Source organism: Danaus plexippus (assembly GCF_018135715.1).
Source record: "Danaus plexippus chromosome 13 unlocalized genomic scaffold, MEX_DaPlex mxdp_15, whole genome shotgun sequence".
Classification (NCBI taxonomy): domain Eukaryota; kingdom Metazoa; phylum Arthropoda; class Insecta; order Lepidoptera; family Nymphalidae; genus Danaus; species Danaus plexippus.
The window spans coordinates 3,792,132-3,864,220 of NW_026869849.1; the positions used below are offsets into that span (position 1 = coordinate 3,792,132).

Here is a 72,089-nt window from a genome sequence, read left to right on the forward strand (position 1 = left end):
TTCATAATCTACTATATATTATGAGAAGTGGTCATCTTTTTCGTGTCTGTGTGTTTGTATGTACCATTGGAACATTGCAACCAATTTCATAAAATTATGAATTGGTAGATTTGTATTAGTTGTCTCGTGAGTGCCTATAAACAGAATAATAAAAAATATTATAATAATAAAAAATCTTTAACACTAATAATATTTGGGGAATTTTCTTTCTATTACAGCGTACCATTCAGTTTATCAATGGAGCTGTCTTGCCTGGACTCGAGTCGGTGAACTGAACATTCTATATACCTATTGTTCGGTCTTATCCGAGCGAGACTGTCATCTAATAATCAAAATCATAATTTACGATCAATATTGTTCAACGTTCAACAATAACTTCACAGGATTCAAAATTCGGTTACAATTTTTATTATTAATTACCTATTGGTCTTGTGGTATATCAATATAAATTTCAATACTATAAAAGACTAAGGGCGCATTTTCATTGGTCGATAAGTCGGTTGTTAGCCCGATTGCGGGGAGTACCCGCATGCGAGCTAACAACTAGTCAGTCGATAACTCGGTCGATACAAAGCATGCGGTGACTCGCCTCCGTTCAGTCATTTATTAGACGTCATCAATACTACGCGCATTATTTATATTATTAACGCAGCGTGGGAATAAAATGGCTGAACGGTTTTCGGATTCACAAATGCTCCATGGCGAGTACGTCTGCTTATCTCAAAACCCACTGCCAAACTGTAGGTACCTAATTCTCTCGCACTTCAAATGCGAGCTCTAACGACCAGTGAAAATGGCTCCCCGCATTCGGGCCTTATCGTATGCGTTATAGAAATCACCCGCACCCCGTATGCGGGCTCTGACGACCAGTGAAAACGATAAACTCTTTGCGGGCCCTATGGCATGCGTTACAGAAATCTCCCGCACCCCGAATGCGGGCCTTGTCGACCAATGAAAATGCGCCCTAAAGCATTTAGAGCCTCATTGCATAAATTGCATATAGAAATTTTTTATATAATAATCGATTTTAATACATAATTTTTTTATTCTTTAGAGCCCAAACACTGTGGAATATAAAAATTAGAACAAAGTATGTTCAAACTAGATAAAAATAAGAGGTGAATATGCAAGATTTATAAATTATCTGTTGCATATATTTTACATCTCTCATCGCCTCATCCCTTGTTTATGTAATTTAATTACACTTTGGCATGCTTTTCTTGTTTAATACCGCTTGAGCTCTTAGGAACACAACTAAATCGATTGATCCTCATATTTTAATTAGGTTTAGATTACACTACTTTGACATTTATTTATAGCATATAAAGTATCATGTAAAGCAATGGAATAACATTAAATATAATTGCAGTAGTAGGATATAGGAGTTGAAGGAATTATGTATTGGCAGGGAAAAATTTTTTCATGTTTCATCTATTTTTCTTTTAATTTCTCTAAAATTTAAGATCTATTTAAGTTATAATATTCCCTTAAAGATTGTGGAGGGGAACAAGTTTAGTATCGAATAGGATGGTGTGGAGACTGTATATCTTCGCTGAAATAGTTACAGATCGAAGATATGAATAAGAATTTATTTAATTTCGTTTAAAGATCTTACATCAATGCTACTCTTGGACTGCCCCTTTCAATACTTAACTACTCCTAAGTATATTTGTTTCTACCTATTCCTCACCCCCCTCCCGTCATACTAACACGTATTCTGTACGTACCAATAGTCATCCCATACTCCAAACGATTGCACAAAACCATTTTACTATTTTCTATTCTTAAATTTACTTTTACAACTAACTGCCCACCAACAGTTGGCGATAGCATGCCAAAGCACGTTTATGGCATTATCTATTCTCATTTTAAAATTTACAGCAATCAAATTGGTCGTCACATAAAAAATTAAAACTAAAATACGAAACTACATAAATAGTAAACATAATTCTCCAACTGTTTCTAATACCCCCAAACCCCCGAAAGCTTTCTTTACAGTATAGCATTATTGTCAGAGATCAAAACATTAAACTGAATTAAACAGACAAACACATTAAAAAATGTTATAAATAAATTTCTCGTAGTTGTGTTAAAGTGTAGTAAGAAAAATCCTTACGCTGAGCTGTTGATAAGTAAATAATATTTGTTGATACTTTTTTAATTTATTTTCCGACCCTCATTTTCCATATAAGGATATCAAAAAAAAAAATCAAGGTGGGCTGCTGAGATGATAATATGATGAAGATATTCAATTATTAGTTACATGATAATTTTCAATATCGATCAACCTGATAAACAAGCAACATGTTAAAATCTTAACCCACAGCGATGAAACATCTTTATATCTTTGTTGATGTACTTAATTTTCAGGCGGCTTTCAGTTGTAGTTTAACCGTCGGAGGGGATCTACGCCGTCGTAGGCCTTTTCTTCGTAATCCACGTTTTTAGTGAAATCGTACAACTTTGTGGTAACTTTAGCAGTTAATATTATACTTATAATTTATATGTTATTTTAAATAGCATCATAAAAAATTAAATTATTAGTTAGTGAATTTGTGTTTATATTGATGGTAGATGGTGGATGTTGGTAACAGGATATGATCATGAATGGTTAGTTACATTTAGAATTAACATTTTATACTAATTATTAAAAGTATTTATTTGTTTATGTGCCTCGGGGAAATGGCTAACGGTCAAAAATATGTATATTACTTAAAGCGTTTGATAAGTGCCTCTAACATAAATAAGATAATTTCGAATAGGATTTATGTTTTGTTATTTAAATAAATATTTTAATATAAATGTATATATTAATAAATAAATATTTAAAAAATGCCTGCTAAAAGAAATTTTATCGAATATCATATTTAATATATTGTATTCAATTGTAATATGATTGTTTGAACGAAATTTTGCCTCTTAAAATAGTTTTATTTGTATTATTAGTATGTTTAGCATTGTTTTGTGTCAATACCTCGAAGGTCGCTATGTTGCTGGTATTTTCTAAATTACTCCGTCACGACGCTTTGCCTTATAAGTTAACACCAACATATTATATAAAAATATACCTAAGTGACACACGATGTGTACTCAAGAAGGGATATTGTTATAGTTTCTGATAATTCTGTTACAATAGTAAATACATCCTCCTATTTTAGTCCCTTTTAATATTTTCATTAATATATAACTGGAATATACATTTATATTCACACTTAGCTTTAATAATAAATATTTGTCGGGTACTTCGTAATAATGTGACACAAGCGATAGGAAACATTGGCCGCACCTAGGGCATCTTAATCTAATGTAATGTGTTTATGCTTTTGTATGTACCAATTAATGGATTATTGTTGGCAAACAATTGCTTTGCCTACTTAAACCCTAAACCTTGGGTTATTATCTGAGGTCGTTAGCATGGATAGACGTATGGTGCTATAGAAGTATGTAGACATATATATTTTATACTAGTTTGGATTCTCGTTTTCCTACAAAACAGAATTTATTAAAAGTTCCTATGTTTTGAGTGATGTTAAGCGTCTCTGTCTATTAATATGTCTTATGCTAATTATGTATGTTTGTGTATCCTTTGAAATATGATCCAGTGAGGTAGGAAACAAAAATTTGTTATGATATAATCCTTAAATGTTATCAATTCTAAAGAACATAGTAACTCATTTTTTTATGTTTTAAAATTATGCATAGATGAAGTTTAGAACTTTATATCAACAGTCAGAAGTTTCACTTTAACGAAGTGTTTTGTGTCCAATTAGTTCTCATTGTTGGTTTTATTTTATCAAAAATAATGTTGACAAGGAACTATATTTTGTTATATTTACATTATACTCTCATTCAATTTAAATTTCTGTATTGTATTTTAAAATATGGACAATAATGTTTCAGTGTTCAAGTTACTTGTGCTTCTGAGTCTTTCTTATTTGTCGAGCTCTAATGCAAAGTTAAAGATCAACAACGCAACGACTCCTATGGACGGATTGTGCTCGTTATCGAGTTACTTGAGCCAGGGTAACTGTAAATTCTCTAATGAGGGTTTAATATGTAGAAGAGGGTTCACTAAAGAGTGGGTAATGAGAGTAAGGTCAGTTCACAGCCTTATGATTGAATATCTTGAAAAAGGATACCTATTAAGGTAATGCTCTATATCTCCGGTAATATATATTGTTGATTGTTTTAGGTACGATGTAATTCACTTAGAGGTATTGGAATGGCCTGGTGATTGCATAAATATAGATCGCCTTCAGAAATATTTTCCGGAGCTTCAAACACTTGATATAATTAACAGCACTGTTTTGAAATATTTTAAGGGTCATTTTGATTCTACGAGTAAAATAAGGGTGAGTTCTTTTCGTTGATTATTTTTTATATTACAAAGAGTTTTTGTCCCATCCTAGTTCTGTGGGAACTACATAGCATCGTAAAGTCTCATTGTGATTTCTAAGTAATATCACTGTAAAGTTTCACCTACGTCTCTTCTGTAGTATTCGCGTGAAAAAGCAACATACATCCATACAACCTCATAAACTTTCTCTTAAAATATCGGTAGGATCCATGTAGTAAATTAGGTTATTGCTGAAATACCTAATATTACTCACAGCACACAATTATACAGATTTCAAACAGTAATATAACAAACGATAATCTTAAACTAACAATAAGCGGGAATATCAGACTATGTTATAAATATGTATAGAGTAAATTATTTCATATAATATTAATATTTCGTTCGCTGGTGGTACCGAGGAAAGCAGTTAATTAAACACGTCTTTTATAAACATAGTTTATAATGATTTCAGTTAGGTATAAATTTTATGGTTCTATAAAAGATCAAAGCTGAATTGCTCCTCTATTTAATCGTAAATGAAGCATCATACAAGTTTATTCGTCAGCTATCTTTAGAGCAATAATCTATTGTAATTGTTTAGAAATAACTTTGTTTTTCGTTCAGAATAACGTTCTTTTATTAGTTTTTGTTATGTTTTATGATTTGAAATATTAATTAATTTACTTATTTGAAAGAAGAAAAGATGAGAGTTTTTATAATTAAATCCAATTAATTCTTATACGTTTGTTTCATTTTATTCAATGGTTTTGTTTAACTTTTTTCGTTTGTTTTTCTGGGGTCCAATTTAATAATTGAAATTTCACCCTCTTCCTGACAACCGATTGTCGTGAAATATGGTAACTAAATAGTGCGTCACGTCAGAAATCTGCAATCGTTGATTAAAATGTTCTTTTAATAGTGGAGTTAAAACTTTGTATATTTCAATAATATTATCTTCTGTTATTCATTAATCTATATAATGATACATTTTCAGGAAATTATGAGTACATAGTTATTTCCACACATTGAGTGTGTTATGAGATATTTTATTAAAAAAAAAATGTTCCCAGGATTGTGTCTATATAATATTTTTTTTTAGCTTTTAGTACTTACATCTACAAAGTAATATGGATGTTTACAATAAAAGTGTTTAATTTAGAATACTTTTTTATTTTCAAGTTTTCAATATTCAACACAGGCTAGGCTAAAATAGAAAATAATTTTAACGTAAAAGTAGAAAACAAAAATAAGTATCAAAATGAAAAATGATTTTTTTCTTATATACCACAAATATAAATCTGATATTACAAGATTGGGAGAGGAAGCGTCCATTTATCTAAGACTTGTTCTTTAAATAGTAAGCCGTGTTTGTTTTCTTGCAGTAAACAGGGTTTCAAACTTCCAGGCCACCCTTGAGGATTTTTAGCAATATGAGTTTTCAGACAAACCTTTCGTTCACGACAGAGTGTTGTTTCGGATTCTTGAAATTACAAATAGAAATAATACCGTAACATCGCTGAATTTCAGTTAGATATATATAGTAGACTCTTGTTTAGTTAGTAAGTTGTTTAGAAACAGAGATCAATGAATCTGTGAGTTGGCATAAAGCGTCTTAGGCACCATTTTATAATGAGCGAATGAAGAAGCCTTTGATGGTTTAAATCCTTATGGACCAATACCAAGCTTTAGCCGTAGTAACTTTCTCATTTAAATGAAATTGAGATCATCCTTCATTATACTTGTCATAATATTTTACAAACAAAGCGGTGCTCAAGAAACGCTCAACGGCGACTAAGTTCCGTGACTTTAACTAGTCCTCCGATATCCTTACCAACTTACTTACATTGCCTTTCCTGAATTCCGTATCAATTAAAAAGTAATTTAAAAATCTTGTGTATGCTTTTGATTTACTTATTTTTTTTATGTACTGGAACCGACACGATGAGATTATGGAGTTATTATACTCTATATTATTAAATAGTAGGTTAAATCTCAAATATCATATGAAACATCGATACAAGCAGATATCTTTCAAGTTTTAAAGTAAAAGTTACTTGAAGTATCAACAACTTTTTTTCTTCATAGAAAATCGAAATACATGGTATGACATCTTTGTGGGAGGTGCCTTCCGAAATGGTCAAAAGGATGAGGGCTTTAAAACTTTTGGATCTACGGAATAATGTTTTAAGACATATGAAAGCAGATCTGCTGAGAGGGCCACCACAACTTGAAGTAGTTCTTTTAAGTGGTGAGTAAATTATGTTTGCGACAAAGGTTACATTAACAACATTACGTCATAAGAAGCTTGCTTGTAATTGTTATTAATTAAATAAGAGGTTGTAATAGCTAATGATTAAACCATACAAAATATGGGCTTCAATCAGTTGACAAGTCTTTTCTATGTATGGAATTTGAGGTCTAAAAGTTTAAAGTATTAATGCAATGATCTGAAAAATATTAAGGTACGCATTGAGAAAAATGAAATGTTTGGAAAATTTCAATATTGAAGAATTAATGTAATCTCTGACCAACAGAATGTCTGGAGCTGTTTATTTTTTAACATATTTAATTCTAGTTAGATAAAGTTCTAAAAACAAAAATTTATTCTTAGTGAATTTTATCTCTCGAAACGGTTAAGTTATGTACAAAACTTGTTTTCAGAGATAAATCAAAAATGTCAACCTGAAGGATTTCATAAACTTTGTAAATCATATCACGAATAAAGATAGAATCAAATATCTCTTACGATTGTTTGGAAAATTCTAAAAAATAATCAAGAAAGATACTAAGTAACAAATAACTGTATTATCGTGACTCGCAGAATATTTAATGACTATTTTAAAGATATAATAATCGCAAAGAAAAGGTGTAGAGAACTTTATAAAAATCTGAAATCACAATTTGTAGGAACATATAATAAAAAGAAAGTTAAAATAATTCAGGATACCAAATGTTTTTACCGTTAATTCGTTAAATCTCCTATAAGCCTCCCTAAGGCCTAAGCGTTCAATACATATTTTATCGGTTGGCAACCTATTGATAACGATGTTACTGGGATTAGATCAGGATGTGATAACTTAATAGTTTTTGTAGATAAACAATTGTTTCATGTTAAAGCAGCATTAAGAGGCTCTTTTAATCAAAATGTGTAAATCACTGTTATTCTAACAGGAAAATTTATATATCAATTCATTTTTTATATGATTTTCAGTAATAGAATATACGTAATTTCGTTTTTAATATTCAATTCCAGAGGTTACAGACTTAAATCCTGATCGTTTTGACAAATTATTCATTAGATATTTTCTAATTTAAATTTATTTAATGACTAATGAGTTCAATGTTATAAAAAAGCTCGCCTCTTTTAACTCGATGTCAAATTATAGCTGTTTATTGTGCTATCCACACTGATAATTAATAATAATTTGACATTCTGTGTGTTAGAAAGAAAAGCAATTAAAATCATATAAAGCCTCTAATAGACTTTACGTGTAATAAACTACTCTTATTTGTTCGGGTGTGAAATTACCTGATGCAGTACCGTTCTGTCAAACAAGATATCTGTTAAAATTGTCATTTGTTATAGACCGCGTGTATAAATAAGTCGTAAGGCCTTTTCAGCCTTTTGTATAAACCTCGTCAGAGCGAAGTTAAAATTTCTATTAAGTTTCTAGACTGGATCCAACTTCTGGAGCTGTAATATCAGTTCCCGACAATTGTGATTTATCATAAATGTATAAGCTTTTACTCGTTGTAACCTTAAATCATAAATATTGATCGATAAGTTACAAGTATTAGTGTGAATTAGTTGAGATGAACACACTTATATTTCATGAAAAGTTAATTTAAAATAAAAATATATTTATTGCTTTAACGTAAACAGAAACACCTATTTCAATCAAGACGAAAGTGTACCAATTTTAAGTAACATAAATGACTGTATTTTCTGTAGCTTAGCGTTTAGCATTGAACTTTTCCAAGGGATTGTATACCTATTTTTTACGTACGTGACATTTCTTTTAATGTAACTGCTAGGCATTTGTTAGTGGGATGTAAGGTACTCCTCGATAGCGGTCAATACTCGCTTCGTCACGATAGGGTTCTGGAAATCATACGTGACGCGGTTAGTCTTTCGGTAGCCAGAGCGCAAAGAGAAATAACCACAAACGAGCGATCAGTAGGTTTTGTGAGAGAGGGCACTAGGACTATAAAATGTCACGCCTTAATCCATCCTTAATGCGGCTATGGATTGGACTATAATGATGGATACGTATGAAAAACAATAGAAAATCCCCGAGGATATTTGTGCGTCGGCCTCCAGACCAGACATATTTATGTATTCGCGAATTTTAAAGTGCATTGTGATGATAGAGCTTTTGGTTCCTTGGGAAACCAACATCCCCAAAGACCATACCATCGAGGTCAACAAATATTACGAGCTCACAAACGAACTCACTCGAAATAGATTCGTCGTGGATTTACACGCGGTAGATGTGGAAGCGAGAGGTATAACGTCTAAATCTCTCTACAACCTACTAAAAGACTTGGGCCTGTCCAGAACTCACATCAATTCGTTCTTGGAACGTACTTCGTAGGCAGTCCTAGTAGGTTCTTTTCAAATATGGTTAGGTAGGGAGAGGAGCTTGGACAGTGAAGGTGAGCGTTTAACGCGCGTTAGTTAGGGGCCCCTTAAAACCTACACCTGGGTCGCAAGTCCCAGGCACTGTTGAAGCTCCTCTCACTGCAACGCGATGGACCCGGCACTCGCACGGTGAATCCATTGAATGCTAAGAGGTTTCGTCTCGTCACAACACGTAATGACTGACAGATGTACTTTAACGTCAAAGAGATCCAATATTTAATTTTCCTATTAGTCTACACTTATGAACGGAGATTAAAAAGTTCTATCTAAGTCAAAGAACCCTTATAAAACTGAGTTCTAAATCTCCGATGCAAAAAGAGGAGTTTTGTGAGATTAACTTCAATGTATGTGATTACATGAATGTATGCGTGTGTGCGTGTTTACATGTTTACGTGTATGCGTGCATGCGTGTATCTGGCTGTGCCTGTAACATCGTAGATCTCAAACAGATTTCCCTATATTGATGTGACTTTCTTCATTTGAAAGCCAGTTCTAATCTGTTTTCCAAAATAAGGTAAGGCATTTTTAACGTATAATTATTGCCAGTATAATTGTTGAATGAGACTAAATGCGTTGGACGTTTTATAATATATAATACAACATACTTTATATCTATGTTTCAGGTTTATTTAAAACATATAAAATTAACGAAATTGTGTTCTTATAAGTTCAATATGAATTAATTTTCATTTTCCAGATCGGTTTATGAAATTAACGAAGTCTTATTAAAGAGAATAGGAATACGATAGTTAAAATATTTTAAAGTCTTTACTTTTATTGAAACTCTAATTGTGTTTAACAGTCATTGATAATAAACCCTTATATTTAAGAAACTTTTTTTTTTAATTTTCATTCGCACTGACTTAGAAACCATGGAAAGGTTTAACTTTGGCGTTTGTTTGACTGATTGACAGTAGAGATTTGAAATGAGGTTTACGGTTGAAGTTATTAGACTGAGATCGTAAATAATATTATTAAATTTCCAAAATTTTGTAAAAAACAACAGCAAAAGTACGATTTGTTAAAAAAAAATTGTGTTTTTTAAATATTTTTAAATTATATTCTAAATCTTGAAAAGAGGTTTTTTAACTCTATGGTACTTTTCAAGACCCACCCCGCAACATTTATATCCACACTTTACCTATGAGTATCTCATAGGTAAACTAGTTTATTTTATTTAAAGGATAAATAATTTGATTACTAATATTTCGATGTATAAATCTGGATGTTTTTTTCGTATAGCACGTGGAAGTCGAAATACATATGTTGTTAATACAGAAAATTAATTATATTAATAAATTGGCATCGTCAACAAATTAATTAATTAATTAATTCGTAAAGGAAGCTCATGTCAAAGACGATTTTGCAAAGGTCTAATCATTATTAATGTTGTAAAATATTGCTTGAATTTTAGGATCGTGTTAGTATAATAATTTTAATGTTTGATTGTTTTATGTAATCTATCTCATATTAAATACATTCTAATGGGGATTCGACGTTCTATAGAGAATTCTTAGAACAGATGTTATTAAGTTAAAACCTTTTCATGTATTGTGTTTGAAGTACAATTATATTGAAAATTATTGGGAACAAGTTAGATTTATACGTAAAAAGGAAATAATATATGATTCTGTTAAGAACCGTGACTGTTTTTATATTTCTTAATATATTTTATGCGAAATTTCGTTTCGTATGTATCAATCAGTTGAATTAATATTCCATACTTTTACTTGTCTCGACCTCCTCTTCTTTAACTTTATTTTCTATTCTACTTCGCTAATTTTTCTAGGCCTTGAATCTTGTGCAAGTAGGTCTAGCAGCGATGTACTCGGTGCCAGGGCCGTACCGCCCCTATGTGGGAAGTGTGCGGTGCACACGTTCGCCAAGGCTACAGGCACCCATAGAAATAGGTGTCTATTTTTTATTAGTTGGGAACCAACAACAGTAGTAGAAGCTATTTCACAAATTTAAGTTAAAATAACATTAACCAGAATATGCCACCTTAAGAATGATCTGCAATACAGCGAGTCGTCCAAGGGCAATTATAATGTTCTCATTGATTATTGAATTTCAATCAGTAATCAGCACCATAGTTAAAAAGTTCCATATCAGCGCTATAGTTAAACAGGTATAAATCAACAAATTCTTTCCAGAGAAGTATCGATACATAAGTAGGTACAATAAGTGCCTTGTAAATAACAACTTTAATGTCACTTATGGTATAAGTCTCCCTAGACAATTACGTTTGTAGTTGAGTATTAAGCTTTGGGTTAAGATTTTTAGAATTACTAGCTTAACGTTAAAATAAAAAGAAACGCCCGCTCCGAATGTTTGAGTTTATGATTTACGGATGTAACCCTACCAATGCATGCGATCGATGCAAGTGGGATGCCGGATGGTGTCACCGCAATCAGGGGAGTTCTCAAACTTTAAAAAGAAAGGATCTCTCATACCCAAAACAATTGCAAAATCATTCAAGAGAAAGTGTGTGCAAGATGTGCATTGATTTTTTATGTACAATATATAGTGCTTATGTTTTGGTTTTGACGTGAGTTCGTATGGTACAGACGAAAGGCCGAAGGAAAACCAAAAACTACTTTAAAATTATTTTATTTAGAATAAATGTTTCTTTTTGGACATCATTGTTTGGTTTAGATTCTACATAGTTCAACATACTTGAGAAACAAGAACTTCATTCCTGAGTGTCAATTAATCATGCTTAATACTTGAACATGGGTTCTTATCGACGGAGATTTTTATCAGCTATTTCTATGGGGACGTGTTTATGTAGCTCGTGTAATGATGAGTACCTAATAGTAAACAAAACAAAAAGAAGAAATTACCTGGTTACCAGAATTTTATAAGAAAATGAAAACTAGGAGAAGAACGTAATAAAAATATCACTATAATAATTAAAAATTTGACGGCATTATCATCCCCCCTCAAAGAATCAATAGAAACACAAACCAGTCATTTTATTGATGAAGATGTCATCAACTCTTATTCAAAAACCGCTTCATGTAGCTTCTATGAATTAAATTTTTTGCACAAAAATACCTTAAGTGAATTGATAACGTCAACTTGAATTCATCTTGTCGTACTTAATATGTGTCAGTTTTTTAATTCTTCGTAACGCCTGCACCGATTTAGATATGTCACATGGACCTTCCATGTGCCATAAATACTTTAGATGACGAAAGTCAAGGGTTCGATTCTCAATAACTATTATAAATAGAAAAATATAAAAATGTATTGACATGTTAGGACAATTCAATCTATCATATACCTCAAGAATATGAAGGACAACATAATATATGACACGAATGATGCAGATTTAGAATATATTCTTACTTATAATGAGATCTAAGACATCCGCGAGTTTAGATTATTTAAATATTCCTACTTATCTTGGAGATAAGAGCCACAACGAAATAATTTCCACACTAGGGACCCAAATTCAACACTTTTTTGTTAATTAAACATCTAAAAAATAAACGTTTTTTGCGTAAGTACCGTGCGCTAGCCATAGTTTAAATTGAATAGTAAACGATGCAAAAAAATTCAATAATCATACAACTTTGCTCTTCAGTATTATATAAGGATTGTATAAATATTATTCAACCTCTACCAAAAGGTGGGATTTAATATTTTTTACCAAAAAATTTTGGACATAAAACCATAGTCTGAATGAAGATTTGTCATGACAAAAGGCATGCCTTTATACGATATATGAATTGATATAATATAAAAAATATACAGCGTTCTACTCCCTTTGTTCACTGAATGTATGACATGTGATGTACAAAAGTAGATATTGTAAGCGAAATTTCACAGACCATCGATGTGAATATGTAAGTTGCGTTAGGTGATTGAACGAAGTTATAGAGGTTTTTGAAAATCTTTAGAAACGACGCAAAATTTGAGGATATTTTAATTAATGCCACGAAAATTGATGAAACAATAGATGTTGAGACTGAATTCGAAATTCCTGGATCATGACTCCTAAGACGTCGTAAGACTCAAAATAATTATCACAATGAAATTATCACAACTATATTTAAGCCTTTATTTAAACTAAGCGATTAACAAAATTACCCTCAAATAAGAAGTAGTTGTCATCGCTTGCAGGAAAAACTTTAAGTAAATGTTTTGATTGATATTATTGTTTGATGATTTGTGTAAAGAAATTTTGTCATTGAGTCTTTTTTTTCATTAATTTAATATTAATAGAGAAAACTGTGGGATTTATATGTCTAAAAAATTTACAGCTTTATGCCCTAACATCACCATTCCATTATAAATTTTGCTAAATATGCGAGTTACCGCAGCAAGCGTGGAACCATCGTTATCTAAATAAAAAATATTATCAAATATGTCAACAATATCCATAGAAGGGGCTATATTGGAATAAATTGTTGTTTACGAAACTATTAAAGATTTTTCAAATAGACGGTGGATATCTTGTAATTTACATAAATAAACGTAGATAAGACGTTATTTCTTGAACATTTCCAGCTTTTGTTATTTTTTTAAACATACCAAATTGATACTGCTGTATTAGTTAAATAGATACTTAAAAAGTTAATATTTCATTATAGATGCTATCACATATGTCACAAATAAAGTATAAAAATATGATTTTCATTTCATTTTTCACAGTTATTGGCTGGCGGAAGCAAATTAATTGTACCTACGAGTATTTTTCAAAATATATAGATTTTTTTATATTTAAACATTAACCGGATAACGTTTCTTTTGTTTCAAAATCACAATTAATAAAAATGTATCAGATCATTGTTTTATTGATTGATAATGTATTGGCGCGTCCCTTCCCGAGGCGTAGACTTATCTTGTCGCACGACTTGAAGTGTTACAATCACATACCACGCCAAATTTCATACCGTGTAAATAAAAACGAGTGTTTTATATGGTCAATCATACAAAATACTTTCGTGTTGAAGTGAACTTCAGCTCACGTCTCAGTGATTTGACTTTGCTGTAAAAACAATTGCATGTCCGTTCATGGTCTCGTTTAACTGTAGTACGGTTGGTTAAAGAATATAATTAAGAGTTTTTACAACTAGATGCGACATGACTTGGCTGAATACATAAGGAGAAAATTATGTTTCCTTTTGACGTTTTGGTCTTGGCGTCCTTCCTTTTAGATGCACAATTTTACATTCATTTGTATTTTTTATTACTTTTGCATTTTAATGCTGGCACCATCAACAAGAATTTTGCAGGTTAGCAAAAGGTTATCCAGCAGAATTGAAAGAATATGATTTTTATGTATATGTAATTACTATGTAATTATCTAGGTACTCAGCCTGTCACTTGACATATGTATATATAATTACTATAGGAATATAAAAAAATTCATTTCGAATAAATTTTTAATTAATAATTATTTTTATATTATCTTCTAAAAAAACCCACGTATTTGTAAACTGAATAATGTCAAAACATAACGTATACATCAAACAAAGACGAAGCATCACCTACGGTCCCACAAAGCTACTTATACTAAAGTTGATATGAAAACTGTTTTATGTTTTGGCTGGTCGATAAAGAACCAGTTCTTGTAAGTTCAGCTGACGATAATTTAGCGGTCCATCAGTTTGTTGATTGTAGTTGACAATTAATTTCCACCCAAACGAAAAAGCTCTAAAAATAAATGATTCGTTAAGTAATTCCACTACTAAAGTTAATGGTATTATCCTATTTATTTCCTTTTGGGAATTTCCTATCAGAGTTTTATGTCTATAGTTAATTGGTGATATCTCTTTCGAACCACTTTCCTATTTTTATCATTTTCATTTGCCACATCAAACACTTACAGTAACGGTTCTTTACAACTATTAAGGGTTGTAAGTTACTTAAAAAAAGTCTATTCAATTTAAACTACAATTGAAATAAAATCGCAACAAAAATAAATTTGTTGTAGAATAAGGGAAATATGTACTACGTTTATTCACTTTTAATCATATTTTTTTACATATAAAATTGTTTGCCATGATCAATGTAGCTATTATTACTTAAGAATTTTCTCCTTTTTCATGGGACGCGTAATTTAAAAAGAAGTAACAAAAAGTTGTATTAAATAAATTCATATGGAATAAGCTTATTTAACTTTATAGATAATAATTGGGACTGCAGCGATGGTGGTTTAGATTGGCTGGCGATGGAGAACGAAAATGGTACTGTTAGAACCAAAATCGTTGATTACTACAAATTAATGTGCCATCAACAACTTTACCGAGGAAAACCATTGCATAAAGTAATGGACATTATTAGGGTTAGTATATTAAAATAACCGTTGACCAAATACTTTTTTATACAGAGTTCACTTTAAATGTTTCAATATTAAATGTTCTTTTTTAAATTAATTTGAATAGCCCCGCATTAAATAACGGTAAAGTAATTCATGTCTTTCAGTATTTCATTTTTTTTGTGACTTCCGGATTGGTTGGTTGGTCCTATCAATTTAAGGATTAGGATAGAAAATGGTAATATGCGTTTGGTATGCTGTCACCAGATATTGGTTGGCAGTTAGTTGTAAAATAAATTTTAATAATAGAGAATTGTAAGATGCAAAAATGCGTAAATAAAAATTGTGTGCAGAATGTACTATATATGTAAGTAAAGCGGATGTGCAGGAGCCGCGTTGATTTGAGGTTATATTTTGTATATTTTTTTTTTCACACCAATGTCCTTAATGGGCCACACTTTTTTTAAAAGGAAATTGGTTTGATTTTAAAAGTATAAATGCGTTCACCAACGATTACAGATAATTAATTATTATTTAATTAATCAGATGGTGCGCAACACATGCCCAGAGCCTTGCGTCTGTGCTATGACTCACGTTGTCTCTGATAGCAAGGGCGCCATCATACCTCTCATAACAGTTGACTGTAGTAGAAAACAGCTGGACAATCCTCCCCTCACTCTGCCTCCAAGCACGACTACGTTGCGCCTTGAAGGAAACAAGGTAACAAAATATTGTCCGTTTTTAATTATAACCCTAGGAAGATCCAAATATTAGTTTACTGAGGCGTGCTCTAAAATAATAAATATAGCTAATAAAATTAAATGAGTGCATGAGTATTAAAAATCTCGACAAAATAATAGTCTTACTAAAAGAGAGACTTTTTGAGTACTACACTGCAATTCTCATCCAATCGTATTTGTAGTAACATGACAGCAACCTTAACCATTTGACAAAGGAATATATTATATTGATACATTTAAAATATAATGTTATTTATTAGGGACTGCACAACGAAATTAAATATAATATTAATTGGTGTACAAAAGAAATATGTTATAGTTATTTAATAAAGCGACATTCTTGGTGACATTTGACGGCCAAAAAAAAAACTTTTTTAACTGTTCATGGGACCGTTTTTATAAGAAAATGTTAAAAAATTACTGTTCGATCCTTGTCATTATCAATTAACAATTCTTTAAATATCATATTTATTATATTATGTATAATAAAATGAACATATATGTGCATGGCTCTAGATAAATATGGCAACATGTGTTGATCTGTTGATAGGAAGAAAAAAATTACTGACATCTGTCTTGATAAAGATTATCTTAAAAGCATTTTTCAAATTACATTATTGCAAAGTTGTAAATATGTAAAGATATAGTTATAAGATATTGAAGCTATTCTTATTTATAATGAAAAATAATAATAACTGGAGTGTGGTTAAAAGATTATGTTTCAACAATCAAATTAAATGATTAATACCTAGCCAGCTCCGGTGTCTATAAAAGAAATGAAGGCATTCTTGGAAAAGTTACGTTTTGTAGAAATCGCTCCAAAAATACTTTAATAGGATTGCTATAGTGACGACAAGAGTTTTTAAATCTATCTATTATCATTTGAATGTGATGTTAAAGCTAGTTTGATCGTTTTTAATTACAATTTTTGTGGTAATCAGTTTAAAGATATAAAAGAATATTCTTGAACACAAGTCGAGTAGACTTTTTAAGTACCTTCTGGTTTGCGACTGTTTTAGAATTAGATTAGGTCGGAAGATTTTTAATAACTTTATTTTAACAAATTCGGTAAAACTCTTCTTAAAGTATGTATGTTTTACTTACAACCAAAATTTAAAGAATCCCAAATAATTATTCCTTAGACCGGAATAGTTCAATAATATATATTTATGTGAATCTTTTGAGATTAAGTCATGTAATAAATAGTTTTGTATGTCGGGATATAGAAACAATATCCAGAACAAAAATATAAAAAAAAAACCGTAAGAAATGGCTTTAAAATAGATGAAGTCACGAAGAAATTAAGAACTTTTCTTTTTTTTTTGAAGTTGTAAGGTTTTTGTGACTTGACAGTTTCTGGTTGTTAATAGCAATTTCTAACTTACATCGAAATATGACTTCTTACATCGAAATATGACAATTCTTTATGATTTTTGAACTATTTAATAATTCTATAAACAAGTGGTATTACACACCTTAATTGCTTGAAATTGATACGGTCTAGATAAGGAATTATTGTTCGCACCGAGCACACACAATAGACCCTTCAACAAGCAAACAGAAAGGTTCATTTCGTTAGAACATTTGGACTATATAAATATTTACTCTACGCACACAAAGTGCCGTTCAGTAATCTTAAAGTATAATTCATGATTGTTGCTTGGTGTTGTTGTCGCTTCTAAATATATTGTTTTGGTATTAGCCTATATAGGTGTAAGTGAATTATAAGGTGTTAACATTTATTTCTTTCCTTTTTACTTTAAATATACATTTAAAGTAAAAATTAAGTTGGGTCTTCTATAATCTATATAAACAAAATAAAAAAGTGATTAATTGTTTTAAACCCTGTAAATACTAAGCAAGGTATTATTACTATGTATAAACTTAGTATTAAAAAGAACAATTTAAATCTTTTTCATTTAACAACACCCGTTCTGAAACGTTGTTTGCTGTTAAGAAAAAAAATTAATAATTTCATTTTTAAGATATTTTTCGCATGTCTCTTTAGTTAATGAGGAATTAGTGATTTTAAATCAAATAATGATTGGTAAAAAATTTGATGTGATTCAGCACAATTAAGATGTGTGAACGAGCAAGCATATCCTTGACCGTTTCTCATTTTGTCCTGTCCTAATTTGTCAAGCAATAAAAACTCTGTTTTTAAACTGACGCAAGCAAGAAATATTCCTCTACAAAAATTTGAACGACTTCGATTTTGCTATAAAAATTTTGCTACAATTAAAAACCTTTTTATTTAAAACATAACCCAATCTTATTCTAAGTGGATTTTCGCCCCATATTTACTGATAATATAATTTTTTTTTAAATAAACCTAATATTTTCGGATACACCACGCGTTTTTATATTATTTGAAAAACTTTTTCATCTTCGAACTGGGACGTAAGGAGTTTTTAAAATAATAAAAAACGCGTTGTATATCCGAAATATTAGCTTTATTTAAATGAAGACTCCCGAAGCTCTTAGATATCATGACCGTATTTAAGCTTAAATTTTATAATTATTCTTGAAGTGTTATTTTCAAATTCATATTTTCGGAACAGGAATAAATTTGCAGGTTATATTCTTAATGCAAAAAAGGATCTCTTTGTTGACTCCACTTGTTTGATAAAATCGTTTGCACGACAACTCGTGTAAATATGGAGTTTGACTTCCCCAAAAAAGCTATAAAAAATAAGGAAGGAGGAAAAAATACATGTATATTTGTCGAGGTTTTATTAAATGTTTTATTTTTTTATATGAGAAAAACAAATTTCACGATTTTTAATATTAAGCTTTTCTTCTAAAAAAAATTAGCTTAGCTTTGCTCAAGTAATATTTGTTTGCAATTAAATCTCAATCTGTGTGAAGCTCTGTATTAACAGATTGTACTGTTTGTTATAGGTTACTTTAATTCTAGTCAGCTAAATTGGATAAAATGACAAATGTTAAGATTTTTTACCATTTTATTGCAATCATTAAAATATCTCCTTAAACTCAATTGCCAGTTGTTATAAAAGTAAAGAATCGGGTCTAAATATGAGCCATTGTTAATTTATTCAATCGACTCAAAAGTCGATATCACATAATCATGTCTGGTTTTTGAAAACTAATTTAGAGTAATGTAATTGAACACATACATGTCGTCAGCAATATTGTCTCAATTATTTCAAAATAGCTGGACGGCTACAAGACATGGCCACCTACAATATTAGTACGTAGGATACAGTCGTCACAGCGATCACTTATACCTTAAATCCTCTTAGTTCACATTGTGTTCATTAAAATTCAGTCAGAAATGAATCTTATCCTTATTAGTGGGTATATTCTGGGAAAAAATAGATCAGTGTCCAAAATTCAATTATTTCTAAAGTACGGTAGCCACTTTTTGATTGGGCAGGATGCTTTCTGTAAATGTGTTCTCTCATTTCCAAGAATGTTGCTCGCTATTTTTGTAAATAGAAAGTTACATCGAGTAATTTATTTCTGACGATGGAGATAAAATTAAGCCAAAAAAATGTTCCGGTAAAAGTTATTCTTTGATTTTGTTGGCAGTCGTATTTAATCCTAATAAGATGTCATTTTGATAATTATCCCATATATTTTTTCCTGTCATGACATTTATTCCTGAGAGCATTCTTTACAATCCTATTAAATCTCTTGATTTTGCTTAATTGACTGAAATTCAGCTGTTTTTGCAACTAGTTGCATTGAAAAATTTTCGATATTAGATTCAATTATACTCATTAGTAGGCAAGGCATACCTTATAATTTCATAAAATAGTTTAATTTTCCACTCGAACTGCAAAAAGACATAGAGCGCTAATGCTAAGAAGTACATGTGGGTCATGTCGTATGTCTAGGTGTGTGTAGTGTATGATTTGGTCGTCGTCTCAAGGATGCAGATTCCACCTTATTTAGCCTCTTAAAAACTATCCAATCCTTGACAAAAGAGTTAGTTACGGGTATAGCATTACTTTAAATAGAAAATTTTATGCTTTCCAACTAAGCTCTGGATACAGATTCGATAAGTTATTTTAAAATTGTGACCCATTGTCAGCAAATATAGGTTTAGGTAACTGTTTGCCATTGCGCGAAGGACTCCCCTACATTGAAAAATAAATAAAAGTTCTTCGACTCAGGGACAGATTATTTCTGAAAAGATGGTCACTATTGTTTACGTTCTAAGAATCTTTTTGACTAATCGGGACCTTCGACTCGTTTCATCCAGTAAACTTAAATTACTACACATTTTCCCTTGAATTTCACGATATTTTGAATTAGGTCTGTATTTTCATGGCAAGGACTATGTTTCCATTTTGATTCCACTGAACTGTCATTGTGAACTAAGATTCAGTATGACTCTTAGGAGGTTCATCATAATCGCTATAGATTTTGAAATTACATGGTTATGAATGCAATTTCATTTACGTTTAATTCATAGGATACTTCTTGATCCAAGAGTTCCCTCATAGAGAGATTCCTACATTTTAATTTTAACACATGTTTTATCTTATTTCAGATATCAATTATGTATCTCATTACTGTACTTGTAATCAGCAGTTAAATTACAGAAATTCTTTACTGGCTTTTTTATGTTGGAATTTGTCACATTACGAATAATTTCTAATGACTTTTTTCTTTTGCAGATTAATAGTATCAGGCAACTAGCTCAAGGACCACAGTATAAGAAATTGATGAATTTATTTCTTGATAATAACAGTATCCAGTCAGTGAAAGAGCTAGAAGGGTCAGAATTTTTTTCAACATTTCGGGTGCTTAGCTTAAAAGGAAATATGTTGAAACAGGTATGTTATTATAATATTTTATGTTATTATTAAAATAAATAATAATAAACATATCTAAAAGTCGAATTTATTCGTATTCGTAATTTTGTAAACTTTTATGTCGTAATAAGGAGATGAATAATAATCCTAGATTATTAGAGTTAAGGAAGTTGTTTTTATTTTACAAAACATAAATAACTTTTTTATCTATAATAAACAAAGGTGAAATTTTCAAAATTTTAATATTTTAGTAAAAATCATGGATATAAGTTACATAATGCTGTCCTCTTATTTTTGGCATTCCTTTTAGTCCTTTTCTATATTTAACTTTGCAGATTCAGTCCATCTTTACAAACATTTCTTGTATTTCTAGTGTACATAATAATATGATTGTTTTGTTTACACTAAAAGCGTATTGAATAATCTCATTTATTTGTGAAATCAAAATAGACTTTCAAATAGGAAGTTGTAACAGCAATTATTTAGAACACGTCCTATTAGGTTTCCAAGGCAGAGGACGATTATAATTATAATTTTGAGGATAAAACGGAATTATACAAACACAACCCATTCCACTAATCTAATTAAGTATTATCGAGCATTTCCTGATTATTATGAGGCTTTCTGGAAATTTGACGTTAATCCTTCGCTATGACAAACTTGCTTCATAATTTAATTATGATATAATATGAGAATTAATTCGTCCAAAAATAATTATATCTATTAATACAATAAAATGATTTTATTACGAGTTTCAACTATGTTATTTATGCTAATTATATTTCTGTATAATTTCCTGGTATTTGTTTTTGTTTTGTAGGTAATTTTTAGTAGTTAATCATAATATTAGTTTCTTTCCAATATAACCGATACTTCAGTTGCCACACGCAGTTGTATGGTTTACTGGTGAAGTAAAGTAAGGTTGTTAGATAAGATTGTAATAATAAGTAGATACAATTTGTCTTCTCCTCAATTCGATAACGCAACACGTACAAATAAACACCGTTTGGGAATCAAATCCAAAAATATTTATATATTGTTATGGTTTCATCCGAATTTTTTTTTGATTTCAGATCCCAGTATATGCTTTTGACAAGGCTTTCCAAGGGAACAACGACATTATGCACGTTTATTTAGGCAATAACCCGTGGAGATGTGACTGTCACTTCATACCTCGATTTCAAGGGTTACTCCTTAAATATAAAAGAGTTATACGAGACTTGCAAGATATTAGGTGTGCGAAGTCAGATGATAAAACTATATCGCTCAAGCAGGTAAATTTGTTGTATGTGTATTTAAAAATTTAGTACACAACAATTTTTCACCCGTTTTTCAACGTTTAGATTCAAACATGATATTATATTAAATACGCTCACGTATTACACATATATTTTAAAACGAAATCCTCCCTTGTGCTTTTTGCTGAAGTCGGACAAAAGAAGTTTTTTCCAATAATAGAAAGATTTTTTTTATTAAGGAAACGAAAACGGATATTTTTATTTCTATTAAACGATATACACCAATGTTACCAGTTTAATATATAATTTGTAAGTCAATACATATTATAAAACAAAGTCTGTCTGTCTGTTCGCGATAAACGGAAAAACAACAGCACCGATTATCAAACAGTTACCACCACTCGATAGCGTGATTCTCGAGAAAAGTTTTAGTATTAAATATGTTAAGTTTTAGTATTTATTTTTGTGTACATTAACCATATTTGTTGAAGATGTCGGAAAAACATGTTCCGTCTGAGAGCTTTGAATGAAAACGCTGCCTATAGTCTTTGAGATGTAACAAAATAATATATGGTGGAATTGTGTATCTTATGAAGGCCTTCAGAAAAGTCAGCGGTGGCATTTGTCTATACCTTAAGGATAACATATTATATGCATTTTACAACCTTTAAAAATTGGCATTCCTAAAGCGTTTATTGGAAAGCTATTTACATCGATACGGTATTAAGTCTCGTACCATTTCAAAGTTATCATAATATAAGTTTAATAATTCTCAAAACTGAAGAGGCTATATTTTTTGCAAAGAGCCCGAGCAAAGCCGGAGCAGGTACCTAGTTTAAAATATTATATATTATCACATTTAATTGTATTGTAACTAAAATCGATATATTATAGGTATTCACGATGTTCGTTTTTACTTAATTTATTTATTTGTTTATATAATAAAAAAAAATTCCAAATCCTTAGAATAGTTCTTCTTTTTTATTTCAGTTATTTCTACAATTTAATTAAAAATATATATATTTTTACTTTTGGAGACAGTATTGCTATGTTGTTAGGCAAAGGTTAAAAAAATGTCGTTTTATACAACCCAATATGTTGATTTGCAAAATTAACGGATCGTTTAATAGTATTTTTCAAATTCAAATCATTATTGTCGGGCGTCGTTACGAAATACGAAAGTAACGACGTAAAAATTCTGTTTTCGTAATTACCTATCTGTCCTGATCTCTTTGGTATTATGGATAATAAAATGCAATAGGTTTATTGTTCTTTTGGCTATAAAGAAATAAAAATTCTAAGTCAACGTAGTAAAAACATTGGACCATAATTTTTTACGATTCCTTTGATACATATTACGTACTTCATGAATAAAACGTAGTGCACGGAATATTCTTTGTTTTTATATAGAATTATTAAAAGCAGAAAAAAATAGTCAGAGATCGAGATGTCATTGTACCACACATGTTGGTGAGAGCAAAATGTGGGACCACGTATTTAGACATTAATATATATATAAAAAAAGTGTTGATACCCTGGAAATCACAACATTTCAACAAACTTTATCGCACATTAAATTGAAACATCCGTTTAAAATCTTTGAAATTGTTTTCTATTTTAAAAAGTCGTTTAAATTGCATTTAAAATTTAATTTGATAAAAAAGCTGTTTGATATTTTATATAACTATATACAAATAAACTCATTAAAATTGTAAAAGCAAAATTTGACAGAAGAATAGAAATTTAGGCTAGAATTTTCGACCTTCACCAGTTGTTGGAAGAGGGCTCCAACCTGAAATTAATAAGTTAAAAAGAAACACCATAAGAATAGTATAGTTTCTATAAAGCGTAATTGTTAGCTGCATTATAACTAAATAATGGAAATATCATCTTACAAATACATAAATATATTGCTAATATAAAATGTTAAACATACGTCTGAAATTTATTCTTAAATTTTCAAAATCGTTTTTAGTATAATGTCCGTGCAACATAACCTCAACACTTAACAGATAATAATAAACATAATAATACAGATAATAATAATTAACAACTTGACGTTGCACAGACACAATTAGAAGTATAAACATAAAGGCATACATACTTTTTGTGTTAGCTAAGATGTAACTCAATATCTTTGTTTGTGCTTTGTGGGCAAAGCGACGAAATTGACACTTTGCTGTGTGAGCTAATTGAAATTTATAGAGTTGGCAATGTGACGCTATAGAATTCATTTCAAATTAATAATGCACTGTCTTTATCCATGTAGGTTTTATTGCTTACTAACGTAAATAACAATACCATTTTTGATATCCATGAGATATATGTTATCTAGAATTGTATGTTTAGCCAAAGTTTATATACACTACATAGTTTTTCAATTATAAATATCCGCACTCCATATTATTAACTTTATGAATTCTGAAACGCGAAGCGATTGTATTTAGCGTGGTGATATGAACCTGATCTAGTCACGGTATAGTAACATTTATATACAAAAAAGTTTTTATATATACTACATAAAATTTATTTATAATTTTGTGAGTGAGAGACAACAAAATACTACTACAACATAGTTTATCTTAATAAGCAAAATATTCTTTTTATGCTTAAACATTCTTTTTACTGGATTATTTGAATTGATATCATTTTAAGTAACTTGGATATTACAATAAGCTGAGATAAAAAAATTTAAACATTTAAACGTGAATTTCAGAACGAAGCATTTTATTCGACCAAAAACAAAGAGGAGGTTTTTATTGATTGGAAGCTTTTTGTTTTTTGTTCGGATGCACTCATACATGAATTATATTTTTCTAAAAGTTTTTAACCAACTGCAAAGAGACATCTCCTTATTTGGAAATCTCGATATTAGTTAGAATATTTGGTATTCGTAAATTATTATTTAAAATTAATGCTTCTGTAGATCCTAAATTGCTAGTATGAGTAAAATTAAGATTGTTTATTTATAATTTTTTCCGTATGATTATGCAATTATATAATAAAGCCTTATAGACCATTTTAAAAACGTGATGGTTGAATTTTAGGTGTTTTTATAATGAAAAGTGGCCTTTTATATCAATATTACTCAAAAGGGTATCAACTTTTTCATAATAAGCCCACGTTAACCATAATATTAAGATTTTAAAAAATTGTGTTATGTAGAATCGGATCTAGTCAATGATTATTTAGAGATATATAGACTAAAGACTATAGGGGATAAAAATAAGAGAATCTAGAGATATAGGGGATAGTTTGTTTGTGTATTGTTCCCTTTTTCCCATTAGATAGTGATTTTAAATGTCACTTTTCGCTTTTGAATTGTGGTTTTAAATTAAACATTTCGAATAAAAAGAATTAGTTAACTAAATAACAATACAAATATTGCATGACCTCATTTGATTTTCATTTTTTTTATAATTGAAATTATAAATTGGTTCATTAGGGTAAAAGGTCATACTACGTAAAGGTGAAAATTACATCTTATATATTAAACGTAACTTTCTGTGAGAATACCGAAGAAGCCTTAAACAATAAAGAATTAGTAAACAAAGCCTACAATCATTCCCATTTAAAGATATTAACAATAAGAGTCTTGAAAAATGTAATAATATATATAATTTAGAAATCATATGTACTGTTTCATGCTAACAATTATTAATTTATGTTCCAGATAAGCACAATGCCTCTCAGCACCGTGTGTAGGGCTGAAGTTGAAATGCCTATAAGCACTATGAATATAGTAAACTTAATTTTATTACTACTCATTTTCATAGTTTTAGGACGATTCGTTTACGACTGGCATATGTTTCGGTCAACCGGAAAATTACCCTGGATATCGTCTGTGTTGCCGTGATTATTGCTTCTGTAATATATTTTGTAAAGCATATTATTAATGATTATAATTGGATTTTATTATTTATATACCACAATTAGCTTTATAACAGTTAAAGCAGAAATGTTTTGTGTTGTATTTGATTTACGGAAAAATAATATTAATTTGTGTCATAAATTTAATAGAATGTAAATAAAATTTAATTTAAGGTAATTTTTTTATTGTAAAATGACTCTGTTACGCTTATTATAATATTTTAAAATATTAGTTTGAATTTAAAAGTTGTGATATTTGGATTCTATTGTATTATTGCTTGGTATTTATTATATATTGTTACAGAGATTTTCAAACTTTATTTTTACAAGCGCTTATTTTACTTTTCTTTGCTCAAAATTTATAATTGTATACAATACACTCAAAAATAATGACATAGATGTAAAAATTTTGACTAGAGTACACCGGCGACTCTGTCAGCATTTTTTCAATATTTATATCGTTATCAAATGAGTAACCAAACTCATTTAAATAGAACTAATATTTTTGGATTATTACGCGTATTTTATTATTTTTAAAAACTACATACTCCCGACGTTTCGGTTACTTTCACATCTCGTGTAGTATTTTAAAAAGAGACGAAACCTCTTAGCAATCAATGGATTCACCGTGCGGGTGCCGGGTCCATGGCGTTGCAGGGAGAGGAGCTTCAACAGTGCCTGGGACTTGCGACCCAGGTGTAAGTTTAAGGGGTCCCTAACTAACGCGCGTTAAACGCTCACCTCCGCTGTCCAAGCTCCTCTCCCTACCTAACCAAATTTCTAAAGAACCTACTAGGGCTGCCTTCGAAGTACGTTCCAAGAATGAATTGATGTGAGTTCTGGATAGGCCCAAATCTTTTAGTAGATTATAGAGAGATTTAGCAGTCATACCTGTCGCTTCCACTTCTACGGCGCGTCCTACTTCAATATACGCGTAGTAATCCGAAAATATTAGTTTCATTTAAATGAATACTCGCGAAAGTCTTAGATCTCATTAACCAAACACATCATTGAATACACAGTGCTTATAAAATCTTTTTTTTCAATCGATTTAAACAACGCACCTTTTTTATTACGATTTCAATGTGTCTTATATAAGTTTTAGGTGTTGTAGAATGGACACAGGCAATATACATAGGTGTGCTATGATATTTTTTTAGATTTAGATGTCAATATACTGTAAAGCTTTTAATTCAATTTAAATAATAAAAAAGATATTAAGGATGATTTTTTCCACGTTCTTTTAAAATAAATAATTAGAAATAATATTTCAATATTGTGATTATAGGTGACTAAGTAATAAGTGTCAGTAAGTTTCTCGATTGCAGTTTCACACCATATACTTTTAATGTATAGATAAAGGTTCTAGAATGACATAGAAGCTGCTACCAGAAGCTTTTAACAAAAGGAACTTTCAAAACAAGATCTCTTAATTATAAAATTTATGAAACAAATAATAGAGAAAGAGAAACGAAAGATGCTGTTATCACAATCAAGCATATAAAATGATAAATTTATTGTAATATTTGTGCCTTGTTAGCTCTTATCATAGTTAAGTGTTCATTTGTTTGAATAAAATTAGTTGTTCACTGTTTATTACTTGTCTTTAATGTCTGAAATTATAAGAAAGTACTAGTCTTTAGGACTTAATTGTTTACTCTTACCAAGTTTACATGGGGATTTATTGTAGTTACAATAACAGATACAAATAAATGATCATAATAAGCATGTGTTTGTGGAATTAATGAAAAAAACTAACTTAAACTGAACAACTCAAATTGTCTTATTATTTAAAAAAACGTTTATAGGAATAAAATGTTTATTCCAACGACAATAAGACAAAGTTTTATAAAAGATAGTTCAGAGGCGGTTGGGATATCAATTAATACAGTGAATAAATTTCATATTAGACTTGTTTAAATATTTTTGTTATATGTGATCTTTGACTTTATAATTCCGTTATTTGACTGAAAATTTGGTTATTGCCAATTATATTAACTAATGTATTTTCTTATATAAAAAACTAATCAATTTAAAATTATTAATACTTTGTTTAAAGGATTTTTTTTCAAACGACATTAATTTAATAGAGTTGTATTAAAGGAATAAATTTATTTTTAATTGTCAAGATAGTTCTTTAAATTTATTTTTGATCGTCTAACTCTGACCAAACTTTTGTTTAAACTTAGGTAAATCAAAAAACTTAAGCAAAAAATTACGTTGTAATTGGTTATTTTGACTATAATAAATATATTTCAAAATATACTTATATTATTTTTACCCATATTTCTTGTAGCCTGTGTCCCGATTCTACTTTTTCATACTTCCTAGATCTTCACAGACGGCTGTAGTGAATTGTTTTGAAATACTGCAAGTGTTCATGAGTAAAGTATACGACTATGCATAATTAACACGTCAGGTACGTGTAGGAAAAAGGATACATTTTTATAAAAATACAGTTCCTTTGTTGTGTATAAATAATTTTAGAAGTAAAATGTTAAGTTTCTTACTTGTAAAGTTTCGTTTGAATAATTTCAAGGCAACAAAATTTTGTAAGTTGAATATGTTTTGTTTTACATTTCTATTATTACCAACTCGATGTTTCGGTTACTTTATAGCAACCGTGTTCACGAAATGAAAGTATTTGTAAGTATTTTTTTAAATTACAATATATATTTTGTGCCTTATTCATTTCTTTGATTTATAAAAGAAATATCCTTCTATAATTGACGCCTTTGATAAAAACTACTCAATGAATTTCGACGGAGGAAAATACAATATAACCGATACAACAATTTTAAGTAGTTTTTAGTCCGGTCCGGTTTAGGACAAATAGTCCTATCAATTTAGACATAAAAATAGTAGTCAAATAACCAAAATTCTCGGAAAACGAATGTTGGTGAAGAGCTGGGGTTTACAATGGTCCCCATCGATCAATGTGTGCTTCAAAAGTTATTCGTGGTCAAAGGTCAAAATTTGAAATTTTTCTGTTTTTTTTCCAAAACTTGTAGTTTTATAAAAAAGGACCTCAAGCTACAGTTGTAGATAAAATTTTTGTACAAAAATAGTCCTTATGTTTTTTTTAAGAGTTGCCAATTGCCAAGGTCAGTCTTGCTCAAATGTCCAGTTGAATACCATGGAGGAGGATTCCTGTAATTTTAATGAAGAGACCAATGACTCGGTCACATTTGAATAATATGAACATCGAGAAAGAAAGAGGAAGAAGAAATCGAAGAAGATATGACTTTTGAAGTATGCAGTCAAGTTTATAAATCTGATTAAAATAAACGTATCTAAAAAATCAAAATAACAGTTAACTCAATAACCAATAGTATAATATGAATAATTTCAATAATAATCAATAGTATAATATGAATAATAATCTAGAACTTGACGAGTATTGTTCCCTTAAATTATCTAAAATTATCATGATGTTAGTAAAGGAGTAGGCCTACAGAGGAAACCATGGTAAAAAAATATGCCGACCCCACTACCTCATAGGTAACGCGGAAATGTTTTGCATGTTATGTATAATGTCACTTTTAGAATCGCGATATCTTACGAATGGCAACTCTTAAGAAAAAGACGTAACCCCCATTTTTCTAGAGAATTTTAAGATCTACAACTTTGGTATGTGGTTTTTTTGATATAAAAAAAAAATCAAAACCGTTTTCTAAAAAAAATCGGAAGAACCTCAAATTTTAATCTTTGACCACGAATAACTTTTTGAGCCCACATAGGATCGATGAGAACTTTTAAACCTTTTTTTGTTATGGTTCACCCCAGCTCTCCCCCAATTTTTTGCTTTCCGGGAATTTTGTTATTTTAAATTATTTTATTGACCAAACAGGTATATCAAATGTTAGCAAGCAACTACGAAGGGGGAAGAAATCTAAATATGGTAAAAAAATTCTTAAAAAATATTCTATTACATTAAATATTATCAAATTAATATTAAAACAAATCCACAGGCTATGCGGCTTAAACAATATACTTTTTTTACGCCATCTACTTGGAAATGTACATATTATGAATATAACACTAAGGTTAAGAGTAGAAGCAAAGTTAAAATGAGAGCAGCTAAATCTTAAATTAGCCTATAGATGGCAGCCTTGCCAAATAATGTTAATAAAGGTACTGGTTGATAACAACATTATTTTTTTAGAGAAAAAATCAAAAAAAGATATCAAGAAAACGAAATTCAATATATAATTATGACAACTTGTAGTCTGATATTTTAAATACAACAAAACATTATATTGTTATACTTTGACTAAAGATATTTCAGTTTTATAAATGATATAGCGAAATCATAATAATGCAGTATTTATAGTGATTTTAATAAATTAATTTTACTTTTTCAAATGGTTTACTGAAAATATTGTAATAATGTCTGTTCAGAATGGAAGTGAAATGTGTGTTTTATTCAGACAAAATGAAAATTCCAAGAATAAGATTCATAATTTAGATCTACAAGAAGGTGAAATCGTAAAGGATGAAATAAAACAAACGTTAAAAAGGAAGATTGAAGTAATGCAGGCAAAATGCAAGGAAGCTAACCATAAAAGAAATTTAAAATTAATTTTTCTTGGCAAATATCTTGAACAAGCAAATGCAGAAGATAGCCGTTTAAAAAAAATTTTGGATAACATAGAAGCAATATTGGAACGTTTTAAAAACGAAATAATACCTTTGGAGCAAATTTATCATAATATAATGAGCAGGTTGCCGTTAGAATCTTAGACTTTTTTTTATATTTTTTTTGTTTTGTATAGAAAGTTTTTTTTTTTATTTATCGCTTTTGGAAATACATAATATATGAAGACCCCATTTATTTGTTCATTCATAATTTTGAAAATTATTCCAAATATTTCTTTATTATTTTAGGGTAGTTGAAAACGAGGCATTTTTTACCCAATTTGTAGTGTAGTTGCGGAAATCTTTGATAGGGTATCCGGGACGAGTACAAATAAGCTGAACTTGTTTCCGTCATTTGGGTCGAGTCATTTCCTTCTTCCGAACATCCGATACGGGGTCAAATGGATTGTTAGATGTATTCGATAGAAGATTTACTTTCCTACCGAAATATACAAGTATAATTTCGCCCTGTCCGTAATCCTGATTAGATACGCTCATTCCCTCAAGTTTTATTCGTCATGAGTTCTTTATATAAATATATCTATTACATGTTTATGTGGCAATGGCAAATAAACGAGAAAGTAACTTCATAAAAAAGAACTCGATAAACTTACGCAAAAAGTCCCATTAAGTTTTTCGTCAATTCTAATCCCAATCAAATTTAATCTAGAATGAAAGTGCCAGAAATAGAAATATTTTATGCTAAACATTTGGTTTAGGGAAACTTTTAAAGAGAATGGACATTCAAAAACCATAACCGTCAAACCGGGCGTGGGAGTTACTGTTAGCTTTATTTTTGTTAACACTTCGCGTTATCCGCTGTTGTGCTATTAAAAAAAGTATGCACTACAGATCCATTCCTGCTGAAGAGCCACAGTAGCAGCTGGAAAGCATTCTCCCTCTTGCGATGTTACAAATAGCGCATAATCGTCTCTAGCTCATTAAAATTAAATAATATGCTTGATAAAATAATGTTTTTATGCTTATTCTGATATAACTTTCATATTAGAATAGAATTAGAATTTTATTGAAAAGATTTTTTTGTTTTTAGAAGTAACAGTCTATCGCCTAGAGCTGATGGTCTTGTGTATTAATAATTTTCGTGTTACGTACTTCAAAAGAATAAAACACATTTTCTTTCATTCTTTTTTTAGAAAATATTAGATGTTATTTATTAAGCATATCAAATTATCAGATACAATCCCGTAAAGCTTGACGAAATAAACCTATTACACAGTATAATACATAGTTTATCCAACTTATATAACATTTTAAAATTATTTTCTATGTCTAAATTTTTAATCCTTATTCAAAAAAATATAGTTAAGAAATAAAAAAAGCTTGCGTATGCTTAACTTCTGACTGGAATCAGTATTGCTACGATACGTTCTTTATATGCAGGTTTAATGCAGACTGCTTTCTAGGACATTTTCTAATTCTAATGTTATTATTGTTTGTAATGTTATTATCTAGTCTATCAGTCGACATTGGTTTAAGACATTTATGTATAACTAAACATTCATCATCAGCCTATAAGAGCCCACTGCTGAACAAAGGCATCTTCTCACGTAGAGAAATTTAGAGCATTAATCACCCCACGCTTGCTCAAGACGAGTTGGCGATTTCAATCTTACAATTAGAAGACCAGGTTTCCTCACGATGTTTTCCTTCACCGTCGGTCAGTGATGTTTAAATATTCTTAGAAAGTACATATGATTCGGAAAAGATCACAGTGGTACTTGCTAGGTTTCGAACCCGCGTCCTCACGGATGAGAGGCGGACCTTTAACCTCCAGGCCACCACGATTTTACTAAACAATGAATTTCTACTTCCATTCATCATAAAATTATTAGTTTATTTTTGGTACTTTTAAATCACTTTTGTACAATTAAATTTTTAACATTTTAACAAAGTTGAACTTTTAAAATTGGAATTCGTAAAAATATGATATTTTGTTGCAATTTCCTTTGTACTATATGCCATTCAATTTGCCAAAACCGATAACGTGTTATTACTGAAGTTATTGAATCTAGAAATATTAAATATTCAATAACGTATTTCAACATAAATAATTATGTATTTCAAAATAATTTCTTAAACATAGCTTAATATAAAACATTAATAATTTTACAAGAGGTGTCAATTTAAATGACTGAAATATTGAATTTAAGACTAGTAGTTGGGGTACAAAGTACAAAAAGTATCAGTAGGAAGTTTCAACAACGTCCTAGACTGTTTGCTACTATTTGAATATCTTTGTTTTCCAATTATAGTCCCATTACCTATGTGGCGCTGAATATCTAGAGGTCGAGCTATATCATGTAAAACATGCTCTCATGATCAACAACCTGACCGTACCTCGCCAGCTTCGCTGCAACCAATGAAACCTATCTACAGTAGATTTGCCGTGGTATCTTAAGTGAAGGGAGCTACTGACAGAAAACATAACATTGTGAACAATGTCTCAATTCAAACAATGTATACCTAAATAAAATAAAAAGAGGAGATGCTTAAGACCAATTAAGAAAGAATATATAAAGTTTATTTTGACTGTGACTTGTCATACATTATATCTAATGTAATACATACAAAATATCTTATGTAACGAAGAGGAGTTTTAAAAATAGACTTGCGTTGAAGCCAGCAGTATGTAAACATATTCTGGACAAGAAAAGCCAGTACATTCCTTTTGACAAACTACAGGTCCTCGCTAGTGAAGGCAAATGTATCACGATTAATCCATGAATCTATTGAGATTAAATAACATCCTCCTTTCAATAGAAAAGTTGAATAGCAAATATCTAACACCTGGAATTATCTAATCAGAAATTTAAAACCGCATGTCCGTGACTAAACCACCAGTTTATTTGCGTCGGTACACTACATAGGGAGAGTTTCTAGGGTTTTATTCATTAATAGACACTGATAGCCAACGATTTATGAATGAAAAATACGAAAAAGGCGAAGACCTCAGTATAAAATTAGAGAAGAAATTTTGAAATCGTTTGCGGTACACAACAAAAACGACACTAACTGAAAGACACTTTCAACTTTTAATCACTGCTATTGCAAAGTAAGAGGAAAGAACAGTTGTATTAATAGTATAAAATAATCGAAATGTCGAAGTAAATCAGAAAAACATAGTTTCAATTAAATATAAGAAAACTATCTTTATTGATTAGTGAATTGTTCTAGACCAAGATATTTGTCCATTAAATAATAATAATATTTATGAGTCTTCTGTTACTAATCTGGGAAGTTATGTATTTTAAAAAGCACTACTTCTTTTAAACCTATCATTTCCTTTTGTAATAACTTCTATAACACAAATTATAAAATGATCGGATATGTGATATATATTTAATAAGTTATGACTGAAAAGGACATGTCAATTAATATAATCGTTATATCGATGTAAATAAATATATTCGATTTATACTAAAAGGTATTCCTAGCAAAATGGCAGAGACTTTGATCTTTGCGGATGGAAACTGACTCAGCTGAGTACAACTTATCAAATTCATCAATTCCGACTAGTAAGTCATTATTTAAAATCATATAGATAATTTTTTCCTCATAACTTATATTGACGTCAATTTTAAACAGTATCGGTTATTATCGCAGCTTCAAATTTCTTTGTGGTGTTCCCTCTGGAATTCCAAACCCTAACAAGTGCATTTTGTGCATTTACCAATTTTATACGGTAACTAACTAAAGTTAATATTCATATATATATTTTTTGTTTCCATCCAAAAATATTAACGCTTCATTTATTTTCACTTTTCATTAGTACTTATAATTTAGTGACTGAGATAGTTTCAAGTAATACTATTTGAACCTCTATTAAATTCAGCATTGTAATTGAATCTGTTTCGCTGCCAATAAATTGTTCCATAAGTGATTTATCTTGCAGTCTGACAGGCACTCGCCTGCGTATTCGAAACGCCCAGGGCAAGACCTGATAAAGGAATTAGATTTTATTAAATAGAGTTGCTTACAAAGTCTTAAGAAATAGCTACGAACAAAATAGCAACTGGAATTCTTCTATTCGCTAGTCGTTTGAAATAGGTTCTATTACGTAACATTATTAACATCATTTGTTCAACTTTATGGGTATAATATTATATATAAAACGCAGTCTTTTTTCAATTTTAGGTAGAATTTCTATTTAAAATTGAAAAGCTTGTAGGTAGACAGCAATTCATCGTAATGAAAAGCGAACGCTGCAGCAAAGACGGGATGCGCCTGCATAATAAAACTGTACTGCAAAGGCGTTGCAGGACCGAGCAAAGGTTTTCATGAAAAATTTCCGTTTTGTATGTGATTAAACTGTGTTGATTTTAGATAAATGCAGAATTAGTAGATATTTATTTATCATTATTAAATACGATGCTACTTTGTATTACAAGAGTATTTCTTGTTCACTGAAAAAATACATAAATAAACAACAAAAGTAACTGAAAACTTATATAAAATAAGATATATTTGATATTACCTAATAATAACTGATATTTACTTTTATAATTCTAAAAGGCTTTCCTGTTTAAACAGCAAAAATGAATCCAATAAATCATGGTTTGGTAATGACGTATTATACGACGGCATTGCCAGCGCTGAGTTGGTTGCACATAATGACGTCACTCGCCGACGGGCATACAATGCCTTCATTATACCCCACAGCTTGCTTAACATCGCACTGTCTGCCAGCACCAAAATTGGAATAGAATGCATTTGATATTAACAGCTATTATTTTTGTTTCATATACAGGCTAGTTGTATTATAAACTTGAAACTGAACTTGAACCTATATATTGTCCTTTATATAATGATAAATGTTTTTATGAGTTTTTGTATTAAAAAATATTTGACGAATTAAGGTTTTAGGTTCTTTACTGACAACGAATGTACACAGGAAACCTATTCAAGTTGAAGAAATTGAATTTAAGCTTTTACTTAATAGTAGATACGTGTGTGTCGCTTTCGGTAACATTAATTAAAGGAGACTGTCAGCGCAAGAAGGCGCGGCTAGATCACAGCCAAAATGTGATGACCTCGCTTTTCTATTCCGAAACTATCAAGTCTGCTTGCTACCGGGTAAGATCGTGTCTACATAGGGATCATATAATAATGGTGAAGTCTGATATGCACGTGTCCTATAGATTACATTAATTATAATTCTGTCTTAATTATATTCTAACTAATAACATGACAAAGTTTGTCATGACATAAAATCAGCTAATATTGATAGATACGATCGTTCTTATTTGTATGCAGAACAATAATTTCAGCACAATATACCTAACAAATGATTAATTATTGCGAAATTGAAAATCAACAAAATAGTATAATTTATCATGAAACGCGGGTCATTAATGAGAAAGTATTCGTCTTTTATTATAAATTTGATTATTAAAAATAAACAGTCAGCGCTGTTTTTATATTAAAAAAATAATATAGAAGTCAAGAAAATCGGATATTTCATGCCAATGATTTATAGCAAACGTCGTAGGCATCGTAAATTTATAGAAATTAACTGTACATTTTCTGAATAAGAAACCAGCCAATTAGAATAGAGATATACAATGTACAAACGAAGCACCTCATTAGAATAACGACCTACGAACTGTTTGTACCTTGTCGCGTACATATTGATATCGAGTTGTCGAGTTGACAAATATCAGAGGATCTCATCGATCACGCACTATGTCAGTAACATGACGGCTTTCAACAAATTGATGAGGCATTTTTCCACTTCAAATATATAAAATACAAAACGGAGGAAGATATTTGAGGTGTTTTCGGAATAATGATTTCTGAAAGGAATAAAAATAATAATAAAACAATGTAAGGGTTTATTATGTATTCAGATTTGATAAATATTTTAAGATTAAGGAACACAAACTTATTTTGCTACTACACTTAGCGAATGAGATCTTCACATTCAGTTTAATTTTACAAATATTAAACTCGTAGCTAACTCTTGACTTACAAAACTATTTGTTTAAATATTCTTAAGTTATTTGTTAAAGATTGGTTTAAATTTAAAAACCTCCTAAACTATGATTACATAAGACCTGAATATGATATTTTATATTAATGATTTCTATATATTTAGTAGTATTCATTTAAAAATAAAATATATTAAATTTTTGGTTAATATAAAATTTAATCAATTATAGTTGAATTTTAAACGGATGTTATGTGTGTGATGTGTTATATTTATTTTGTTGTTTAGGTATTCATTTAGTTCTTCCCGTGAACATGGTTCAAAAAACAAGTTAAGATTAATCTAAATTAGATAAATAAAATATTTTAAATTTACATGATTTAACTTGTTCATATAAACAATATAATATCATAGATAATGAACACGAGATTTTTTAGTTTAAAGACTTGTTCCGGTTCAGTTCAGAAATAAAAAATTTACTACAGACATGTTCTGGTCCCATCATTGAATATTATTCTAGTATTATAGTTATCTTAACAGAAATACCGTTTAAATCTTTTTGGTATTTTCGGTAAACGCCCTCTCATACAATAAGCCATGTCATTGTTAATATAATTACGCAGTTGTATGAATTTAATAGGACAAAATTTTTATTGTACTTGTGCCACAATAGACCTACGTTTTACTAATTGAGCTACAAAATTTTTAGTATTGATTTTGATGTTCATTATAAAATGTATATAATCAATTGCTTGCGTCAAATGATTCCAATAAATGCTGATTGTTAACAAAATTTGGTTTTTATCAGGCTTTTGTTATATATTTTTCTTAATAAAAATACAATTATAATAGTGTATTGTCAGAATAATATTAATTTTACATTGATTTGATCAGTTTTTTTTTGTTGAAATTTGGATTGAAAGTAAACTAGTACATAATTAATTATTCAAGCACAATAGAGCTGAATTTCAACTAGCGTGGTAGACAAAACATGTTATTTATAAAACCTTTCTATTTGATATTATATTTATTCTATGTTGAAGCGTTGCTCTTATTTTGTTGCTAGAAGACGAAGCTGAAAAGTTTGACCTAAAAATTCATTACCTCGTTATAAAGTAGTGACGACTAGACATTAAATACCAGAAATTTTATTTACGAAAGTAGCGTTGAATAAAATATCAAGACTCGCAATGTACAGCCAGCGATATATTGAAAGGAAACCTCTGGCCAAAGCTAGTAGCATATAAATAGAGATTTTATTCATACTTTAAAAACGTCGTTTCTCTAAAGTGCCTTTACATTTAACACAAAAATGTGTGGTTATGTTTTAAGCGATTTTATAACGCTTTTCCGGTTTGATGTTGTTTTTTACTTTATGTTTTACAGGTGACTGTTTATACAAACATGTGCAATCTAAGTTAGACAAAAATTATTAATTATGGATCAGTATTGTGTTCTCCGACATACTCGGTATCTTTAATAATTTGATAAATAACAGTCGACAATAAAGTGATGTCTTCTCCAAAAAAAATAATCTTTTAATTGAAGTAGGTCAAAGTAGCCTACGCTCTAAATGAGACCACGCCCTGGAAACAGCGAGCCCCGTTCACCTCAAGCCGGCGGTCCATAACGGATGCATTACCAGCTTGCTTCAGCTTACACAAATGCGGTCGGTGTTATAGTGGCACTTGAGTTTAATACGAGATTAAAGCTATACACTGGAAGCTAATTTAATATAATTTAACTAAAAATCTTTCAGGATATATGGCAAAACTCTATGGATCATAAAATTTGCTGACAATTTTTTTTTACATTTAAAAATATCAGAATTATTCCATTGAATGTTGTTTTGGCGATGTAAATAAGAAAATAACATGAACTTGTATAAAATATAGTATATATATATATATATTTATATAAAGTATAAAATTTACTGAGATAATCATATAACATACTAATTGTAAAATAAAATGATTTTATCATTCGTTTCAAGTATGTAATTACATGATGTAATTGCTAGATTGTAAAGTTTTCTTTGCGTTATTTAATTTGTGTTGTTTCATATATCATCAAAATTTTTAATGATTTACAATTTAACAAATATATTTTATATAAAATATAATTCCATTAATATGTTTGAGTTATTATCTGGAACTTAAAATATTTGGAGGTCATTGTAATATATAAATTCCAATTAAAATTATTCTAAATATACCTACTTCCTAATTTAAAGGATAATTTAGGAGTTCATTTTGAGTGGGAGCAAAGTTTAAGCAAAAAGAGCAGACTGGAGAGGGTTCGACTGTATTTTATGTTAAGATTTTCAAAGCATCCTTTGCTGAACCCTAGTAACTTCAATGAATACGTATTTATTTTTTAATAACTTAGCTATAATAATAACTTTGAAGATTTTCTTGAGATTTGAAATTTTGATTATAAAATGCGGTACTGTAGAGTTTTTACTGTATGCTTTTAAGAGTTATTGGCTGAAAGTTAAAAGTATCCATTGAGTACCTCTTAATGTAAAGCCCATTTTAGGTTCTTGAACTTTCTAATATTCTGAATTGCTAAGTTAATAACGTTTATTGATATAAAAGGTTAAAAAACACACCGACCTCAAGATCACTCGCAGTACTTCAATCTCGTTTATGTTTTTTAAGTAAATTGATATAGTTAGCAAAGAATGATTTAATTTACTACTTGGTTTTTTAAGAAAGAAAAGAGAAAAATAGAATTTATATCTCTTCGTAAAGTGAATATAAATTGAACGGTTAGAATGTGTTTTATGAATATTTTTCAATTACTAACCTTTACAAATAAATCTCACTTGACCTTTCAGCTTAAGGTTTCAAGTGTAAAATCCATAAAATCGAAGTGTGTGAGGTTTGGAGATAACAAAGCGATATGGAAATAGGGTCCACGAAAATTTGGAGGTCCATATAAAATGGTATAAGCCTAAATTTTCTGTTCGCAAAAACATAAGCGGATTTCATAGAATTATGACGGTTTACGATCGAATCTTTCGAAACAGCCACCAAAATTAGAAAAATTTAGTTAAAACATTATTATATTTATAAGAAAATACTGTTTGCGCTTATCTCCATTAAAAATCATCATTAAAAGTAAAATAAAGATTCAAATAAAACCTCCCATTTAATATTAACCACTGACAGCTGTGGTTAAATATCCCATTTTACTTTGACCATAAAAATAAAAATATCAAAACAAAACAAGTTCCTAAAGTATATTTCAATTGTTTCATTAAAATGACAAAAAGAGGGCATCTCGGTAAAAACTCCATTAAAACGAAGTTTCTCAAGTATAAAAGTTGTGACAATAAAACCCAAAAGTTTTGTATTTTATCATTTAGTGAAAAATACAGAAAAGTGCTACTTTTATTTTATATTCTGCTATTCTGTAAATAGAATAGGCTTAATGGAACATTTTTAAAGGCGTAGTGAACTATTGTTTAATTTAAATGTTTTTTAATTAAAGCGATTAACATTTTTATATCATGTTAATACAGTCACATTCTTATACGTGTAATAAAATTTTCGATTCACCTGTATCGTACATAATATATTTTTGCAAAAAAAGAAATTAATACTCCTTCCTTCAGATGTAATTGGTATATGTAGGATTTTTTGAAACAGCGTTAACAAGTGAAAGGGCCAAGTGGATACGTATGGTATCAATACAACATAGAGGATAAAATCGCCAACATTACTGATATGCTTTATATAAAACTGATTTTGTATTTCTTAGCTGTCGTAACATCTAGATTTTTTACCAAAAGTCAATTTTGCTCAGATGTAATGAAACCTATATTTTGGAGTTCCTGTAAGATTCGAAGAAAAAGGTATTCGGTGATGTGCTGTTGGTTCTGTATTAGCAATAAGCCAAAAAAAGAGTTTTTATATTAAAAATTACGTGAAATGTTAGTATAAATTACGAATTGTACACAAAAAAGTAATTTTAGTTGATGTTATATTTGGCCAAAAGGTTCTTAAAATACCTATTTGTATATTTGTATATTAGTGACATGCGGAGCTGCGATTATCTGCGAGTAATAAGCTCTTACTGAAATCATAATTTTACTTTTAATTTAAAAAAACTCTTACGAACTAAGAATGTTTAAATGTATCATGTAATAAAAATAAAATAATTAAGATTTTCTTTCGTCTACATTTTAAATACATTTAAATAATTAATAGTCTCCATTAAATATATGGGTCAAATTTATAGGATACGTTTGTTATCAAAGAGTATAATATTATATAAAAAATGTGCAATTAAAATGATTGCGACGGTCAGTCATACGTTAAGAGACTTTCATCCGGTGGAACAAAAGCTGTTTATTTATATTTGCACGGCTAAGTCTTTCCGTAAAGCTCATTAAGAGGACAAAGCCGGCTGTTTATTAGCTCTCACCTGCCCCTTTGTTATTATAAACCGAAGTAAGATTTTAAATGGATATTTTAATGTATATTTAACGATTCTTTCTCTTTTAAACCTCCATTGAATAAACAGTGATGTTCACACCTAAAACAAAGCGCTTAAATTCGAAAAAGTTTAGTTTATATTTATTTATTAAAAAAATTTAAACTTAATTAGGCAGCTGCTTTAAATGTTGTTTATGCATAATTTCATTTTCCTATTATGCTTATACGAAATATAAATTTAAGTAAGACAAAGGTAGACATAGTTAAACTCCCCACAGAGCCAACGATTGACAGAGTGACGTTTCATTATGGTTAAAGTCAATTATACGTAGCAATGGAAACAGGGAAAATATACGGGATTTCATATTTCAGTTGAAATTACACTCATTATATTTTTGTTTCATAAATAAGGAAAAACGATGCTATTACGTCTCCAATGAGAAAATGAAAAATAAGATGTCATTAATATTAATTTCGTTAAATTTTATTACCTTCCGCGGTTATTGGTCTCGATTTATTAAACAGAAATACTTAAAGTCACCAAGTGTGCTTAATATTAGAAAATCAATTTGGTATATATTACGACATAAACGACACTCGAAAGTTTTAAATATGTTGCTTAAAATAAATATAATTTATAATCTTTAATAAAGAAAATTCAAGTCTCGCTTATTTTTTTATATTAAATCTCACTATAAACTATTTTTTAAGATTATATCATTTTAATAGCAGTAGGCTGACCTTAAAAAAGTATTCAGTGGTCATGTAACATAGTTTAATCAAGTAAATAGTAGTTTTGATGCTTACATATATAATCAGGCACAGTAAGAAAACAGTAAAAATATTATTTTTTAGCTTCAACTTCTTCAGATTTGTTTTAATTAATTTATATATTTTAAATTTAAAAAGCTCTTTTTGTTTTAATGATACATCATTTTTAACACATTGGGACTGAAATATATTATATATATATAATATATTTAAGCAATTTTTATATAAAAATACGACGTTTTTATTGTATAATATCCAAGCAAGGCAGCTTAAAAACTGAAGTCACTTGCTTCCATTAGCCATCTAATTAATTACTATGCAAATTAGGAGTAAACCGACAGAATCCAAATTTTCCCCAACATTTTCCATGATTTATATTTATAAAATCAATTAATATTTAACATCAAAGAGATCCGCATCCACCATTTGACTTGTAAAGCGAAGCCAAGAAATTTAATAAATTTCAGACGAAACTTCCAACTTTTAAATGTACCATAACAAAAATGTTCAATCGTTGCCGAGTTTTGAAGCAGAATTTTTGGCAATCAATTACACAGTCGTGAAGTTTAATTACAGTTATCGGTTGGTTTTAATGTTTGTTGGTAAATAATAATCGATTAGGTGCTTTTGTAATGATGATATATCGGTAAATAATTTTTATATGTTCCCATAACGATACCAGTATTTATTGTATTTTTTTTATAACAGAAATAACACATGGGCTGAAAAGTCAGAGACCTAACAAAGGAAACACAGTTTTTTTGATTCAAAATTAGCTTTAGTCATCAACGTAATATCCATCAAGAGCAATGCAATCATTCCAGCGCCGCTCTAATATTTCAATACCACTTTTGTAGAACGATTTATCTTTTGCCTCAAAATAGGTCTCAGTTTCAGCAATAACCTCTTCATTCTTGCAAATTTTCGTACCCGCGGGCGTTTTTTTCAGGTCTGCGAGCAGCTAATAGTCTTTGGGAACCAAACCTGGCGAACACGGTGGACATGGGAGCAATTCGAAGTTCAATTCATGTAGTTTTGTTTTAATTGACTTGTGACATGGTGCGTTGTCTTGATGAGCAAATTTTTTCTTTGACATATGCGGTCGTTTCTTTGCAATTTCGGTAATCAAACGCTCCAATAATGCTATATAATATTCACTGTTAATGGTATTTCCTTTCTCAACATAGTCGATCAATATTCCACTACGCACATCTTAAAATACCGAGGACATAACCTTTCCAGTCGATTTTTGTGCTTTCGGGTGCTTTGGACGAGGTTCACCAATTGCTATCCACTCAGATGACGATCGTTTTGAATCGAAAGTGAAATGATGGATCCATGTTTCACCGATTGTCACATATTGACGCAAAAATTCCGGTTTGTTAAGTTTAAACATGCCCAAACACTGCTCAGAATCATCACACGTTCTCGTTTTTGGTCAACAGTAAGCAAACGTGGCACCCAATTTGAACCGAGCTTTCTCAAAGTCAAATACTCATGCAATATAAAGCCACCGCGTTCTTTTGATATCTTTACGATGTCAGCTAACTCACACAACTATACTTTTCGATCATTCCAAACGATTTTGTATTTTTTTTTTATATTGTATTCCAGAAGTTCCAGCGTGTACGTAACAGGAGTCTCCCTAACACTTTTCAAGCCATTGTTTCGCTTGAACGGTATTTTTTCCAATCAAGAAGCAGTGTAAAATTAAAACACAATATTGTTTTTGATCCATTATTTTGAAAATAATAAAAATGGCATTACTTTAAGCCCAATAACTCACAAAGTAATAAATAGAATACCATGAAATATTAAGAAATTTTGAAGGTTAGTATTAACTGAAAAAAGGTGACTGCAATAAAACTAGCGCCATCTATGTGTTAGACTCGGGACTTTTCAGCCCATGTTATCCATTAAAAACTAAAAAAATTTAGCATATAAAAAAGTTAAAACATTACTTAAAAGTTTGAGTTTTTTTTAGATAGAATATTTTTTTTTAACAGACCGTTGTATGGTATCTAATATCACCGTCGTTATATAAGCTTCGTTTAAATCATCGTTCATTTGTCTGATCAATATTTCTTTCATCGAACCAAGAACCATTTTATTTACTGCTCCAGAATGAAGCGATGTAAATGCTAATGAAATATTTTGTACTAAAGCTCTGGAATAATGTTCTTATATTTTAAAAACTATTTAAATTCTCTTTATTTTTTTTCTTCTCTTTTTTTATTGTACTTACACCACATTACTTATCTAGTTTCCTCTATCCAAAGGGTTTCTGGTAGAGATCTCTTTTAAAAGATAAGTTATCCTTTGAGCATCACATCTCTTTTATAATAATGTAACTATTTCTACTTTTGGTACATACATAAATAAAACTATGATCAAAACAAAAACGTAGTTACCTTGTGCAAAGACAAAAAGAATACAGTAATGGGTATCTATTTTTTTTGTGGTACAAGATTCCAGTAAGATAATGACTATTTTCAGAAAACAATATCCTTTAATAGAAAATAGTTCCCTTAAATTTGACTTCTTTTATTATCAGAAATCTATTACAGGATGTCACCGAAATAAATAAAAATGATAAACGAACGGTACATCTGATTGCTGGTGCGAGCGCGTCGCAACCTACGGAAGCGAGTGCACCGGACGTGCAGACGTGAACCTGCCCTTACTTTGCAGCAGAGGTAAGAAATGCTCAGAGCCTACTGTAAATTTCAACGCTACGGTACTAGTAATAAAATTGGAGGCATGCCAATTTTTGGTCGGGTTCACAAGTAAATTTTACACCCGCATAATTTTTGGTGCATTGTTTTCAATTGTTCGTCGTGTCAACGCATATGTTTGGAATAGATTTTTGTTTTTATTTTAAAATTAAAGAGAAACATATACATATGACTATGGCTACCGAGAATAGCGGCTGAGTTGTGTATTTAATATAATTGTATTTTTAACGTTCTTCAAATTATTCTGTGTTTAATTCAATTTAAAATCTTTAAAATTGAAGCCTATCCAGCCACATAAAAATGTTTTTTAGTTGATTGATTTGAAAATGTTGCTATATTAGTTGTAATACGGTTTAACCATAACTTAGTAGTTAGTATTATTATAGTCTGTTGTTATAGTTTTTATTTACTATTTTAACCATTTTGCGTTAACATTATTTTAAGAAAAAGATGAAGTAAAATATTCGGATAAACTTCATACACGTAGTTTTTTGGTAAGTTAGTGAGTGTTAGATATTCATTTCTTTTTATATTTTTTTCATAAACAATTTGTATATTTAAAAAAAAAAGTTGCGACATTTTAAAACCCGGACGAGCATTCCATGGAGCAGGTCTTTAATACAGGTGTGTGTAATTTTTTTTATAAATTATTCGTTACTAATATTCATTTTGAATTTCATGTTTCTAAGATGCCATTGCAATATTAAGGACACTCCCAATAACAAAATAACTTTAAGAATATTTTAAATTTAAGTAAAGTAATAAAAATATGCTTTTTGGTCCCTCAATCGCATCTCTTTATCAAATATGTACTGTGTGGTTGTTTATGATTACTATGAGGTACATAGTGAACAAACATTTCATAAATGATTCAATAAAATGAAGTATTATTTTGTAATTCCCGTTGTAATTGATAGAATAAATTTTTTTGCAAATAACTTTAAAGTACAAATTTTTTCTTCGCCGTATCAGAGATATGTAGATATAGGTTAACCGAAATGCATTTTTATCAAAACATAAATAAATCCTTAATTTAATTTTAACTGATTGAGACAATATTTAATTAAAGCTTCTATTAAATTCTACTCTGTACCCATCTAATTCCCGGGCAAGTTAGCGATTTATTATCGACTTACTTCTGAGCTGATATACCCCGGATACGATAGTTTATAGTGTTGCCAGCTGTTTATCGCAGTAGTTATTGCACTTGGTGCTATGTTAGCTGAATTTATATATATTCTCTGTTTATATTACAGTAAAACTATAAATATCTTTGCTTAAAAACTGTCAACAAGATCATAGTATTTATATTTTGAGATTGTTAATTAATATCGGTATAAGAAAATTTCGGCCCTATTATATATTTGATGTTAAAAGTTGCTTTTTTTAATTATTCGAAGACAAATAAAAGACATTACTGTTTTTGTTCGTAAAAGGAACTGAGAATAATTTTGATATTAATTATAAAATTGACATTTTGAATTCAATTTTACAGATATTATATATTTTATACTGGATTTTTTATCCTTAAAAAAGAAAATCTTCAAATCATAATAAACAAATTTTGAATGATACTTTAATCCGTTGTACTGTGTGCCAATTATATTTAAATTAAATTAGCTCTAAAGCTGAGTATTCAGCATTCAGAGCACCGAAAGATCTTAAGAACATATTTGTATCAAAGTGATCAATGAAGGCTGATGGTTCTTATAGATAATGTGTTTTGTATATAAATTATATCTAATAAAATAATATTCAATGGGTGTTATTTTATAAGATGGATAAATTTTCAACAAAATAAATAATTCTTTTCCTAAAAAACCACGAATTTCTTAAAAACTCGTGCGTCAAACTGTCAATCTCCCTTTTATAAAATTACCATCAAATAAATATTTTTCACTCTAGGGGTAAATTTAACGTTAAAATCTAATTATTTGTTGAAAGATAAGGGTTTCTGAGGTCTTCTGGATTCTTTCGCTTAACTCGTTTTAAATGTAAGTTTAAAATATTGATTGATTACGTTAATCAAAATCCGAGAAACAGCCTTGATTAGAATAAGGGGTTTTCATTTCATATATTAATTTATGCTTTCACATATATTAGATATGACATAATATATAATAATTTATAATTAAAATTAAATGAACCCCAGTTCTTTAAACCGCTACATCAACTATTCAGCAAGACCAGATGTGTCACCAATATAGTAGATGAGTTATAACTCTATTCTGTACGATCACTAAAAGGCTGGAAGCTCAAATTCTACCAATTTTACCAATTTGGATCGTCTCCTTGTGACAACGCAATCAAATAACATTAAGTTGTTGTTGTTGATGATTCATAAATTTTAATATTCTTAAAACATTGAAAATTGAGTTCAGTCATAAATATCATATTATTATATTGCCCTAGTTCTAGTATTATTTATTGTAGTTACCAAATATGACATTGAAGTATATCTAAATACAGACGTTATGTTCCAATATATTTTATTTCCGATATGACACTCTAGACTCTACGGGAGTGAACATATAATTAGAGGATGTTGAAAGCAACACTATGATATATTTGGAATGGGCGCAGGATCAGATGTAATGCTTGTGTTTTTCTGTTCTGACAATACACACACACACACACATATATTGGTATATAACAAATTTAACTGCATTTTTAACAAACATTGAGATTGAAAAGGAATATGAATTAAAATTTATTATAAAATAAATTAATTATAAAATAATGAAACCCGATATACATAAAATGAGTAAAATACAATTTAAATAAATATTTCAATTTCGTCAAAAAGTTTATATTACCGAATGCAAATTTCGTTTACGTAGAAACTTATTGCACGACATAATATTTCTTAGTACAGGAACTATTTTACTATTATTTCAGTCAAGAATTCATTTTCCAACTTTGTCGAATCTAACTACTATTATAAAATTATGTTCTCTATCTTAAATCCATGGTGATTTCGTATATTTAATAAATACTTCTGACTAAAGCAATGTTTTATGTTTTCACTAAAGAAAAATTGCCGCCTCACGTTCCATTATGGAAAATAAATAAAGCGTGAAGCTAAAATTATTTCAACTCTTAAATAGAGGTAGCTTTCATGAATTGGCAACTTTTTGGTTTTGAACAATAGTAACAGACGAATGGTTATCGATAAAAATTTAAATAATTCTTATGTTTAGTACTTTTTATATTGATACGAGTATTATAAATACTTTCACTTTAAAGTTTACTAATAAATCAAGTATACTCGTAAATTCATCACAATTTTCAATAAACTCGTCACTATTCAATATAAATAGTTAACGAAACCAAATATAATATCAAACTTCTGTACTACCGACTAAGCAGTTTCCAAACGTCTTAAGCCGTAAGCTTAAAGTTTGTCTGCGCTTTGTTACTGTAATGAGATACTGTCCCAGTGTTGAATTAAAGTTTATTTAACAATCTCAGTCGAAAGATTTATGCTCTGAATAAACACAATTATAATTTTTAATCATGTGGTTCTTTAAAGAGCTTTTTTGTTTAACTGATAATTTTAATAGCAATGATTGATTAGTTTAATGTAAAATATGTTTGAAGGTGATTATGTCTACCGATAAATTTCGAGACATTCTAGTCGAGGGCTGTATATAAATGAAGATTAAATGCCACAAATTCTAACAAAACGACCGTAAAGGCCACAGTCCTCATTAAATTTTCGACATTCCAAAGGTGACCTTTTGATGTGCAAAACAAAAAACGTTTCACAATTTATTCCTGGGTCGAGGGCATCACTAATCGGCGTCATCAATCAGCAGACCGATCGGATCAACTGACGGACTGTTACCTCCCGTCCTCCCGCCCCCCTACACCCTGACCCCTTTCCTCTCACCCAGATACGTTTCACGCATGGAAGTTTCAAATTAATTAAGGCTGCGCGACGAAGATAGTGACCACTGCCTTCACCGGCCTAAAGCATTTTATCTTTGATTAATCTGTAATAGGGCTATAACTCAGGAAAAAATGTTCAATTAGAAACCCTTTTTATACCTCAATTAGTATGCTAATTGCGTTATATATTTCTAAGATATATTAAAAAAAGTAATGAGTTACTTACAATATAAAGTAAATGCAGGTCTAGTTGATGGTACGTCAAGGACGCTTCGCCGTAACGAATTGAGTCCGTAACCTTTAGAGACCTTTAACCTAATATCAGAATATGGTTATAGGTAAAACTTCGGATATCACGGTTTCTCAGAGCGAATTTATAGGTCTTGATGTGAATCCAGCATATCACATGTAGGGAAGCCAAAATAAATACCATATTTACCTTACTCGTTAGATGCCTGTAGAACAGCTAATTTTAAGGTCTGAAGTAAGTAGGTATTTCTATTTACTTGTAATATACCTCTTCCAATTTATGGAAATAACATTATACTGGACTTCTTTAAGTTATAAGTGTGAAATAATCAATATAAAAAATACGTTATTATAACAAGCTATTCCTAAAATGTCTCTATAATATTGACGAAGTATATTTACGCTGGTCGGTGATCCGTCCAGATGTTTTCTCTGACAACAGATCCATCGCGTCCGTGCTCTAAAATATTGTGTGCGTCCCAAAATTTATGTCATTTAGATGGGGTTCAAATCAATTTTATGTGAAACAATCCTATGTTGAACGATCAACTTTCGTGCTGACGTGGGTAATGTTTGCGTTCCATGAATTGATTTACCCTAATCTATAAATGTCATATTTTTACTCATATTTGGGAAGATTTCTCTGATAAAAGTAATGCAGACAACTTGTGTACTTACTCCTTTATGGATATATTATCATTTTATGACAGATAATAATGAAAGATATCATGGCAGGATGTTTCCATTAGTATGGATAAATGAGACATCAAGACTATGTATTATATCTGTATAAACTGTTCCAATTGTTCCTTGGTCCGTGACAGGGATTTTATTTCTTTATATTTTTATACATATTCTAGTGTTGTTTTGCACATAAAAAATTCAAATAAAAAGTATATACGAAACTCATTTAATTACAGTAAAAATATTAAAAAGCTATATATATTTGGCAACCTTGATATGGGGAAGAAAAGACAAATATTCCATTGAAATGTGTAAGTACTCATTAATTTATTCTTTATAAATAATTCTACGTGAGATACTGAACAAATATCAATCTAGTCAGAAATAAACAATGTTTAGTAATACAGTCTGTTTTCTTGGAGGTTATTAGTCTTGGTTGTTCCAGAAAATTATATTGATGGAAGACCGGGAAAGATATAAAATTTGTGTATTTAAGTTTTCAACTTTTAAAAAATTATAGTATTTTTTTAACGATAATGAAAATTGCTAATGTATTCCTAAGGGCTTTGAGGTATGTATTTTATTCAGTCTCATTATAAGACTTTAAATAGTTAAACTACAAATAACAAATTCAGTTTTATAGGAATCAATATAAATATGCTTACGATACATATTTTAAAATAGAAATATGTTTTTAAGTTCAAAACAAACCTGATTCATTAATATTGAAAATTTAAATTATTAAACATAATTGCTGTTCAAAATGTAAAAGGATGATTATTTTACCCTGTCTTAAGCACGGAAAGCAATGGACGGAGCTACAACAATGTATTTCAAAGAAAGTATCTGTAATTGTCATTATCTCGAGGTCAGGTGGCTATTTGTGGGATTTGAAAAGATGCCGCCCGATTCTACCGCTTCTGATTTTTTAGAACAAAGACTTTGTGCACAAATGAGGCTTTCCACACTCCTTTGTTCTGGCCAAGCGGGATATCGACATTATGAGTTGTAGAATCAAAGGTTACTAGTATAATATGAAAATATAGTATACATATAAATTTTAAAATCAAAAGACAGAATGAGTTAACAGTATGTTTCTTTACACGAGGAAAAGTATTGAAATTATAATTCAATTTCATTTGCTCACAAAATATTCCTTTTTACTTCTAGAACACGGAGATAGATTCGACAATTCCTTACTAACATCTTGCACAGGAATGGCTATAAAAATCCAATAATCGTTTTTCCGACAAAATACCATCAGCATGAATAAATTTATCTAATTCTATTCTCTCGCATCCTTAAGTACTTAAAGAACGTGCTCAGATCACGTAATAGATTAGATATAAAATGCATATCAAAATATGTTTTGTTCTTATAGTATTTTCTAAATTAATTCTGAGTAATAAGTGTTAAACAAAGATATGTATGTATATTTGAATTTAATTTTTACTGCGTCCTCAAATATATAATAGATACGGTACAAAAGTTTATGGTTTTCATAGTTTTATTCATAATTAAATTAATTGAAAATTATGTTAAAGGTAGTATAATTTTGAATTATATCCATTTTTTTTTATGATAAAGAACTAAAAATAATTTTATCGACAATCGACGATTATAATTTTTCTAATTATTTCAGTGAGAGACAGTATTGTACTTTAAATTATTAAAAGACAATAAACAGACATTACAGATTTCCTAAGAGAAAGTTACGCTACACTTGTCACTCAGGGCCCTTTGGGGTATACCATTTATTTAATGTTTGATTTGGTAAGGGAAATTCTATTTTTATTTTAACAGATGATAAAAGTTTTAGTCGATTTCTGTTTCATATAGCAAAATTTTTTAATGTAAATAAAAAAAGTAATTGTTCAGAAACGATTACTTTAAGTCTAGATCATGGTTTACGGAGTAATTAAGTGAGAAATTTAAAACCTTCTCAAATAGACATGATAAATCGAAGGAAACTTCTGATATTCTGAAGAAAGTTTGAAGAATTCCTGGCCACAAAGTGCGGAAAAGCGCACTCAAGTATTTTTTATTATAGAACTTCAGAGAATTTTTGAATTATCGACCTTTTTACTTATTCAACGAGTTTGAGCTCCTCTCTGAGAATTATTTCTCATAAAGTTGTATGCCCACCAAAGTTTATAAGATCTTTATTTTTCTAAGACGTCTTTCTTTAAGGATCGTCTAAACGGATTTCTTGTAATGGATTATGACAGCCAACATTTTAATTTAATTGTCCGAAATATAAAATACACAGCTAATTTAGCTTCAGATAGTAAATAAGTTGACAATGATTTTTTGAAATAACGAATAAAACAAGTCGCTTCTGAAATGCTACTTCGGACTCCAGAACTGCTCCAGTTATGGAAATCATATATATCGCTTATGCATAGTTAACAATCCAAAATATCTTTCCTAATTATCTCAGCGATTTTTTTACCATTTTTGGGAGGAAACTATTCTATTGTTTTGTATTAAGAAGTATTTTTACTGCAGGTTTTTATTGTTTTATCTCGATAATTGATTTACTAATTTTAACATTAAATTTGTCAAATATCATAAAAACATTACCTAATCATTAACATGAATCTAGACAAACATCTTCTTGTGTATTATTTTCTTAGTCTTATTTTGAATCATTTGTTAATGAATATAAAATTTAAGGAACATTTCTTTCTAGAATTACAAAAATTTTATGTATTTTATACCATAATAAAAATCGTACTATTTATAAGAATAATATAATATATTATTAAAATTCTCAAAAAAACTCAGAGAATAGGTTAATTATTATGAAATACAACCATGAAAACCAATATGTGTTGTGGTTTTATTGAAACTTAACATTTAACTTATTTCTTAGTTTAGTTGAGATTTAATATGCGATTTTCACTTAAATAATTGAACAATGGAAATGAAATGGAGGCCTGGCAAAAAATATCTGATGAGATCATAGTCAAGAACCCTGATTAGTACCCCACCTACTCCTTAACCGGCAAAAATGAGACATGAGGAAGGTAAATAAAAAAAAGGTTAGGTGACATATTTACGGTTTCACTCAAAATGCTTTGTTTTTTTTCTACCCAGATCCATTTCAGTGTGTTAATTCGCTGAGTGTTCAATCGGTATTTTCTGTGCCAGGGAAACTTCGTGTATCGATGTTCCAACGAGCTGAGTGACCTTGAATTCATGGACCAGTCAACGTCTCAGACTCTCATTTAGAATGATTTGATTTATGTTATACATCACCAATTAATAACATATTTTGCAAAAGGTGATAGCCACTTGTGCATGGGTGCGCCCTCTCCCAACTTGTTTTGGTCGCTTTTGAAAATTGAAAGGAGGGTAAAACAGACAAAGTAAATTATATATCAAGTATTTATGTTGTTCATTAGTCAATAAAATTGATGAGAAAAGGTTAAGACAGAAATAAAGCACAATAAAGTTTAAGATAGACATATTTTTTTTTGTATTGAGCTAAATATTGATTGGTTTTTAGTTATAGATTAGGTTTTTTCTAAAAAAAATGTTTATTCAGACGGCCTCTAGCCATAGATGTACATGATGTGATATGAAATACTTGGCCAAAAAAAGGCAGTAGGATAAGATAAAGCTTTAATTTAAATATTATATAAAAAAAGAAATAACAAATGTTATGTATTCAAACTTCCTTTTCAATCACACGAATCAAAATCGATAAAAGACGGTGCTATAATATACTAGACTTTATCTTTATGTTAAATATAAGTTAGTCCTTATATGTTTATTAAGGGTGAGCTCCCACAAGGGTCTTTCAAAGGATTTCCTTGGTAAGCCATTTGCAAATATTAATCACTCTTTGTTCGACTTATAACCCCTTGTATCTTTAATCGCCACCAATTAAGCTGATTACTTATTGTGTATTAGTTCTTAAGATTATTATTAAACTAAATAATCTTCATCATATTTTATTAAAGATTTGACTGTGTCTCTCCTGTAACTTAATATGTTTTGTATATAGAACTTATTTCTTTTTCTTTCAAAATGACAAATAATCGTTTGCGACTGTTGGAATATCATGCAATATTATAAACTTTATACTTCACTGATTATTATTGACTAAGACAAAAATATTTTTTAAATTGTTTTATATATAAAAATATTGAGTGAAATTTATCAAAACGTTTGAAATACGTAAATGGACTCACGAAGTGTTTAATACTATCACAAATTTGAGTACGTTATCGATATAGCCTTATGGTTAGCTATGAAGGCTCCATTTTAGGTCAGGTTTTCCTGTTTTTGCGTGTTATCGCTACGCTGGCGTAACTAACGACTACGTCGTTGTCGTTCGCCGAAATGTCACAATGATTTATCGTCCGTACAAAATAGTCATCGCCAATATTTAGATACAATTTTTTAGGAGTATTTTTACCCCATTGACTCGATCGGAAATATGGTATGTGGAAAATTGGGTGAGCATTATGGTGGGTACGCTTGGTAGAATGTGAATTAAATTTTTGGGGTTAGTGATAAATGTAATGGAAGATTTTTCTTTCTATAAAGTATCACTAGTGAGTAAATGTTTTTTTAACCTAACTAGTTGTACTCATAATATACGAATGTAATATATTTTTACAATTTTTAACTACGGTGAGGAAAATTGACACCAGAACATTTTCTGTCCGTTTCGTCTTTTAGTAATAACTTATAATTGTACCAGTCGCGTTTTGTTCAAATTAGTAATAAAATTATTTTATCTATATAAGTAAGCAAAATAAAAATTTGTAACTTAAAGGTACAGATTTTTTATTCAATTAACCAAGTTATACGCACACACTTATTGTCTTATCTATAATTTATATTTTGTTTGTGTATTAATTTATCCTTGTTAAAATTAAAACAAATTTTAATCATTGTTTGATTTATTACAGTGGTGTTTGTGGTACAGTAAATGTAATAAAGAATATTATGTCTTTTCCTAATTTTCTCTTCTCTTCTTGCTCCTATGTCCCCTAGATGGGGCAGAGGGCGTCCACAGTACGCCGCCATCCCGTTCGGTTGTAGTGCGTTGATTTCGCAAATCTTTTGTGATATAGGTAAACGAGTGATAAGCCCACTATAGCTAGGGTATACCCTAGCTCATTGGTGAGGCTGCCACCTTAGAGCCTGTGAGCGTGCTTGGTTTGGTCTCGGGTTTCCTACCTGGGGAGTAGATTCTGTTTTGAGGCGCAAAATATTCGCGTTTCACCCTGTACCCTCAGCAAAGTTGCATCCTATGGTAGCGGTAACGCGTCTGCGCGGTTGCAGCAGTTCCCAGGAGGGCCGACGGGGACGTGGGTAACTCGGAATTGCTAGGGCTCTGCGTTCAAAAGGTGTTCCGCCACTAACACTACAGATAGTTTTTGATATTTTGTAGGTAATACTTTATTCACCAACAGTCATTCCCACCAATACTATACCCTGCCTTCCCCTCCCAATGGCATATAATAAATTAATTTACACTACTAACCTTCTTCTTCATTATAATCTACCTTCCTCTAGTCTAATCTAAAGAACCGATAAGAACGCGTTTTCGAAAAACAAAACTTGTATTGCCAACCTTGGCGAAATATTAAAACGTCATAATTTCAGAGAAAAGTTACATTTTAATAAATTTCAAAGAAAATGTAAGACTTCAGTATTTTCTTTCACGAGTTTCATATCGTAAACCTGTCCCTGGCAGCGTAAGCAGTAAAATCAAGAACTATGTAATAAGAGGCAACATAAAACGATTTTATGGCTTAATCATAGAGAGGGTACTTTTGTTTTAAAATATTGTACGCTGAGGTAAGACTGAAATAGTAAGCAAATAAAATGTTGTCAGTATAACTTCAGTATCTTGATTGTATCGCTGTCCTAAGATGTGTTTGAGATGTTAGTTATAGTTAAATATAAAACTAGCTGATTTATTACGCTTAGTACCGATATTGCGTCTAAATGAAGTAACGTGTAACGTCTAAAGAATCTAAAATATAAAATTCACAATTGTTAAGTTTTTTTAACATATGGATATTTATGAATCTTTAGAGTAGTTTTTGCATACGATACTTACAAACACTCATATATCCGACTATCCTTTCACAAAGTTTAATGTAAGCAAGCGTCTTTGTACATTATACGAAACTTTGCTAACATATGAGTACAGTATATTGTATAAATTCATAGGTTATTATTGTATGACGAATTAAGTCCGATAATAACTATCACGTACGGGAAGTCTCAATTATAGTAGTATTTAGAAGGATTATCCTACTCAAAGTGTATTAAACAAAGTTTGGTCTTACGGAGCAATACCTGTTACTATACGGATATATAAATACTTTATCTGGAAGGAAACCTAAAAAGAAAATAACTAATTCAAATGTTTTTGCAGTTAAATCGCATTGCTGTTGAAGTTTCTTTGTTTGAATAGTGATGTGTAACATAATATTATTTTGTGATATTTATTCCATTAATTAGTATGTACTATTCTAGTAAACTCTAAATCTGTTTAGGTGTGCTAAGATCGACGAAGGCTTCTCTAGTCACGTTCCCTCCGTTTATCGCAGACACGTTCGGTGCCTGCAATAAAAACTTCTCTAAAATGAAATATTTAATGCTGCTCGTTTGCTTCCTTCACTCAATGAACAACCCTACCATAATTTATAAACTAAGCATGCAATTTTTATATATGAGGATTGTATGCTAATGGAATTTCTTAAGGTTAAGTTCTGTAAGTTACGGAGAGATGTTAAAACATGAGTTCTTGGAACGAACATACATGGAGAGTTTAATTAAAAAACTATTAATAAAAAACATTTTATAACAAAGGTTGAAATCATAAGAACGAGCTACAATACAATTAAAACATAAAAATATACAGACTCTCAAATAACAATGTTAATTAGAACACTCACAAATGTTTAAATTATCCTTTATGATCTCTAAAACGAATAAACAAAGTAAGATAAACGATGTTTTGGTCAACCATACCCGTAATACAATATAATTTTCAAAATTTCATCACACTGGCCTAAATTAAATATGTTAAAGATGGGTCGGAATACTAATTTCCAGAATTAGAGTTCATAGAAAATTTCCATTTAAAAAGCCGACGCAGAAGCAAAATGAAGGCACAATGGTATAGTGAATGGCTCAATCTTGATACTTTTATTATAAAATTAGTGATTTCCATGTTATTAAAAGGCAGTAAATGTTTTAAAAATATATTAAAGTCAGATTTACAAGAATGAGCTTGATTCAATTTCATGTCAATTTGAATGTTTCACATTCAAAAGCCTTGCTTTATTCTTGTGCTAAGGATACAAATATATTCTTTTGTCTGTCAGATGTTGTAAAGAAGGATATATAAAACGAGGGTCAGCTCACATTCTCATCTTTCTAAATTTCTTCAAAGAAAACCATTGTCAAGTAATAAAAGTTGTTGTTATTATAGTATACACTTATAGCAATATCTATTCTGTGTTTTGGTTTTACCCTTTACACTATAAACATAAACTCTTATTACCCATTTATCGAAAACAAAAATGTTCTACATACACAATATACATATATTTTTTTTAACCAGCAAACGTTCAAGCGCAAACTGTGGTCAAATATTAATTCGGGTCGCAGTTGCCGCTCCAAATGGCAATGTTTGCTGAGATACAACTTTCCTACCGTCGAATTTAGAATGGTTTACTTTGGGCCTTGTGTATTCGACTATTTATGCAAATTAAATCTGACTTACAAACACCGCTCACATTGTTCCTAGTCATGAACCTACACTGCATTATCCATGTTGTGTAGAACGCTTACATTATTTGCAGATTGTATTACCTACTTGAATTAGCTAGATCGATTTTACATTTCGTTTTTTTTTTGTTTCAAACAATAAAATGATAGAATATGAATAGAATATATTAATTTGATGAATAAATTGTAGTACTTCTTTTATGATTTTTTTTTGTAACAGATTTTATATACCCGTAATTGTTTTAAAAATGTAAACTTAAATACAAATACGGGAAGTCAATCGCTTAATTGACACACTCTATTAATTACGTCAGTTAAAAGTGGCAACTACCAAACTGATGGCCATTAAAATTTTCAAAGTAAAGTGGTGAGAAATACCCTTTCAGTTTGCACTAAGCGAGACATTATCAAACGGCAATAAGCCGCCAATCCTCAATTTGATCGCTGTCTGTGCGAAGCTTGACAGATGATAGCGGGTAGCCACGGACGAAGGTGTAGCGCAGCTACGTTGTAAAGATCCTATTAGTTATAGTTTATGGTGAAATTTTGTATATGAATTGGATTTGCTTTAAGAAAGTTTTGTTTAAGCATGCTGGATAATTACAAAAAAATATACTTTTTTATTTTTGTTAAATCAAAACTAATGTTATAATGACAAAGAGATAATCAATACTCGAAAATGTTGTAATAAAATAATTACTACATTCTTGAGTAAATAGAATATAATTAGTAATCCGTTATCTACTACAACATTTTGATGTATGATTATACTGAACCATTCTGGTGTTATAATCGATATTAGGAGTTTTGATTGTGCGGCTGAAATTTTGTTTTAAAGTCGGTTAAAAAAATAATATATAGTATTACAATCGATCTACGAGTATACACCAATTTTCCTCGCTTTTATTATTCTCACTCAATATTTAATCATGATTTTATCGTAACTGATTAATGCTTAAATTATTCAATGAATGCGAACGTAAGTCATAATTTATAAACATCTGATTTTGATCAGCAGTAATTATAGCAAATTTAATATATATTTAGTTTTAATTTCATTTCTCATATAAAACATTTAAAATCGCTTAGTTTTGGTAATTAAAACGTTGCACTTCAGAAAGCGTGGCGATTATAAATTCTATCAAGATTTAATTAAATTCACAACAATAGTTTCAATTTACTTTTATTGCTGATTAATGTTATTTCTGTTGTTTTTGCCATTTCATTTCTACGATATAGTTAAAAAATATGATTTAAGAATCAAAAGAGTTCGTTTTTTTTTTTCAAATACGACTCTCCGCAATCTTTTGCTCAATTATGACACTCTTGATTAATCCGAGCATCACACACAGACTTAAAACGTGATAAATTGCTGTGGTCTTTCATGCTATACATAAGGGAGATGATTTTTCAATTCGAGCCCATTATCCAGCGATTACAAGGGTGGGGTCCAGACAGATTTAGGATGTTTTTGCACGTTTCGTCCTCGCCGACAGAGCCCGGGGGGCGTTACTGTCATGATTTATCGACGTCCACGTCACTGGAGTTAAATTTTTTTAAAGTCTCAGTACTTTTTTCCAATCGCCTGTAATGAAAGCTGATACAAGCCCACGTTAGTCTGAAATATATACAGTCATAACTTTTAGTTGTCTTAATGAATCATATTTTTATAATAAATCTGAATAAGATTTTAAGTTTCGAGTATTTAGAATAAACAGAAATAGTTAAGTACGCCGACTTTTCAATTTTTCCCTTCTATTATAAAGCTCTTAGCTCTCTAAAGCAAATTGGCTCAATAATCTGTGGCTCTCGTTGCTTGCACAATGAAGCTAGTTTTGCAGCGTGATGTAAAAAAGGCAAAGCTCGGTGCATGCAATCAACCGTCCCCACTGCGATTAGCTCGCCAGAGCCGATGACACGACCCGGTTGCAATATTATGCCTATATATGCACGGTACAGCTTGTTATTTTAAATTGGGCGACGCAATATGGAGCCGAAACGAACTCGTGAATAATTTTCATTGGCCCGATTATTTTAATTCCCCTATAATCGTGCCAAAAGCGGAATCACGCACTGGTTAGTTAAAATATATAGAAATTAAATGATTGTTAACTGTAAGTGATAAAAAAAATGTTACGAAAAAAAAAACTGCATGATATTTAACATACTTTATTTGATTTTAAAATGCTTAGTGATATCGGTTTTTTAAATATTTGTCTTAATACAAACATAACTTAAATTTATATTATTCATATCACATTGGACTCAGATAAAGACTCAGATTATATCCTACCAATATTAGTGTATTAAATACATCAAGAGCTATGTTCGAATCGATCGAAAAGCACCTAACCAAATAGATAAGTCACCTGTAATATATTGCAGGAGCTGCACGTACTATATCAAGAATGTAAGAACTACTAGCAGTAAAGTGTGCAATTTATTAAACCGTATTCGAATGATACAACAAAATAGTTCATTGCTGTATATATTATTTATTTAATGGCTGATTTAAAAAATACCATGAAAATTTTAAGGGTTAAAAGGAATTCATGCTCCAAAAAACGAACAGAATTTTAAAATACTTTAAAAATTTAGCCAGTTATTTAAATCCTCTTTGTGAAATACTATCCGATATTTCCGAAGTAACAGTAACGGCGTTCCAAGTTGAAAGCGCGTAATACTAAGTTGATGGTAACACAGAATTCAGTTTAATATTTCTTCTATGTGTCACGAGTCTCAAAATATATATTTTAAAGAAGTTGTATAACAAGGTGAAAAGTTTGTCATCATCAGATTCTCAAATATAATTCTTAAGCAAAGTTGTGATATAAAGTTAGTAAGTTAGGAGCAGGTGCTGCGCAGATATTGATGGAACGACACGCAATAAGAATTTGCTAGAATAGTCTTATCTGACTGCTTTTTTTTCTTTAGTTAGATATTATAAACTTAGGATAACTCTACTTATCAAAAAGTGATAATCACTTTTTGAAGTTCACTAATTAATGGATATTTGTTTTAATGTTTATAAAATTCAATGAGCGCTTTCTGAATAAATAAGATTTATCAAATATGAATGATGTTTAAGGGTATATAAGTACAAAAACCTTTTGTAAAACAGTATTAGCAATCGTAGTATATCCTAAAGTCCTAGATAGAAGTTAGCTGAGCTTCGTACGGCCCGATCCAAGATAACGAACCAGCTACGTGCCCTCCCTCATCTATCAAACTTTGCATTGATTATTTTGTCAAATAGTTATAGCTGTTCTCTATTGAAAAGCCTTTGTAGAGGAATTGTGTTTTGAACACTTTGACAATTGTTGTGTTGAAAATATCTTTGAGAAATAAGATTTTAGACTACACATGAGTGACTTTTGTGATTAAAAATCTGACTTGTGAATCAAAACAATTTAAATTCTTGTCATTTTAATAATTCTTAATAAGATTACTTGCGATAAAAAAATATCAAGGTGAAGTTGATAACTGATGGAATTTTTAAATTTAATACTGAATTTCGGTACTTCTCTATATTGGAGTTCTATAAATAATTTTCGCTGTTATTTAAAAGTTGTTATGAAAAATATGTAAATTAAATTTCAAATGAAATATGTATGGTATTTGAAAGGTTTTTTAATTTTCTTATTTGTAACTTTTATAATATTTAGTTGTCTCTCACATAGTTTATTTGTATCAGCTATATTAAACAGGTACCAGAGAGCAGGAATAACTTATGTTTGTATAAGTTAACAAAGCCATAATACGGTCCAAAAGGACAAGTTTTGAGTGAGGTATATATAATTTATCCTTTCAAATCCCTGGTTGATGGGAGCGAGAGTGACATCTTTAGTAGAATATAATATGCTAAGACTAGTCTTAATATTAAGATATTTTATAATGTTGATAGAAAACATTAAATTATCATAAGTATATAATGGAATGAATTCTTCTCATTAAAACTTTAAACAAATTTATCAATTCTATGTGTGATTAAAAGGCTTTAAAATACAATAATAATTATGATTTTGATTATGGACAAAAACATTTTATTTGTGCATTCATTGATAGAGAAAGTCTTATGCCTACATTTAGGTTGTAGTTAAAAAATTAAAACATTATAAATTTATTTCCAATTCTTGTAAAGTTTCAGTAAATTGTTTCAATTTACAATTTTGTTAATGTCGCTTTTTGTGCCTCTTTATTTATTAATAAAGTCGTAAATTAGTGATCAATTCTTTAATTATTAAAAGCACTTCATTAACGGTACCTTACTGTTTCTGTAAAGTTTTTGGGTTGATTAAAGTATCTATTCACGAAGTCAATTTACAGACCAACTTCATAAATTTCACTTTACAAAAGACATGGCTTTATTACGCAAGACTAATAGGGATCAGAATCTTTGATCGAGTTATAAGATATCGAGTAGAAATCGATCGACTGTCGATTGATTTACAATTAAACATCATGGCATGAAGCATTGATGTTATAATAATGTTATGAATTTTATAGCTAGTAAACAATTTTATATTTCTAAAAAACTTTTTTTTTATCGTAGTGTAAATTGTACTTTAATATTAATCATATTCGCATTAAATCCTCGTCCAATTTAAAATGAAATATAGGCTCTTGGATCTTGTGCTATGACGCTCGCTTCATATGATTATTATTTCACTTCCATTATTCTTTCTACCATTTATGGTAAAATTTATATATTGTTGGCAACTAAAGTGTAACCAGTCTTTAATAATTTTAATATGATGTTTTATTCCATAAATATCGTTATAAATGAGTACTCTTTTAACAATGCGTAACTTGGACTTCACCAAAGTTCTATAAAAGATATGTTATTAAAATTATTTTACTGACAAAAGTATAAGTAAAGTAGGCCTATTCACTATTTAAATAAAAAAGGGTCTATATTCTGATGAAACTTACTCGTACATTTGTAACGCATGGCTGCACCCATTCAATAGTCTTAAGCAAGTCTTTTAAAGTTAATCATGCATAAAGCTATAAAACCTACCTAATCTACAAGAATTGATGAAAATTCACGCGTAAGTTTTTCCATTTTATTCAGTAGAATTCATTTATCACTGCGGTTTGAATTTCAGACCTTGCATCGTATGAAGCCATTTATTATTCTAGGACATCCTACTATAATCTTAGAAGGAAATAGTTCTTCTTTCCTCAACTAATTTTGCATATTGGCAGTTGGCAAAATCATACAAATTAAAAGTCACATTAACAATGTTATTAGGATTGTACTCATAGAAATTCCGGTTACTTCATTTCATTTTTATTTTTCGGCTTGAGTATTTTAATATAGACAGATGTCACATACATAAAAAAATTATGTTATATCATGTTTATTAATATTGTTAATCATAATATAGTCACCAAAAGGAATAAAATAACGGAATAAAAAAGTAATGACGTAAAAAATATGGTAATGACCGCGATTTCGGAGCTGCTTATAAGTCTTTTGGGACTGTTATCTTATGAAAAGCGGAAGGAATATGTAGGTTAAACATATAGTCCTAGTTATATATGTTTTGCTAAATAGTTTTTTGTAGAGTCGGAAATTGATCTTTCAACAAAAATATTGGCATAAAATATAAAAATTAGCATAATTGCTAACTGGATGGATAGATTATGGATGTTTGTTTTTAGATTTTGGTTTGATTTATAGATGTATCATGTTACTCTTATATTTATAGAAGTAAATAAGTTTTAATCGATTACAATCTATTTATAAATTGGTCTATATGTACGAATATTACTTTTTTTACATATTTGCGATTTTGAAACACAAAATTCAAGTTCACAGAAACGGTTCGGAAGTATGTAATAAACCCGAAGAAAATTTTGTATCAAAATTCAAAATTTTAAATAAAACTAAGTTAAAATCGACTTTGTGTTTTCGAAGCGTAAACCTACATTTACTCTACGAATTCTATTCAAAATTTACTTTTTAATATCCTTTTAATGTATTCTGTTAAAGAAAACAAAGCAGGGAAAAGTTGCGACTTCCTAGAAAATTTAAACATGTAGAGCGAAGTTAATTATTCAGCGGCGGGACACCTGATGGCTCCGTTCGATAAAACAATGCAAATTGTTTTTCTTTACGAGTTGACAGTTTAATTCATGATCGAAAGTATATCCTAAAAAGTATATAGGATGCATATTTTTTTAAATCCTAAACAAAAAATACTAGGCATATAAATTGTACCATGTTGTCAAATGGTACACGTATTATTCGTTTAATCGAACTCCCTTTTTATTTATTTTACTTTTAAAACCTGAAAAAAGTTCATTTGTTCTTTTCCTCGTCATTCAATACTATACTTTTGTACAAATTTTTTGAGGTTTTTAGGTCAAGTGGTTTCGTTGTGGAGTATTAATTAAAACGACTCTTCTTTGAGGACTTACAAGAGCTAAGAGTAAAATATTTTTAATAAAAGGTAAACTTGTTAATTAAAGTATTATTGGCAGGTGATATAATTTTGTATATCAATTTTAATTTGTGTTTGTGATATTTTGTTGTACCACTTTAGCTTGTGTAGCTTCTTCAGGATATATTAATATGAATATCAGAAGCCCTGAGTATTATATTTTTTTGCCTATTCTATATTTTTTTTATCTCAATTTATTCTCATTAGTCTAAACAGTTGTTACACAACAGGTGTTATGTTAGTGATCCACGGAACATGGTTACAATTTACAATTTCTTAGAATCCTCATCTAAAACATAAAAATTATTTTATATTATTTCAATAAGACAAATTCAATTCAGTATTTTATACTAAACCCAAATACAATAGTTCCCTTCGCCAAAGCAAGGCATTGAATTGTTACGCTGCTTGGCGAAAAGTAGAGGAAAATTGCTACAAGTTATGTAATTTGCCGATGATATTGGCTTGAAGCCTAGCCGCAAAGTGCTAAAGTAGCATGTATGGTTTATATCCCTATAAATATGAATGTCAAAATATTATTATAGCTTACAAGGTCTGTTCACAATTTAATGCTTATATCAATGAAATTAATTAAAATCTTAATAAAATTTAAAATCGTAACAATTGAGAAGTTATATAGTGTAATAAATTTATTACTTATGTTTTTTTTTATAAACCAAGCTTTCCCTAGTTTTGAAACTACTGGAAATAGTGAAGATCTAATAATGAAAGAAAGTAATAATGTGCTGTCATAATAATATAGTATGTTTTAGCAAATGACAGCTATTCTCTATTAACCGCTTTAGATGACTCGCATAGGCCCCATACTTGGTAGAAGCTAAGAATGGTATGTATGTATATCGTAACTGAAATCAAAAAAAATTTTACTAGTTAATTATAAGCCTTTATAAGATATACATTTTTGTAAATGAAATGTAGGTCATAACAATTGAATGCTTTTCATATTGTTTACAAGATGTAAACGAAATTAATCAGCAAACTTAAAATGATTGCATGTTGATAAAAAATTATGTTTGTAGCAATTTAAGTGATCGTATCATCGCTTTTTTTAGTATAGAAAATTTTGTATATAAATTTGAAATTTTTAATACGGAATATTTTACGACAGTATACTAATATTTTTTGCATATGAAATAGTTTTTGTTACTCCGAAAAAAGGATTTTAGCCGTTTAATATTCAACAAATCCAACTCAATCCTTCTATGCTTTAGTTTAAATATTGTTTATTTTCTATGTTTCATAATAGGATTGGAATAATAATGTAAATACAATTAATTCGTAATCCCACCCTTGCTGGTTGGGTGGCAACTGGTTAGTAAAATATAATAAATTAATATAGACTGTTTTACATTACGGTTATGCCTAAAAATTTTTATACATAGTTTATGACCAAATCAGCATCACATAAAAAAATAATATATCTTAATTTTAAAATTTCATTACTATTTACGTCTTTGACAAACAGCTAAGCACAGAATTCTCACTTATAATAAATGAAAACAATAGTATTCTTGGAACTATAAAACCTTAAAGTTGCTTGCTTACTAAGAAAAATAGTAGAGGACCAGTTGTACTGTCGTAAAATAAGTGAGTGAGGGACTAGTACCCCAACGCTGACTTTTATCTGTAGGGCCCTTGTTAAGTATACTGTAAGCATAGATATACGAGGTAAAGGCTGCGTTTTTTGTACAAGAACATTTGTCACGTCGACTTAAGATCTTAAGTTGTTTTCGGAATATGTGAATTATGTTTTGTAAACAAACAAATATAGTTGGTTTTAGTTTCAATAATATCAATGGACCCTAATATAATGAGACCAGCGTCGGAATTTTTTTTTTTATTATTTAATGTGAAACAATATACAATAAAAATAAACGGAGTTAAAGAATTTGGTAGGTACGTTATCTTATTTGCATTCGTCTCCCCAGCCACGCTAATTCGCTTCCGATTTTCTGCATTCGTGATCAGAACTTTGACGAGTGTATTACGTGTCTTGTAAATCTGAATAGAATAAGGAGACCCCAATCTTAAATTGTTACATTTTTTCTTGTTTACTTGATGTTTACAAATTGTATGAGACAAATTTTATCAATAAGTTATTTATTTATTTTCAATTTATTATTTGAAAATAGTCAAAAACAATATTTGTAACATTTGAGTTTGGATTTTAATCTAATTTCGTTCGTAAACAAAATGTGGAAGCAATTTTGTTTGCGCTCGAATTTCATGGTTGGGAGTTGCGTCTAATGAAGTTTTCTGGGTTATTTCGAAAAAAAGATCAGATATTTTATGAGTATTATATGCGTTATTTAATTAAAGTCCTTAGTAAATTGCTTAGCTCTAAATCTAAATCATTGACAAAATCGGTCACAAAAATATTTTCTCTATGATATCGAAGCGAAACTCTTTTCCATTCTTCCGCGTCTGATATTCAAAGTAGCTACTAAGCGTTCTGCCGTTAAATTAATAGTCACATCGCTCCGTTTATACAAAATCTTTTAAATAAAGCGGCTACGTGATCCCCTGCAACGTGGGGATTGCCAAATGGTGCTACAACAGATTTTTGTAATGTTCTGTATTGGTAAGCGGGTCTGGACTAAAGCCAATTCGGCCATCGATTTACAAGTTTACTTTATGTACGCTGATACTTTTCAAAGTACGAAAAAAACTAGGCGTTTCCGTTGTTTGTCGGAAGCTGACTAGCTTGGGCTTTCCATAATGGAGTCCAAGATTCTATTTGGTTATTCATATTATTTAAAAGAAAAGTTGACATGGTAAAAATGAATGTTTTCTAAAAGTGAAATATGTATTTAATGTGTATTATAATTATACATACAGACATGTTTCATTGATGTTACTTTGGACTTAAATTTAAGAGTTACTAATTATCAATGATTCTTATGAAGAAAATTTATATATCTTTGGAGTTAAAAATCATTTCCCGGAATAAAAATATTCAAGAATATAAAATAGCTAAACAAGGCACTCCAAAAACAGACAATGCTTCCAAATGTTACAAGATTAATCACTAAACGATAATTGACAGTAAAATATCAGGGCCATTAATTAAATGGAAATATCGTCGGAGCAAAACAATTGCCTCTGCCGATGACAAATTTGTTTTGTCCTCAAGGCATCAGTTGTTCTATAAAATTTGATGGGAATTTGCCTTCAGCGATGTTGTTGGCTAACAAATTGAAACTTTAAACGTTTATATTTTGTGTATCTTCGTTAGACTCTCGATTTTGTTGAATGGCTATAAATATGATTCTTAAAATGATTATGAAATAGAGGGCGTATTCTTTCCACAAGGTTCTCGCATTATACACAGAAAAAAATTGTTTTTTTTTTTAACAGAGCATTTTATAAATTTTCGGTTCACCCTTATCAGGCATAAATATACTACGAACTTTGTCCATTTCCTTTGCCTTAAAGTTTCCTCAAAACAGACATAAATGATACAGGTGTCAAAGAGATGGAAAGCACGCTAGGGATATGACAGTGATATATGACTAGATAATATTTACAATGACCTTTATGCATCTCTACAAAAAAATATTATGATAATATTGTAAGTTTCATAGTATATTTTTATTGATTGTATATTCCACAAATCTTTTACACTACTATATTAAAGAAATGTCGTGTTGTCTTTGTGGGTGGAATCTTCTTACTCCATTTCGTTGTAATAATTAAAAAAATAAAATAAAATAATTAATGACTTTTAGAACTGGGTTTTATTGAATATAGCATGCTTATAGTTAATTATCTTTTGTGCTTCAAACCAAAACCTAGTATGATTACAAATTTAGTTACACCATTTGTTTCCAATATAGTAGTAGTGCTTTGTATTCACAAATGTGTAAAAATGACGTAAAATTCTATAATAAATTTCTTTTCTATCATTTATTTCTTATTGTGCAATCTTAATTCCTAAACGTACAACTATTCGTGTAAATATTTCATTAAATTGAAAGCAATTAGTAGTAATCTTCATATATAGATATAGTTACAGAGCAATATATTAGAAAATACTACTCTTAAATACTTTGACCTAATGTATAGACAAGCAGTCATTCTGTTTCTCGTAATTAATTTGAAACCGTATACATTATGAGGTTGTATTTATTTTCTAGTGTTTATTTATTTATTTTATAGTGTTTCTAGAACAAGTTTTAATTACTTTTATGTAACGTGGTGTGTATTATTACAGTTGATGTTTATGAGAGATAAGAAGATTAATTGCTTTATCTTTGATCTGTTTAAATACCATTATTTTAGATGAAGAATGTTTGTCAGACTGCAACTCCTTTTTTTTTTTGATGACGCAGTGAAACTCTTTTTACGAGCCGTCTCACCGCCCTTGGTGGGGCCGAAGAGAATGTGTGAGACTCAACCTGGGCAGGTCCCTACTCACTAAAACCACTGCGAAAATCTTCGGCCGCTATGTTGGTGCACCCCGGATCTGTCAGCGACAGGGCACACCAGCGACTGGCCGGTCCTGGCAGGCTGCAAGTCCTGCACAAGATGTAGATTTCGAGGATAATATTCCATTTTATATAAAATCCAGTTGAAGTAACTGAAACAATGACCTATTTAATTATTTACTCCACGTCCACTTCTTAATATTTTTATTTCATTAGCTTTATTTGTTATTGGTTACAGAACTTGTTACCAATATCAAATAAAGCTAGTGTAAAGTGTATACACACTTACTTACTGTATTGTATTATTAGTAACACAGGAGTGTACTATTAATACAATATCGATTATTAATGGTTTTCCAAATATTCTTTGATGATTACAGGAACAAAAATAACATTCGAATTAATTCCCTGGGGATTCCATATTATTGCTATAAATGTTTTTGATACTCCAAATCCGGCTCCAGGGATGGCTTGAAATTTCGGATAGTCCCATTTTATTACAACAGCATAAATTATGTGCTCGTTTGCTATTGTGTCTATACAACGACCGGCGTTCGTTCAATAAATCCGGTAGTGCCATTCGAAATGTTAATAGCTCTTTGCTTTATAAGGTTCACAAAGTATCTATGCCTGACTTAATATTTGTATTAATGAATCTAAAGCTTATATCCCTTGCATTGTTATCTCGACCATTGTTTCATGGATACCGTACATTTTGTTACATACATTACCTATTACTTTATTATTTATAATAACGACATTATTCTACGTTACGAGATGTATCCTCAAGGAACTGCAAGGACTTTATTCTATTATGATACAATTATTACATTTTCTTACTCTTTGCGTTCAATAAAAATGTATTGACAAGATTTGCGAATTAGGGATTGTGTAAAAACAAATCTAGAAATCGTATTAGCACGTTCAAAATGGTTCACGGAGCAAATGTACAAACGAATGTTTGTGTACCGAATGCCGAACGTTATTACAGCACTTCTCTATATGGTAACACATGTACAGAACATAAATTTCGTCCTGCACGTTAAAATTAGAAATGAAAGCTCCACACCGAGAAATATGTGCCTTTAAAATTTATATCGCGCCATTATATTTGTTCACGCCCATGGAAAAGCAATTGTTTTATCCTTTGACAAAAATAGGGTGTACTTATTTTTTAGGGAAATAAACTTGTCCATTGTCACACCTGCCCTACGTCGGATAAAGCGGATTTGTGTCGGTGTTCCAACTGACTAGTTTCACATGCGCGATGTAGATTGTTGTAGGAAATTTGTTACATTGGTAGAAAAAAATGCATTGCGATACATAGATATCAAATTATAGCCGCCATAGATATATAAAATGCATACAAAAGTATTAAGATAATTTATATTGTACCAGAAATATATGTATGTCTGAACATGAACATGAATTCTTAATTGTGTCGCTTAAGCAAACTTCATTTTAACATCAACCCTACTCTTTCTAAAGTGAAAATTGGATCCCGGTAGACCGAAACTTTTTAATCAAGATACTTCCTTTAAAAGAACACAGTGGATGCAAGTTCTAGAAACAATTTAACAAAACCCTTTTTGGACTTTAGTTTCATTTAGATAATGCTTTATGTTCAACTTTCGGTTAAAATTAAACAACTGTCTGTTATAAATTTCACTAATTACTTGAGGACCAATTTTCCTGTAAATATATTGAATGCTGGTATTATGAGAAAATATATTAAGTGAAATTCCAATAAAAGCTATTCCCTGATTGTGGAAAACGGTAATGTGGGCTTTAGAAATACTTCTTCCATTTAGGTATTTGCATGAACAATTTCTTTTATACTTGTTTCTCATAACCCCATATAATTTTATACTAATTATTTTATGTAATACAAATAGAAAAACAATCGTATAACCAATTTGCTTATAGATACTTAAACGAAATATTATTTCAAATCTTTTACATTACAAGACCTTTATTGGTTTAGCAAGTAAGGATAATCAATCTAGATATTTATAATTAAACATAAGTAATAAAAATTAAATCAAATATTTTAATGAAAAAATAATATGATTTCAGTGTCACTTCATTTTTTATATTAAATGTGAGAAGAAGCATGGTTATTTTCAAATATATAATTCATAGAAAAAGAAAATTTAGTTATAAATACTATTCAATTACAATACGTCTATCATATAGTTTAAATTAGCTTAGATTCTTGATCATCTCGTCTTATGAAACGAAAACATTTCTCGCAGAACATGTAGTTTAGCGATTTCCAACTGAAAATAATTTACTAACTTGCACATTAGATAACATCTATTGTTTCTCATCACAATTCTCTAGACGACTGAGGTGAGTGTGTTCAGACAAGTGCATGGAAGTATGAGTTACAAACCAAACATTACTATAATTTAAGTACTTCCCATAATAATAATAGCTTTATGTAGAGAGTGGATAGCAGATTGAAGGGATATTTGAAAACTAATTTCCTTTACCTATTTTGTATAAAATATGACGATAATATAGCTTAAACTTTATAGGCATATTTTGTTTTAGCGCACACTTTCTAGACGCGACATTAGATGTTAGTAGCGGATAGTTTAGTATAAAACAAATTTTGTGAATCGGGAAGATTTCATCGATTTATAGACATTACAAAATATGACTATAGTCAAAATATTAGATTGCAAACAAATACATAAAAAAGTTCGAAAGCATAACAAAAGTAAATTTAAAAATTCTTAGTTAAATCTTATTAAATATCCCATATCAATTACGTTATAGAAATTAAGATAAAAAAAATCCATTAGGACGTCAATTATGTAGCGCAGTGTTATAGATAAAATTCTATATAACACTGTAGATGGATGTGAGTTTTTTAAAAGAACCTTATTTCGCGATACAAAGGGCCCGTGCTTTGGAATAATGAGGTTCTCGCGAGAGCGCTTCAATGGTCCTTCTCTTGACATTAGAGCTACGTAACACGTGATCTTGAAGAAAAATTCGGTGAAGGTCCCGCAGAGTATAACAATATTATCACATAATTTTTAATATAGTTAATTAATAAATAATATTTTCTTAATACATTTGATTTAAAAATAAAAAAAGAGTATACATTTTTTTTATCAAGTCCTAACGTAACAGAATACAAAAGATACAATTAGCTAAAAAAAAAATTCTTAAAGACAATGGAAAAAGCTATCAGTGGGGAAACATGTATATACGTTTTTGGAGAACATTATTTCAATTACTCCGTCAGATATAAAATTACTCTTGTCCTTTCACAGTCAATCAATAAGTGCTGTTATTATGGAATAAATACAAAGTCATTGTTATGATTGTTGATAAAAATTTCGTATATTTCTCCATGAACGGGCTTCTATGAAACTTTTCCTATGATATTCATATTAACAATATTAAATTCAGACTGTTTATAGTTTCTATTATTATTTTTATCAATACTTATAATAACTTATAACGAAACATAATAATACAACACCAGCGATAACACGCGAGTATTTTATATTTTTACCGTTTAATCTGTTCATTACTTTATTTGTTTTCTAAATTTGTCGTTAAAGTGCAATAAAATGAGCATAGATTAGCTTGTAAATCTTAAATACATAAAAAAAGCGCAGATTTCTGACTAGAAATTCGTTCGTTTTTGTATTTATTCATTAATAATTATATTATATTAGTTTATATACTTAGAAACCAAACCGTTCACTAATGAATTAATATCGCAACTTATATTAATGACACGTTCACGAAATTTCCGTTAAACAATGACATTTTCCTTTATCTGTACGGATCGATGGACTCAAAGCAAACGCGGTATCATTGTTTACAGAAAGTCATTCAATCAGATGTTACAAAGGAGCATATCGCCCAGGTCGGGCGTTGGCTCGTTAATCTTAATCTTCCCATTGTGCAGGTCACGATTGGTTGGTATCAAGTATCTTAAATCTAAACATATATTTGAAGATCGTATCGTTATTAAGCGATTTTAATTTTCCACTCTTACTGACATCACATAGAGAGTTCTTTTTCTATTTTAAGAAAATGTCATAAAAATTTATCAGTGTGTTAAAGAGAACCCTCAAAAATTTTTTTACTTTAAGTCGATAGTACATTTTTTTTGTATATTTCTCAATAATGTACATTGTTTTTCTGTAAATTTATTTATA

The 72,089-nt window shown here is 29.8% G+C and overlaps 1 protein-coding gene across 2 annotated transcripts; it reads left to right on the forward strand.

Annotated features, from left to right (window-relative positions):
* The first annotated feature begins 2,332 nt into the window (after positions 1-2,332).
* LOC116770073 (protein singed wings 2) lies at positions 2,333-26,290 on the forward strand. Of its 2 annotated transcripts, none has more exons than XM_061527880.1 (9): positions 2,333-2,610; positions 3,901-4,096; positions 4,193-4,352; positions 6,425-6,587; positions 15,119-15,276; positions 15,796-15,969; positions 20,636-20,794; positions 21,847-22,047; positions 25,685-26,290. In XM_061527880.1, exons 1-9 carry the CDS (start codon positions 2,598-2,600, stop codon positions 25,865-25,867), a joined length of 1,407 nt encoding a protein of 468 aa, XP_061383864.1. In that variant the 5' UTR covers positions 2,333-2,597; the 3' UTR covers positions 25,868-26,290. The 2 variants fall into 2 exon arrangements, with proteins under 2 accessions (XP_061383864.1, XP_061383865.1); XM_061527881.1 differs by having other exon boundaries at positions 2,334-2,468.
* Positions 26,291-72,089: the final 45,799 nt, after the last annotated feature.

Coding starts and splice junctions, on each gene's coding strand:
- LOC116770073 (XM_061527880.1), top strand. Junction 4,097..4,192: donor GAGTGGGTAATGAGAGTAAG/GTCAGTTCACAG, acceptor TGATTGTTTTAG/GTACGATGTAATTCACTTAG. Junction 15,277..15,795: donor AAGTAATGGACATTATTAGG/GTTAGTATATTA, acceptor TTAATTAATCAG/ATGGTGCGCAACACATGCCC.